Here is a 72089-nt window from a genome sequence, read left to right as displayed (position 1 = left end):
CTTTGGCGAGAGCGAAAAAAAGTTTGATTTTTTTTCTCTATAAAATGAAGGGCTTTTATGTGTTTTATGCAACTCGAGATCATAATGTGCGAAAACTGCGAACTTTAGATCCCTCTGTTGGATAAAAGTACTTAATTAGGCTCACAGTGTGTGTTATGACACACGGCCTGCGGTCTTGTGTCATAATTACACATCTAATAAAGTACTTCGCACTCGATGTCATAAATGACTATTATGAGCTTTTCGATTTTTATGTCGACAATGGCATAATGGAATATTGGTGTGGAGGCTACACATAACGCATTTTACTATACACCCCAATAATGCGGATAATTTTTAAATTACCGACTGTACGTGCTATTGAATTAACAGCATGTTCTCTCTTTCAACACACCTTTTGCCATCGCCAGATGTAGCTATAAATTTCAGTCGTTAAATTGTTCACACGTTTGGAAAATGGTACGGACGAGCGCAGAAAAATTACCTTAGCCTGTGTAATATTCGTTGATTTATTTCGAAAAATTATTTCTCTTTCGAAAAGATAAGTTTAAGAGGGTGTTTATCATCGCACAGATACGAAATTTTCGAATCAGGTTACAGCACATAATTAGGGTCATTGCTATTGTGCTTCGAGTTTTCGTTCACAATTTTGGGTCAGAGTCATCGACAACAACTGAACTTGAATTGATTTTGATTATGGCTTCTGCAAGAACATTTTCACTTTGACAAAACATTTTTCTTGTGGATCTTGCGTTAAACGATTTTGTGTTTCTAGGTCACGTAAAGTTTACGTGTCGTAAACACGCATTCGTTTTTATATGTATATTTCGGAAAAGGTGTCTAATGTGTAATAAGACTTTGAGAAGGGTTTATCTCGCGGTTCTCAAATGTTTCGTAAACATTTTCGTATTGTTTGAAGATTTCTTTAAACTAAAACTGTGACTTTGGGTATCCGTTAACCGTGCAATAATTTCCATTAACACATCTATCTTTATCACAAAACCCATTATCTTGTCAGTGATTTGGTCAGTTTAACGATTCACAAAAGGCAAGGCAAACAAAATGTAATCCCCACTTACTCACTCTTTAGTTTAGCAGAATCTATAACGATTCGGTCTCCGGAGACTACGATGAGAGCGTAAGACACACTTGATAGTTACACACTTGATAGTTGTTATTTGACTCAAATCATTGACCCTTCTCCTTCAACAACGCACTTCAAGCAAAAGTACTATTAATGACAGCTGCCAAATAGAGTACTTTTTGTATGCAATTTTATCCCCACTCTTTTTACAGTGTAAAATTTTGTATGGAGCACTGTCAAGTTTCAGTACCCTATTTAGAGTACCACTTTTGCTTGAAGTGCGTTGCCTTCAACCATTTTTTTTGTCCGTTGACGCATTTGTTATACCAAAATTATTTTTGAAGCGTTAACTTTTTCGAAAGATTGTATTTTTGACGCGTTAAAATCAGTTTGAAAATAAACTTTATTTTGACTCGTGATAATATTTTGAAAAATAAAATGTAATTTTTGCAATTGCCATCGCGCTGTCTGAGTGTTACAGCTCTCTGAGTAACGTCAAAGTCAGCTTCGGGGCTTGAGAGTGCTATGCCATTGCCATTTGTACATGATTTTGTTTCTAACCCAACTGACCATTATGCTTTTGCTTGTATATATAAGTCGTGAATAGCCCGATGCACTTAATCATCTGATACATCCGATTTAATACTAATGCATTCAAAACAATGCCAAATAGACCAGCTGGTGCAAAATAACTTATGCACAGAAATTTCGTAAGTACTTCACCAGTCATTAAAGCCCAAACTTCGTATTGCTGTCGTTAATCTATGTTTTAATATTTTACACATTCGATTCCGTTAAACTTGTTTTTTCCCAATTGGCTATGTTATTTCTGTTGAAAGGCAAACGTAGTATGTACAATAGTGTAGGATAAAATAATCCCCATCGCCTCCTTTCAAAACCTTAAACTTTCATTTCATAAATTTCACAACCTACATCTGTCCATCGGCCTCATTTAATTACGATTTAATTACACAATGAACTTTCAATTTCGTCCAGAATGTAGAACAAAAACTGCTATTAATTGAATACACTGAATGTAATACACCCAGTACTATAAATCGAACCTGGCGTCACGAATATATATATATATATATATATATATATATATATATATATATATATATATACATTTTCTTGTACATTTCTGGTCAGATCGCACCAATCTCACTCAGTTGGCCAATCATTAATTAAATTTATTAACGAAGTCTCGCCTATCATCATATTGTTAAGTATTAGTTTATTGATTATAATTGGAATTGAAAGGATGCAGTTGCACATCAGACACATATTATTGCGTGAACGCAACTCTAGCATATTTTATGTATAATAATAGCACATTTTATGTAACATTTATGTTACTTCCATTTATAAGCATTGCATGCACGCTCTTCCCATATTATATTCATACGTATAATGTTAACCATACACCAAAACGTCTGCAATTCATCAAAATAGAAATAAAATAAGTAAAATGTAAAAGTAAAACGGAACTGGTTTTGAAGGGATTTCATCCAACATTAAAATGTATATTAGATATATCAAATCAGCGTATCGATATCTATCTACTGGTATAGTCTACACGTTACGTACAGTAGGTACAAACATTCTTTTAGAATAAAAAACATATCATGCCCGCGGGGTAACATAGCGGGCGTGACACAAGTCCAGTCACAAAAAAAAAACATTTTTTGGTCTTAGACTGCATTATTTATTTAGCGTATGGTGTTTTACATCTATTACAATTCTTATATTACATATACATAGGACTTATATCTAATACTGGCTAAGTTAATCTCTTCACAGTTAATTGTTGTGTTGATGTCTGCCGGGAGGATGGCCTAGCCAACTGATTCGGCAACCGAAGGTAGATGGCATTTTCGTCTTTCGACATCGTGAAGACCCATTTTTGTAAATGCATACTGGGTTGCCATCATTCACATTCACGTCACACTCGCAGGTTGTAGGCGCCATCTTATGTGCAGATTTGTAATGACAGGTTCCATTGCTGGAGAGGTCGAAATTTTCAAATTTTGAAATTCTGCGATTCAGCCCGCATTATCATTTAAAAAAATCTTGGCATCCGCAAGGCTGTATACTTTGGGGAGGTCATGCAGATACAGATACGCGGGTTACACACCACAGTTGATGATAAAATGGCCGATTTCATACAAAAATTCACCTACTCTGATGATTCTCGTCGTCTTGATGATGTGGTGAATTTTTTGTATATGTAAAGTCATCAGAAGTGGTGTGTTCCCGCGTATCTAATAAAATGGCGGTCTGCGTGACCTCCCCAAAGTATACAGCCTTGGGCATCCGTACGAGTTCAACAAGACAATCATTTCGGTGATTATTTCGCCGAGATGTGAATCTTTGAACCGAGAGAATTTACATAGATATTGGTCGATTTATTACGTCTACTTTGTGTTCTTGGAAACACAGTTATTCATAAATTCTTAAACCTAGCATTAAAAAATTATTTCAAATTGGGATTGAAAATTCCGAAAGATCAGGGAATGAGAGCTCAACTTCTTCCAACCTCGATAGCTTCCCAGCTATGAATTATGCAGCTTTGGCTAGGCAGTAGCCATTATAGTGTTTGTAGAAGGAAATACCAGAGAAATTTTGTTCCTAGCTTATAATCCCGAGAAACTATAGCTGAGAATTAGGGCTGAAAGTTAAAAAAATTGTTGGTATTTCATATACTTTTTACGCGTCTTTTGCGATTATTAAGGTGCTAGTGCGTATATATAGGCTCCTACAATCACTTCATATGATCCACCATTTTCCCAGTTCTAGAACTTCTGGATTTTGAGAGATTTTTTCAGGTATTTTTCGGTTCCCTTCTGGATTTTTAGGATTATTGGGGTGGTTAGTTGGTTTGTGGTTTCTACACAGCAGTTGCAGTCGCTCACCAGCATGTTTTATATTTTCTTTGAATATAGGATTCTATGACGGAAAAATGTCTTTTTTTCGAGTTTCGTTAAATATATAGAGAACCAAATAATTCTTCTGAAGCTGCTGATATCAGGCAAAACCCCTAAAAGAGTAAAATGTGACGCAAGTCGCTGTGCATTCTTCCAAAACAACTAATATCGTTGTTGGTCACGCTAACATAGAATATTGGCATTCAAAAGAAGGAAGACCGAAACATCTGCCACTTTGTACCGCAAATTTGTTTTTGGTAAAATATTCTTTCTAAAAGTTTGTGAGTCAAATTTTCGAGTACAGACGCAAAATGCGTCACCCACAGTTGATTTGGACTTGCGTCACATTTTACTCTTTTATGGATTTTTGAATGATAATAGTTTCAGTCAGCCAATCATACACATATATGCCCAGCTTGATGGATATTACTGCAAATTATACTTTATAAAACATCAAGCATATAAATCTTTTATTGAATTATTTATTTGAAATTGTGTTGTTTAATTTTATAATTGATACTTTCACGACGACAGTGGCGGTCGCCCTTTGTTTGTACTTATCGGAATGATTACCAACAAATTTTTACGGCACAACAGCGCCAATCGTTTGATTGTTTAGTAATGATCAATTTAACATTACTATTCGTTTTTTCGCGCAATCCATTCTTTCCCACTCGAAAGAGCTGACTCAATTATACATTTGAAATGAATTTGCAATACAGTTTTTATGGACATTACAAATACGGATGTTGATCAGTTTTGTTTGTGTGGCTGGTTGCATGAGATAAGATGTTTACATATAATTCACTTTTTCTGGAGATGTAATTTGTCTTATTTTACTTTGCTGCGGTAATAATTAACGAGAAATAGATTCGCAGAGTAAAAATACTAAAAACGATTGTGAATATATGCAATCCGTTTCAAAATCGTATATCACGTAATCGGTAACTAACCGTAATTAATTAAGGGATAGTCTTCAGTAACAATATATGTAGAGACCGACGAGTGGTTAACCTTTGTAATGCTAATAGGTTTTAAAGGCCACAAAAGAATTTGCAGATGCTTAAGAAATTGCTTATAAGTCGTGGTCCTAAATGGTATATATTCGTTGACTGCATATTTTAACATTCTAATTAAATTTCCCATCAAATAGTTGCACATTAATTCATAATGTGAATTTGAACTTGTCTCCATTAAACTCAGGAATTCTATTTTTGCTATGAACAACAGCAATTTACTTTGTCTATATCAGTAAACCCATTTTATTAGCTCCGTAATACAGCGTCTGTGAACGTAGCTATCTGCTAAAATAGATTATGCTATTCAAACAGCAACTCTTCTTCAACATATCGTTAAAGCGATGAAATTGTGAAGTGCCTCGTGAAAGTTTCATTGGAAAATGTTTTAAGAAATTGGAGGTAGTACAAGCGTCTTGTGTGTGTACTAAGCTCTTTAGGTAATGCGTAATCACATAGCTGTTCATTGTCGAACAAAATTCAAACACGGGTCGACCTAATGCAATTAAATTTTCTCATAGTAAGTGGAAAATGTTTTCAAATAATTTGCATAACATGAACTAATAAAAAGCTGGAAAGTATAATTTGAATATGCTCGAATCTGGCACTAGCGAACAAATGTAATTGCAATTTGCGTTCGTTGTTTGCATATAAAAAGCCACACATCGCTAAATTCGTCTAATTAAATTTTTTCTCTGTATTTAAATTCTGAAAATGTTTTTATTGGAATACCGTTTACTGTCTCGGAAATATCCGGAGAAAAAAATTTCTTTGAAATTATTAAAAGAGCAAAAAAAATTTAAAATTGGATTTAAAAAAGAAAAAAAGGGACCCGTACGAAATGCATACCTACTTGCATACTGATAAAAAGCTTGAAAATGCAATTTATCTCCATCGTTTTTTCCTATTTTTCATTAAAATAGCTTGGCGCAATGCCCGTCCGCAGTTTAAGTTATACCTTCATTTACGATTTTTTTGGGGTGGAGCCTGCTCTAGAAGGGACTTTTTTTGGGAAACCATTTTCCTGATTATAACCAATTTTTCCTAAATTTTCTCGCCTTTCCTGAGACTTTTTTCTATTTCTATTTTCTATATTTTCCCGAAAATTGTTCCTTAAACATAAGCAGCGTTCTACTACTATATAAGGTGCTTTGGCTGGGTCACAATGTCCGCACATTCAATTAACGATGGCAATTCATTTGTTGGCAGATCAGTCAAATTACTTTGTAAGCCCAGCAAAAAATGTCATTTTTATAAGTTTAGGATACTTATAAACTTATAGAATGAGCGATAATCGTTTCTGGTTGTGCTTGTATACTGCAATGTATATCTTCAATTCTCGCATAATATATTATGTATCTACTGCAAGTTGAGAATATTCAAAATTTTCAGCAAAAATCTGGTTAGCAGACGAGAATTGTCTTGCACAAATCTATGTAATACATAAGGGTATATAACCAAGACATAAGTATTTGTGCATGCATTTGACAGAATCTTACTACGATCATGTATAGTAGGATTCTGTGTGATTCAACGGTTCATGTGTTTCTATATCAAAGGCGCTTCGGTTTGAATTCAAAGTCTTGCAACCTTAACGGTCTTCTGTTTGTTTTGATTGGCTCTGTAGCTTCTAGCTTTCCCTTGCTTTTGACGTAGTCTCTGTTAGTGTAGTTACTGTCACGTCGGCTTTATTTCAGCATAACTTTTAATATAGGTTTTCATTGACAACTTTTTGATGAGTAGGTATTTCAGTGCTTATGTCGGTGACTAGCAGACGAGTTGTGAAGAAAGAGTTTATAGGTTTCTTCCAAGGCCGTTCAAAATGTCAATCGTCATCCACAGAGAAACCAACACAACCTCACTTTGAAGTTTTAACGAACAAATTTTTTTAAGTTGCGGTTATGTTTTCTTCTGTGGATGACGGTCGGTTGTTTTCGGCCTGTCAAAATTCGTTTTTACCGTACGATGGAAGAAACCTGAGATTTCGTGTACTTGGAGCTGTTGACGTTATGGAAGTGAACAAGGTAGTTACTTCGTAGCTCGTTAAAAGAATTTTACAGGTATAGTTCTTTCGGCCGTTTTGGAATCTCAGAAGTGGAGCTGATGTAGTTAGACCTATTTTCCTTTGCTCGAGTGTTTTTGAACCTGACTGTGATGATTTACTTGTTTTTGGTGCTGTGCTTGAGTGCCATGAGTGATTCCGGATGAGGGCCTTTCTTGATTACTCATGATTTTTTTTTCGAATTAATGAAAGTCCTACCACTAGTTCAAGTGTGATGTTTCATTACTGTCTTGTGAAGCAACTACGAAGCAACTGATGATGGCCGCTGTAGTATCCTGAGGCCGAAACAGTCTCTCCGATTCGATAGTTTATGCTATCATAATTCACTGAACGTGACAATGAGTGAGGGAAAGGGAAAAGCAATGATTAGCTCTGTTTTTTTCCAAATGTAACTTGTTGAGAATTTTATTGCTGTTTCCGTTAGGCATTTCAGGTTTTTGTTTTTGCCTGTTTTTTGTCTGTAGTTATTCGTTGGGTAAGCATGATATGTTCGAACAGTCCGTTGCTAAAGCGCAACGTTAAAACAATCGTCTGACCGAGCGGTAGAGAGCCTTTGACATTATGAATATTTTCCCTATCAGCAGATAAAATCTTGTTGCTAATACGTTAGTAAATGGGGTTTTGCGCGAACAATGTGTTGCCGATACGAGCGAAGCGACTCACATCCAGTGCATAAACCCACTCCCCCCATTTACTGTCTAGTTAGCAAAATAGCTATTGCAATATCATCACAACGGTATTAAATCTTCAACATGCAATACATTGTTCGCATGCACATTAAATTTGATTTTCATCATATAAGCATTTCCATTTTGAATCGCGATTAATTTTTGAATTGTAAAGTCGTTGCTGACTGAGGGCAATCAGAGGCACGTCTGCAATCTGTATGCTATAAATATCAGCAGATAGTGTGTCAATCATTCATACATCGAACAAACTTGGAACATAAAATATTATCAATGCACTTCATAATCATGTTCAATGAATACGGCCATACGAAACACTAAAAGTTTACAGGTTGAAGTTTCAATTACAGTAGTTTCATATTTTATCAAATTGATAGACCTTTACAAGTTTTAAATAACTAACTTTGCTGATCTTTTTAGAAGGCTAGTTATAAATCTTTGAACAAAAGAAGTAACAGATTTTATGATTATATCGAGATATGCTTCCGATTTTATGATTTAATTTGAATAAAATACTCATCACGTATGTACATCAGTTTTATACACTGAATCATTAAAAGCAACATCATAAGCTTACAAAATAATATTTATTGATTGCATCCGAACCGGCTTTATGGCTCCGGATCACTTAATCTGATAGGACCGTATTGACTACCAAAAGGCGCATAGGGCGCTGAATAGGCAAGAGGCGCAAGATTTAATAGAAAAATGCGTAAATATAGGAAATTTAAATAAAAAAGGAAAGGTTTAATCGAGCTTGACCATTTTTACCGTATGACGCGTCCGGCCCTGTAATCGGATGAAATAATCGATTGATAAGCACCGAAGCTGTTGATGCCTTGGAATAATAATAATTATTATTATAATGTTAATAATTGTTTGCACTTAGCCACACTTCTCACTCAAGTTGAATATGTAACCAATGCATTAGCGACCAACTGCATAATTCCGTACGGCATCATTGAGAATAATAATTACCATCCATAAGCGATTCAATTGAAATTATAATAACGAAACACCCAAATTAAACGCGTAATGAATGTCTAAATGGTTTCAAATTAGGCGGTTAGATCCTCTCCTCATGTGCTCATTCATTATTCATGCATTGTCGCTTTCCTTCTTTTTTGTGTGTGTTATTTTTCGATATATCGGCCAATTCGATTCTGTTTTTTTTAGTTAATAATAGTGTTTCACAACATTATCGTTAAAGTAGTAGTATAGTAGTGTATAGTAGTATATTAGTGCAGTAGTGCTACCGATTGAACTGGTGATTACAAACAATGGTATATTACACACTCCATCTCTGAAAGAGGTTTTCGAAAACATGCCGCGCCCAGGATGACAAGTTGAAAATTTGAGTTGATTGTCTTGAAGAAAATTTTTAGAAAGATTCTTTTGAAAAACAGCCTACCGAAATCGGACGCAAATTGGACTTTTTTATATGTGCCTAGATTCTAGGCCCTAGAAAGACAGTCGACTTTAGAAGCCAAAACCACTTTCAAAAAAATTCTTCGAATCTTGTGTGAAAGGTGATCAACTGAAAACTTGCACTTTTCTTACAAAAATTTCTCCAGTTACACGAGCCGTACAGGGTCGTGTGTGGTGTCATTAGAAAGGTAATGACTACTATTGAGCCAAATAGGGATTTATTTGTTTTAAAATTCATTTTACATGTTCTCACGAACTGTATACTCGCCTTTAGATCCTATTATCGCTAAAGACAAAATTTTCAAAGTGCAAAATAATCTTCTTTTTTTCATTTTTATCGCTCATTCCAGCAGTAACTTGTTTAAAAAAAAAATTAAGCATAGCCGTCCGTCATCAGTCATCATAACAATAATTACAACATCATCTATATTCTCATTGATAAATTCGTTTTCATGTTATAACGTTTCTTCGGTATACTCTTCCCAGAAATGGTTTGCATGTAAGTAAATTTATTTTGTTGCGATGATGTGTCTATCAATTTCCATTCACCTAGAGTTCTAGTAGTGCATTTTCTGCTTAATATTAACGACTATATATATTTACACATTGTTAGTGACTCCTCTAGGTAATAATTAATTAGCCGTGTCATTACTCCTCGGTAGACTGAATTTGCTTAATTAAGTAAAATCGCACCAAATGCGACATCAAGGATGTAACACAATTATTTTATGAAACATAATGTATAATATAGAGAAAGATTGCTCATTTCGTATACACAGCGTATCCAAGTCAGGTCGTTGTGTACAATCTTGACTGAATAAAACACAAAATGCATGTGATGTTAACAAATTGAGACTAATAAATCGTTTTATCGTTTTATTTTATGGTTAAGTGATAATCTCTCATCCAACTTAACATAACCTATGGAGGGGATGACTTTCATTGCAAGGCTTTACTGAAATTTATATGTTATAGTAAAGGTACTTCAGTTACAGTTCACCCCCGCATACTGGCTCCGGTTTACATCACAGCAGTAGATTGGCGCAAAAAGCTTTCCTCTCCTCTGTATCATTGCATGAACCAAGCACACACATTCTTACTTTTATTACTTTTATGTTGGGGTAATAATGAAATTTTATTACATTATTTTGGATGCTGGAGTGTACTAATAGCGTCGAAATTATATTCAAATGTGCTTACCTTATCGATTAATATGTATGCCGTTTCACATGAAAGTAACGTATATTTGGAAACGGTAAGTAGAAATTCGTATGATTAGCCTAACAAAGTGTGTTCTATAAACGAAGTACTAATACAAAATAGTTATCAGCCAAAAAACCTTCAAAGAATAAAAGTGACGCCAAACATACTGTCTTTCCTCAGATCTGATACTATAAATGCATGATCATGAGTGTTAGAACTTTCAATTAGTTATTGACTTCGTTCTTATACCACCTTTCAGTATCCCATACTAAAATTAAGTAAACAGCGCTAGGTTGATCAATGTAGTGCGTAAATTGACGTTTGTAAAACACTAGGCCCCACCTCTTGGGTGGGTCAGGTGGTCAGGTCGCTTGACTGACTTAATTTTTCAATAATTTTAGTCTTCGTTTCCTCACTAGTTTTAAATTGGCTGGTATTTTTAAGATCACCAAATTATAGTCAGACGAAAAACCGATGTGTATTTGTTACATCATTAATTGTGCATTTCCTTTACTTCCATTGGTAATCTTCACAAAACAAAAATGTATCCTCCGTACAAAAGTGCAATATAAGCAGTGTTTTCTTTATACATGCAGGGAAAGAAAAGAGAATTTTGATAAACAGAACTTTCTACGAATTTTGTTAACAATGACTCCAACATAATAACCGTCGTTCATATGATCCGATAGACAGCACGATACGCTCTATTTTGTACGGGGTTTTACTGATAAGCCGTGTTTAGAAAACACCAGCCGTTTCATGCTTTATTTTACTCAAATTCAATTTAATTTTCTGAACAAACAAAGAGTTGAAGGTTTAGCGAACGATGTTTTACTCCTAAAATTTAGGAGTCCTAATATGAGTATCTTATACTGTCTACTAAAAACCGCTGAAAAGGTAGCGTATTTCGGTATTTCTTGCCTACCTCTTAAATAAATGAAACTTCGGCGAGAACTCGTGTGAATTACGGCCCTCGCTTCGCTCTGGCCATAAAGTTCACATTCGTTCAAATATTCTCTTTCATAAGCAAGGGAAAAATTCTTTTAAGAATTCAATTTACTGCAAAAACCGTCTTAGATTCATAGTCCAATCTTCGAAGTCAACCACATGAAGTAAGCTACTGGTCGAAACCATCAGAAAACACTTAATACCTAATACCTGATGTAAATAAAACTCATTTTCTAAACTAAAATCGAATGAAATTTTAAAAAGTATTTTCACATCTGAGGTTTTGGAAGCATCTGAGAATTACTAGAGTTATCGTGTTATCAAAACAGCAAACACAAACATTTTGGGCAGTACTTCTAGATTGTTGGACCAGAAATCCAGAATTTTATTTCAGAAATTAATTTTTTTTCTAGAAAACCGTTGCGCAATTGCTCAAGTTATCGTGTTACCAAGGAATTTACAACCGAATAACTCAAAAATTTCATGGTAACAAGGAAAAAAGGTCTGTTTACAATTACTTCCATCTTACACTCCAATATTATCACGACAGAGTAAAATAAACCAGGCAGTAGCGGTTCATGTTCGAAACGTCAAATAAGTAGGGATGGGAGACCTTTTATATTATCGATAATATCAATCAAAACAATTTATCGATAACTGATATATCATATCGTTATCGATAATTTGATAATTATCGATAATTATCGAATTATCGATAATTTGATAATTATCAAAATATCGATATATCGATAATTATCAAAATATCGATATATCGATAATTATCAAAATATCGATATTTCGATAATTATCAAATTTTGATATTTCTGAAAATAATTGATACTCATAAAGTTATGTTACTGTGAAGAAATTGAAAACTGTTCTAAGCAACTTTTCGAGATCTCTGTCTAATTTTTCATCATCCTAATGGAAAGATGGAAGATTTACAGCTGAAAACTGCATGCATTTGTATTGATTTATCTAAATATTCATATTAAAGTAGCTATCAAAATATCGATTTTTCGATAATTATCAAAATATCGATATTTTGATAATTATGGAAATATCAATTATTATCGATTATCGATATTATTTTTGATAATTTTCGATAAAAAAATTTATCGATAATCGATTATCGATAATCGATAATTATCGATTATCAATATCAATATCGCCCATCCCTACAAATAAGGGACCTAATACACTGGATGAAAATAAACTCAAATGAACATAAATTGAAAAATTTTGTTCGCAAAAAAATATATGGCTACTAGATTATTCAGGTCCCTAGTCAAATCAGCGCTCCTGCCTGGTTAGTTTTACTCTGTCGTGATATTATCCATCTCTAAGAGTAATTATAATAGTTATAATTACTCTAAGATCCATCTACGAACTTAACCTCATGAATATCATTCTCTGTCAATTAAAACAAAAATTTTGAAAATCGAATAAGAATTAGAGAACTTATCGTGGTAACAAAAAATAAAATTCTATTGAGAATTATTCCCATCTCATTACCCCAATATTGCCCATCTACGAACTTAATCTCATGATTTTCATTCTCCGTCGATTAAAGCCAAAACTTTCTAGATCGGTTAAGAATAACTCGAGTTATTGCGTTAACACGTGTACGGACGTTTTCTGTATTTAACGTTTTTCGCCAATGTCGAACATTTTCAAAATATCATAGTGAACTTAGCGTTACTGACATTTAATGTTATTTTCTTTCTTAATACCCTGACTTTCAGTCATGTGAATAAGACCCTGACTTTCAGTCAAGGGAATTAGGACCTCACTGCTGTACAAAAATAAAATCGTGTTGCTAACACGTTAGTAAATGGGTTTTACATGCTACATGCGTCGAAAACCGTACTTTTCATGTTTGAAGCACGTCTTTCGACGCCCTCAGCATGTAAAATCCATTACATAACTCGGGATAAAAGTGAAAAGTCTCGTTTTCGTGTGTTTATTGACCTCGGCTTCGCCTCGGATCAACAAAATTCACACGAAAACTCTACTTTTCATCTTTTTATCCCTAGTCATGTAAAATACAATTTTTTGCTCATACGATGTGTTGCAGAACTCACCTTCGCTTCGGTTCGTTGCGGCAATCTCACATATATTGCGCAAAAAATCCTATTTACTAACTAGTTAGCAAAATAGCTATTTTCGACTCGAGTCATTTAATTAATCAGTTAGATTTTTTGCGATGTTACAAAGTCTTAGACACAAGAGAAAATTTTCCACGCATGCGCGTCGAATGACTCTGACAACTTATCTTTTGAAAATGATAAAGGAAGAGTACACACATACAATTTGTAATCTGACCATTTCGTAATATAGCCTGTACAATTCAGACACAGTCAGTCGTTCTCAACAAATTGCAGCGCGGAAAATTGTTTTAATAAAAAGCTAACAAAAATGACGAGCTTCATATTAATGTTTGTACTGATCGTTGGATTACTTCAGGTAGTACATACTTATTGCAATAGTGACTTTGATCGATCCGATCGATCAGTCATTTAATTTGAGTTATAATGTTAAAGGTATGCAAACCCAATCCGCTTTCTTCTCAAGAAGAAAAAGAAGCGGAAATAGATCCAGTGAAACTATTAACGGCAAATGAATTAACTCGGGCAACAAATGCTGGAATATCCGGATCTGACTTGGTTCAATGGAAGGCTGACGGTGGAACACTTGACGAATGGATCGAATTATCTGCATTTGATGGTGATCCAACATATAAAGAAAAATCTTTTAAAAATGCGGTTCGAATAACACGAACTTAAATATTAATACAATTTTGAATTTTTGTTTTCGTTACAAGGCAAAATTTTGCAAAATTTTCGTTCCTGGACACAGAATGATATCATCTAATTATACTAAAGCTCAGGAAGCGGACCTCGAGGATTTATTTGGATTTGCAAAGCGTATGCCGGGGAAAAATGCGCTTTCTTTTATTGTAAATTAATTGTTTTCAAACGACTTTCTAAAGCGGGTTTAGAGTATCGAACCATTTTCATTTCAGCGGACTACGTTCTGCGACTTCATTAGTAACCCAAATTCGCCTTCATTTGGTCAAAAATTCGTTCCTCACATGAAAATTCGTTATTTAAAAATTCACTTTGAAATTGATTCAGTTTTAGACCGTGTTAACCTCGCTGTGAGTTATTGAATATTTTTTCTTTTCTTTCTTAAGTTTATTTATCCTGTAATTAGAAACGAATGTGCTGCATAGATGAAGGTGGTTATATTATGCGTTATGAAGAGGTCAGTGGATTAAGCGATGAAGAAATGACCGAGTTTGAAAAACATTGGAACAACTTCGATACGGCAAATATACCGGAATCAATTGTAAATAGCACCGCAACAGTTTTACTTTTCTTTATTCAAACCCTGTCTTTCAGAAAAATTTGTGCGATTTTCTTCATTCAACGAATGCATTTGACGGCGACCAGTGCAAGAAAATTCATCTGGTCGTTGATAGTAAAATGTAATTTATTCAGTAACGCTATAAGACGGGAAACGATAACTAAAATTCTAATCTAATTTGATGTTAAATGATTGTTTCTGTCGTCTCAAATAAATGGAAATTTGTCAATACTTTATTTCGATTAAGCTATCTCTTCTTGTTTATGTTTCAAGCTTATTTCTGTTAACAAAAAAGATAGGAAGATTGAACAAAAAATGAAAAATTCATTATGACCTATGATGACCCACAAAAATAATTTCAAAATTCACCAATAATGTCATCATTAGCTAATTTTACACAAACAGCGAAAATCGTATCAGACACAGTCTGGAAACATGTGTTGATAAAAATGACGAGCTCCACGTTAATGGCTGTTCTTATAATTGGATTGCTTCAAGTAATACATTTTTATTTCAATAGTGGTTTTAATTAATCGATTAATTAAATTTGAAATATAATATTAAAGGTATGCACAGCCAATCCGCTTTCTTCACAAGAAGAAAAAGATCCTGATTTTTCAGAGGCAGAAAAGAGATCCAGCGAAACTATTTACGGCAGATCGTTTAGCTCGCGCAAAAAATGCTGGAGTATCTCAGTTGGTTGGATGGAAGTCTTTCGGTGTGGCGCTTGATCAAGTGATGAAATTGGATGCATTTTCCAGTGACCCAACATTAGGGGTCTTCAAAAATGCGGTTGGTACACGGACGTCAAAATTGTTTCATTTTCATTATTTTTTCGTTGCAAGGCTAAATATTGCGAAATTTTCAATCACACACAGAATGACATCTTATTCTAATTATACCAAAACTCAGGAAGCGAACCTTCAGAATTTAATGGAATCAGCATAACTTATATGCCGAAGAAAGATTCGGTTTCCTTTATTGTAATTCAATTGTTTTACTGTTAATTTTTAAAAAGGTTTGACAGCATCAACCGTTTTCGTTGCAGCGTTACACGTTCTGTGACTTCGTTAGTGACCCGTATTCGGCTTCATTTGGCCCAAATTTTGTTCCTAGCATAAAACTTCGATTGTTAAAAATGTACGATAGAACTTATTCAGGCTTATACCGTGTTAACCTTGCTGTGAGTGGATCAGTCATTGACATTAAATATTTATTTAAGTTTAATTTTCCCGCAATTAGAAACGAATGCTGCATAGGTACAGGCGCCAGAATTTTACATGATAAATATGTCACTGGATTACGCGATGATGAATTTAACGAATTCGAACAACAATGGAACCACTTAGCAAATACAAATGAAGTGGAATCAATTGTAAATATTACTTGAGGCCCGCAACATTTTTACTTTTCTTTATTCAAACCTTATGTTCCAGAAATATTTGTGCGATTTCCTGAATTCAACGAATACATTCGACGACAACCAGTGTAAGAAAATTGTTACAGACGTTGACAGTAAATAGTAAATCATTCCGTGTTTGTATTTACTAGGTCCCACCTGTTGGGTGGGTCAGATCCCTTGACTGTTTGTCTGAGCTTCTCAATAGTATTTTTATTGGCAATGATTTATTGATTTATTTCAATGAAATGTAATTTTGTATGTTGATGGCCACAAAAACGCATTTAGAAGAAGAACTACAAGAACGGTCTAATAAATCTCTCATTGATGATTTAATTCTGTTTAGTTTCACTGAAAATCATCTTGTTTACAAGGCAAAATCACTCCAGATCGTTTTAACAAAGAGTAGAAAAGGCTTCTTTTGAGAACTACTCCCAGATGGTTGAACCGATATCACCCATTTTCGCAAGGTTCTGAAAGAACAGGTTAAGACACTTCTGAGTTGATCACTAAGGCGGTGACACGCACGCAGATGCTTTTTATTGAACAGATTCATTACAGATTGTTTGAAATGTCAACCTGATAAAAACTATTTTTTTCATTCAAGTTGACATTTCAAACAATTTGTAATGAATGTGTTCAACAAAATGTATCTATTTGTCAAAATGACACATGTTTTCAATGAAACTTAAACTCGTGTGATTTGCGGCTCTCGCTTCGCTCTGGCCGCAAACTTCACACTCGTAAATTTTTGTTCTATTTATTTTGTTTATTTTGTTTATAAGGCAAAGTCACATAACAAGAAAAATACTATTGAAATTGGTACAAAAATTCTGTTAGCAACATCAGCTTGTTCGTTAGACCAACATAATCTATCTTAGAACCTAACCTCAGGAATTAATTCCATTCTCCACCAAACATTTTTTTTTATCGGTTGAGAATTACTCCAGTTACCCATGCCACCCATTTTTGAACTTAACCTGGAGATACTTCGTCAAATAAAAAAAAAGTTTTTGAAAATCGGTTGAACTTTGCCCCAGCTATCGTGTTGACAAAGAGCAGAAAAGGCTTCCTTCGAGAACTACCACCAAGTGGTTGAACCTATACCACCCATGTTCGAACTTGACCTGAGGATTTCAATACTTCGTCGAATAAAAAAAAAGGTTTTTGAAAATCGGTTGAACTTTGTTCCAGTTATCGTGTAAACTAAGAGCAGCAAAGGCTTCTTTCGAGAACTACCACCAGATGGTTGAACCTATACCGCCCATTTGCGAACTTGACCTAAGGATTTCAATACTTCGTCGATAAAAAAAAAAGTTTTTGAAAATCGGGCATAAGGCACAAAATTTTAACATTTAACGTTTTTCATCACATTTCCATACATTTTTAATCATAGTGAACGTGTTATGTACGGTGTAAAACCCATGACTTACAGTCAAGGGAATAAGGCAAGAAATGATAATTCAAATCTAATGTAATTTGGTGTTCTACGATTAACGTGCTCTACGAGCAAGTAACCTTCCTGACTTCAGCATTGCTGTCGACAACGAGGAGATCAAATGAGTGCGGTCGTACAAATATCTTGGATTAATTCTCGACGAAAATCTGACCTTCGATAAACATGTCGATCACGTTTAGAAAATGATTCGGCCCTTTATCCCGCTTATGTGGAGGAAAGGCAAGTTCATTCCGGCTGACAAACGTAAACAACTGTACTTCTCCTATGTTCAAAGCCACTTGTCGTATATGCTGCCAATATACAGTCTAGGCAACAAGACTAAGTTCAATGAACTGCAAACTCTCCAGAACGGCTGCATCAAGGCGCTATTTCGACTTCCCAAGAGAGCCTCCACGACCTATCTCTACAGCACCAGCATACTTCCACCTTAAAATCTAGCTGTTGTTGATCGAGTTACGCATCTCCACAAAATTATTAAGATGATGACAAAGCATAGCTTCGACATTAAGCTCAACCGTACCGTTTATCAACGCTCATCGAGAAGAATGAGTCAAGTCTATGATTCGCAACTTCATCCTTCTCTCCGACAGTCAATCAACGAATACAATAGACTTAAGCTGCGATAGTGCTACTTAAAGTGATGAGTGAAAGTGATGAGTTTGGACCGGTGTCACCTTATTATTTTATAAACTGAGAATGATGACTTAAACTGTGATGTCTAACTCTGATGTGACCCCAGTCACAATACCTCTTTCTTTTTTCTTTTTGGTTTTTGTTAAACCTAATTAATCCTATATGACCTGTGATATTATCATCAAATGAACATGTTCTGTTATTTTTTGTTGTACTTTTTATCTACCTTTACGTAATCTTTCTATTGTAAGAAAATTTGTTAAGCTGAGCCCTATTTTGTACTTCACACTAGTGTAAAAAGAAGTGACAATAAAGAACTATTTATAAAAAAACGTCTTGATTGCAAACATAGAAATGTTTCTTTTTCTGACGTCCTAATTAAATACTTTCCTTTAAATAAGATTTCACTTTTTATTCAAAGTTCTAACTCGATTACGTTAGTTTGAAATAATTATGCTTATGACATGACATAATTCCTCAAAACTTTTGTTGTCTCTTCCATTTAGTGCAAAATAGTATTTTTCGTACCAAGACAGGAAATGACGATTTTTCGGAAATGACGACCAGTCCTAAGTTTTCCTTACGTGTGCTGAAAAAATCCCTTTCCTGTCGAGGTACGAACAACGTTTTGTGCATTGGACAACTGAAATCGACAAAACACATCAATTTACTTGAAAACATACACACTTCACATTCACCATATTACATTTAATCAATCGTATAGTCATAGAAAAATTCATGTAATTCTTTTCCCGCACTATAAATCGTAAAGAAATGAAGTTTTTTCCCGCACGGTACATAGTTCGGGAAAAACTGACATTTCTTAATGAAAAATCATGGCAAAATAGGTCGTATTTCAGTTGTCGGATGCACAAAATCATTTAAATCGGCTGAGCTTCGGATCAACAGACTTCACACTGAAACCGGACTTTTAAATTTGTCTCTTGGTTGCATTCTATTCAAATGACTCACCGTGGTACATTTTACGAAATAACCCTCAACAATGAATTTCACGTCTTCAGCAAAATCGTTTTTTAATATAATTCAATTTCAATTTCACGAGTTGATAAGTTTTTCTGCATTTCTTCGATAACATGATTACATCAATCGTTTTAGATCAATCCAGTCAAGGGAATGATTTGAGCTTTCGCTATATGGTTCCACTGTGTCAGTTGTGAAAATCACCAAATACTCGAAATTCATGGGACGTAACATCTGACGTTACACAACTTGAACTCCTAAACAAAATATAAACTACTTCATGTGTAAACTAAACCGTCACACTAGACTTCTACCCTATGACACACATCATTGGATTGGATTTTTTTTTTGTTGTAAGCTCCGTCTGGTGGTTTCTTCATTTTTTTTTAATACTAATAAATCGGTTGGTTTCCTCTTTTTCTCGAGAAATTAGCATGTTGTGCTGAATGAAAAAAAAAGTAGCGAAAATGCTCCATGCTAATTGCATCAATTTAGCGATCAACTTTCGAATGCAAAATTTCATTCATAACATTTTTTTCCCTGGTACATACGCACATAAAATGTGATTATCAGTGATGATGCGCTTAATCAATGGTAATTTGAGTAAAACGGAAATAATTTGAAAATTGTGTTACAAGATCGATTAAGAAAACAACAATCCATTTCTCTGATATGCATTTTAATGTGTCGCTGCGTCGTGTCGGTATAAAAACGCAGTAAAGACAAGAAAGTGGCCTCAATTGCATGGAAACACTAAACCAAATTACATTTAATAAAATGAGGTAATCGAAATAACACCTCACAATTAATTAAATTATAGCATGGAGATGTCTTATTCTTATTTTTTATAATGCGCGACACAGACACTGTTGGATGTATGAAGAGAGACACACAGAGAGAGAAACTGCAACTAATTAATTCATGGTTTTCTTTTATTTTGCACGGGTTAGTAAATATAGGTGTATTACACCTCCTGTGTATACCTACTATAATAATATACGTAAACACAATTCATCTACCAGTTGTCTATCAACACCATAGGGAGTTGTGAGAAATGGTAATATTTGGAATTAAATTTGAAGATTTTTATTATTTTTTTCTTTATATGTATTATGTCGAAGCTGAGGAATTCGGGTTTGATCTGATCTTTACACTATTAATCCACGCATTTAGTGGTATGGTACATAGCATTGCGAGGGATTCTTTTGAAAAACAGCCTTCCGAAATCGGACGCATTTTCTATTGGAATTTTTTATACCTAAGGTAATTTTATGTGCTTTTGGGCCAAATAGGGACTTATGGGGTTTGGATGCATATGCGGTGAAATATGGACACCTTCCAACATCTATTTCATCGTAGATACACCCAGATCACATAAGACCCTATTGGACCCAAAAGCACATAAAATTACCTTTCAAATGATACCCCACACGACCCTGTACGGCTCATGTAACTGGAGAAATGTTTGTAAGAAAATTGCAATTTTTCGGTTTTTGTTCACCTTTCACCAGCCACACAAGCTTCGAAGAATTTTTTTGAAAGTGGTTTTGGCTTCTAGGGTCGAAGTCCTTTCTAGGTACATATAAAAAATTACAATAGAAAATGCGTCCGATTTCGGTAGGCTGTTTTTCAAAAGAATCCCTCTGCACAAAAGAGCGGTCGAATCCGATACTTCAAATTTTTGTATCGGAATTCATATTCAAACGTTGATATATCCGTCGTTTTTAAAGAACAAGAGCCAAATTAGGTTGGATCTTTTACTGAGAATGTTATCGATTAACATTTGTGTAAAATGTTGAGTAAAAATTTTCTCCTAAATATTTCACACATTTGAGTAAGCCAATCAATAAAACTCATTAAATAATGCAAACCTAGCAAAAAATGTTTCTTTAGAAACAACGGAGATGAGTTCGCATCGGATTCGACCGGTATTGTATGCAGCGCTATGTACCATACCACGCATGGATTACAATTGGTATCACATTGCACATGGTGTGGGTATGGGTATTTATCTTATTTTTTCGAAAATTTTGTCCAACAATTACAATTCCATGAATTTACCATTCTCCACCCTCATTCTCGCTATAAGTCGATTTGCAGATACATTCGAACAATTTTTGAAAACGTAATTGAGCCTTGCAGCCTAATTTTTGGTTATATTATGCGTTATGAAGAGGTCAGTGGATTAAGCGATGAAGAAATGACCGAGTTTGAAAAACATTGGAACAACTTCGATACGGCAAATATACCGGAATCAATTGTAAATAGCACCGCAACAGTTTTACTTTTCTTTATTCAAACCCTGTCTTTCAGAAAAATTTGTGCGATTTTCTTCATTCAACGAATGCATTTGACGGCGACCAGTGCAAGAAAATTCATCTGGTCGTTGATAGTAAAATGTAATTTATTCAGTAACGCTATAAGACGGGAAACGATAACTAAAATTCTAATCTAATTTGATGTTAAATGATTGTTTCTGTCGTCTCAAATAAATGGAAATTTGTCAATACTTTATTTCGATTAAGCTATCTCTTCTTGTTTATGTTTCAAGCTTATTTCTGTTAACAAAAAAGATAGGAAGATTGAACAAAAAATGAAAAATTCATTATGACCTATGATGACCCACAAAAATAATTTCAAAATTCACCAATAATGTCATCATTAGCTAATTTTACACAAACAGCGAAAATCGTATCAGACACAGTCTGGAAACATGTGTTGATAAAAATGACGAGCTCCACGTTAATGGCTGTTCTTATAATTGGATTGCTTCAAGTAATACATTTTTATTTCAATAGTGGTTTTAATTAATCGATTAATTAAATTTGAAATATAATATTAAAGGTATGCACAGCCAATCCGCTTTCTTCACAAGAAGAAAAAGATCCTGATTTTTCAGAGGCAGAAAAGAGATCCAGCGAAACTATTTACGGCAGATCGTTTAGCTCGCGCAAAAAATGCTGGAGTATCTCAGTTGGTTGGATGGAAGTCTTTCGGTGTGGCGCTTGATCAAGTGATGAAATTGGATGCATTTTCCAGTGACCCAACATTAGGGGTCTTCAAAAATGCGGTTGGTACACGGACGTCAAAATTGTTTCATTTTCATTATTTTTTCGTTGCAAGGCTAAATATTGCGAAATTTTCAATCACACACAGAATGACATCTTATTCTAATTATACCAAAACTCAGGAAGCGAACCTTCAGAATTTAATGGAATCAGCATAACTTATATGCCGAAGAAAGATTCGGTTTCCTTTATTGTAATTCAATTGTTTTACTGTTAATTTTTAAAAAGGTTTGACAGCATCAACCGTTTTCGTTGCAGCGTTACACGTTCTGTGACTTCGTTAGTGACCCGTATTCGGCTTCATTTGGCCCAAATTTTGTTCCTAGCATAAAACTTCGATTGTTAAAAATGTACGATAGAACTTATTCAGGCTTATACCGTGTTAACCTTGCTGTGAGTGGATCAGTCATTGACATTAAATATTTATTTAAGTTTAATTTTCCCGCAATTAGAAACGAATGCTGCATAGGTACAGGCGCCAGAATTTTACATGATAAATATGTCACTGGATTACGCGATGATGAATTTAACGAATTCGAACAACAATGGAACCACTTAGCAAATACAAATGAAGTGGAATCAATTGTAAATATTACTTGAGGCCCGCAACATTTTTACTTTTCTTTATTCAAACCTTATGTTCCAGAAATATTTGTGCGATTTCCTGAATTCAACGAATACATTCGACGACAACCAGTGTAAGAAAATTGTTACAGACGTTGACAGTAAATAGTAAATCATTCCGTGTTTGTATTTACTAGGTCCCACCTGTTGGGTGGGTCAGATCCCTTGACTGTTTGTCTGAGCTTCTCAATAGTATTTTTATTGGCAATGATTTATTGATTTATTTCAATGAAATGTAATTTTGTATGTTGATGGCCACAAAAACGCATTTAGAAGAAGAACTACAAGAACGGTCTAATAAATCTCTCATTGATGATTTAATTCTGTTTAGTTTCACTGAAAATCATCTTGTTTACAAGGCAAAATCACTCCAGATCGTTTTAACAAAGAGTAGAAAAGGCTTCTTTTGAGAACTACTCCCAGATGGTTGAACCGATATCACCCATTTTCGCAAGGTTCTGAAAGAACAGGTTAAGACACTTCTGAGTTGATCACTAAGGCGGTGACACGCACGCAGATGCTTTTTATTGAACAGATTCATTACAGATTGTTTGAAATGTCAACCTGATAAAAACTATTTTTTTCATTCAAGTTGACATTTCAAACAATTTGTAATGAATGTGTTCAACAAAATGTATCTATTTGTCAAAATGACACATGTTTTCAATGAAACTTAAACTCGTGTGATTTGCGGCTCTCGCTTCGCTCTGGCCGCAAACTTCACACTCGTAAATTTTTGTTCTATTTATTTTGTTTATTTTGTTTATAAGGCAAAGTCACATAACAAGAAAAATACTATTGAAATTGGTACAAAAATTCTGTTAGCAACATCAGCTTGTTCGTTAGACCAACATAATCTATCTTAGAACCTAACCTCAGGAATTAATTCCATTCTCCACCAAACATTTTTTTTTTATCGGTTGAGAATTACTCCAGTTACCCATGCCACCCATTTTTGAACTTAACCTGGAGATACTTCGTCAAATAAAAAAAAAGTTTTTGAAAATCGGTTGAACTTTGCCCCAGCTATCGTGTTGACAAAGAGCAGAAAAGGCTTCCTTCGAGAACTACCACCAAGTGGTTGAACCTATACCACCCATGTTCGAACTTGACCTGAGGATTTCAATACTTCGTCGAATAAAAAAAAAGGTTTTTGAAAATCGGTTGAACTTTGTTCCAGTTATCGTGTAAACTAAGAGCAGCAAAGGCTTCTTTCGAGAACTACCACCAGATGGTTGAACCTATACCGCCCATTTGCGAACTTGACCTAAGGATTTCAATACTTCGTCGATAAAAAAAAAAGTTTTTGAAAATCGGGCATAAGGGCACAAAATTTTAACATTTAACGTTTTTTCATCACATTTCCATACATTTTTAATCATAGTGAACGTGTTATGTACGGTGTAAAACCCATGACTTACAGTCAAGGGAATAAGGCAAGAAATGATAATTCAAATCTAATGTAATTTGGTGTTCTACGATTAACGTGCTCTACGAGCAAGTAACCTTCCTGACTTCAGCATTGCTGTCGACAACGAGGAGATCAAATGAGTGCGGTCGTACAAATATCTTGGATTAATTCTCGACGAAAATCTGACCTTCGATAAACATGTCGATCACGTTTAGAAAATGATTCGGCCCTTTATCCCGCTTATGTGGAGGAAAGGCAAGTTCATTCCGGCTGACAAACGTAAACAACTGTACTTCTCCTATGTTCAAAGCCACTTGTCGTATATGCTGCCAATATACAGTCTAGGCAACAAGACTAAGTTCAATGAACTGCAAACTCTCCAGAACGGCTGCATCAAGGCGCTATTTCGACTTCCCAAGAGAGCCTCCACGACCTATCTCTACAGCACCAGCATACTTCCACCTTAAAATCTAGCTGTTGTTGATCGAGTTACGCATCTCCACAAAATTATTAAGATGATGACAAAGCATAGCTTCGACATTAAGCTCAACCGTACCGTTTATCAACGCTCATCGAGAAGAATGAGTCAAGTCTATGATTCGCAACTTCATCCTTCTCTCCGACAGTCAATCAACGAATACAATAGACTTAAGCTGCGATAGTGCTACTTAAAGTGATGAGTGAAAGTGATGAGTTTGGACCGGTGTCACCTTATTATTTTATAAACTGAGAATGATGACTTAAACTGTGATGTCTAACTCTGATGTGACCCCAGTCACAATACCTCTTTCTTTTTTCTTTTTGGTTTTTGTTAAACCTAATTAATCCTATATGACCTGTGATATTATCATCAAATGAACATGTTCTGTTATTTTTTGTTGTACTTTTTATCTACCTTTACGTAATCTTTCTATTGTAAGAAAATTTGTTAAGCTGAGCCCTATTTTGTACTTCACACTAGTGTAAAAAGAAGTGACAATAAAGAACTATTTATAAAAAAACGTCTTGATTGCAAACATAGAAATGTTTCTTTTTCTGACGTCCTAATTAAATACTTTCCTTTAAATAAGATTTCACTTTTTATTCAAAGTTCTAACTCGATTACGTTAGTTTGAAATAATTATGCTTATGACATGACATAATTCCTCAAAACTTTTGTTGTCTCTTCCATTTAGTGCAAAATAGTATTTTTCGTACCAAGACAGGAAATGACGATTTTTCGGAAATGACGACCAGTCCTAAGTTTTCCTTACGTGTGCTGAAAAAATCCCTTTCCTGTCGAGGTACGAACAACGTTTTGTGCATTGGACAACTGAAATCGACAAAACACATCAATTTACTTGAAACATACACACTTCACATTCACCATATTACATTTAATCAATCGTATAGTCATAGAAAAATTCATGTAATTCTTTTCCCGCACTATAAATCGTAAAGAAATGAAGTTTTTTCCCGCACGGTACATAGTTCGGGAAAAACTGACATTTCTTAATGAAAAATCATGGCAAAATAGGTCGTATTTCAGTTGTCGGATGCACAAAATCATTTAAATCGGCTGAGCTTCGGATCAACAGACTTCACACTGAAACCGGACTTTTAAATTTGTCTCTTGGTTGCATTCTATTCAAATGACTCACCGTGGTACATTTTACGAAATAACCCTCAACAATGAATTTCACGTCTTCAGCAAAATCGTTTTTTAATATAATTCAATTTCAATTTCACGAGTTGATAAGTTTTTCTGCATTTCTTCGATAACATGATTACATCAATCGTTTTAGATCAATCCAGTCAAGGGAATGATTTGAGCTTTCGCTATATGGTTCCACTGTGTCAGTTGTGAAAATCACCAAATACTCGAAATTCATGGGACGTAACATCTGACGTTACACAACTTGAACTCCTAAACAAAATATAAACTACTTCATGTGTAAACTAAACCGTCACACTAGACTTCTACCCTATGACACACATCATTGGATTGGATTTTTTTTTTGTTGTAAGCTCCGTCTGGTGGTTTCTTCATTTTTTTTTAATACTAATAAATCGGTTGGTTTCCTCTTTTTCTCGAGAAATTAGCATGTTGTGCTGAATGAAAAAAAAAGTAGCGAAAATGCTCCATGCTAATTGCATCAATTTAGCGATCAACTTTCGAATGCAAAATTTCATTCATAACATTTTTTTCCCTGGTACATACGCACATAAAATGTGATTATCAGTGATGATGCGCTTAATCAATGGTAATTTGAGTAAAACGGAAATAATTTGAAAATTGTGTTACAAGATCGATTAAGAAAACAACAATCCATTTCTCTGATATGCATTTTAATGTGTCGCTGCGTCGTGTCGGTATAAAAACGCAGTAAAGACAAGAAAGTGGCCTCAATTGCATGGAAACACTAAACCAAATTACATTTAATAAAATGAGGTAATCGAAATAACACCTCACAATTAATTAAATTATAGCATGGAGATGTCTTATTCTTATTTTTTATAATGCGCGACACAGACACTGTTGGATGTATGAAGAGAGACACACAGAGAGAGAAACTGCAACTAATTAATTCATGGTTTTCTTTTATTTTGCACGGGTTAGTAAATATAGGTGTATTACACCTCCTGTGTATACCTACTATAATAATATACGTAAACACAATTCATCTACCAGTTGTCTATCAACACCATAGGGAGTTGTGAGAAATGGTAATATTTGGAATTAAATTTGAAGATTTTTATTATTTTTTTCTTTATATGTATTATGTCGAAGCTGAGGAATTCGGGTTTGATCTGATCTTTACACTATTAATCCACGCATTTAGTGGTATGGTACATAGCATTGCGAGGGATTCTTTTGAAAAACAGCCTTCCGAAATCGGACGCATTTTCTATTGGAATTTTTTATACCTAAGGTAATTTTATGTGCTTTTGGGCCAAATAGGGACTTATGGGGTTTGGATGCATATGCGGTGAAATATGGACACCTTCCAACATCTATTTCATCGTAGATACACCCAGATCACATAAGACCCTATTGGACCCAAAAGCACATAAAATTACCTTTCAAATGATACCCCACACGACCCTGTACGGCTCATGTAACTGGAGAAATGTTTGTAAGAAAATTGCAATTTTTCGGTTTTTGTTCACCTTTCACCAGCCACACAAGCTTCGAAGAATTTTTTTGAAAGTGGTTTTGGCTTCTAGGGTCGAAGTCCTTTCTAGGTACATATAAAAAATTACAATAGAAAATGCGTCCGATTTCGGTAGGCTGTTTTTCAAAAGAATCCCTCTGCACAAAAGAGCGGTCGAATCCGATACTTCAAATTTTTGTATCGGAATTCATATTCAAACGTTGATATATCCGTCGTTTTTAAAGAACAAGAGCCAAATTAGGTTGGATCTTTTACTGAGAATGTTATCGATTAACATTTGTGTAAAATGTTGAGTAAAAATTTTCTCCTAAATATTTCACACATTTGAGTAAGCCAATCAATAAAACTCATTAAATAATGCAAACCTAGCAAAAAATGTTTCTTTAGAAACAACGGAGATGAGTTCGCATCGGATTCGACCGGTATTGTATGCAGCGCTATGTACCATACCACGCATGGATTACAATTGGTATCACATTGCACATGGTGTGGGTATGGGTATTTATCTTATTTTTTCGAAAATTTTGTCCAACAATTACAATTCCATGAATTTACCATTCTCCACCCTCATTCTCGCTATAAGTCGATTTGCAGATACATTCGAACAATTTTTGAAAACGTAATTGAGCCTTGCAGCCTAATTTTTGGAAAAAAGTAAATTCCGGGAAGTTTGAAAAATATTTTGCGATATTTTGGCTATAATTTCAGTATACATTCATTACACTAAAATCACTGCATCAGTCATTGTGGGACCTTCTGAGAACAGGAAACAGATAATTAAGCTTGATCCTGTCTCTGCAATGAAAGTTGATTTTTCAATACAAGCGAGGTAGGTCAACAAAGCTGCAAACTATAGAGTACAGTGACTCGGAATTTCAATTCTTACACATCCTCAAAAATTCATGAAAATTCTAAAAATTCGTAAAATTATGACATTTTGAGGAAAAATTTCAAAAATTCTTTAAAAACTCTTGAAACTTTCTGAAAATTTAGGAATTTACTCTTTAAAAATTCCGAAAAATTACTGAAAGTTACAAAAAGTCATAAAATTCCTGAACAAAAAAATCTGAATAATAAGCCACTGGTCTGGCATAGAAACATTTTATATCAAACAAACACTGGAAATCGTGTTTACTTTACTTTTGAAAGTATGTGTAACGGTAGGCATAATTTATACGAAATAATAGTCTAAAATATGAACATTTCCCGCAACTCCCTCAGGTCTGAGACAAAATAGAACAGAAATAATGTGTGGAAATAATAATAGCGATGCTTTTCCAATTAGCAAAGTCAAATCTCGAATAATGTATTTTGCTGTTTGTAAAATGTAAGAGATAATACACTTACGAACATAAACTCTTAGAACATTGCAAATAGTAATGAAGTTATGCAAAAAACAAAAACAAATTGAATGTTTTATTAACCTGATTTCAATTTTATTTTATTGCATAAAAATACTGTGTGCGGTAAGTGGAACTATATGCACTGGGTATACAATTTATACGCGTTTGTATAAACTCTCAGTCTCTTGACCGATGATAAACATAAATAAGAAAATCCGATCCAGATGTATAAAAGATTGAAATGAATGCATTGTCTTTAATTGCATGGATCAATTATTTTATTTACGACCAAATCAATTTGATTGAATGTTATTTGACACAGTTGAGTGAGTTTGAAGCGGAGGTAAGAACTAGAAATTTTTAATTCAAATTTTGTTGCGTTTTTTCGTTTTGTTTTTTTTTTACTATTTTTTTTTTTAATTAATTGAACTATTTGACTGACTAGCACTACTTTTTTTAATGTCATCTTAAATACTCCTGTAGTAATCAATTTGTTTTTATTAATATTTAATTACTTTATACACACAAAAAACACACTCACATCGTTTCGCACGAGTATAACCGCTCAAATAGCATCATTAAAAATCAATTTAACATTACGATAATCATTTCTTTCAGCAACTTCAATACAGTATACATACGCTGGCTAAATGATTAATAGCATTTATAACTTCACAATTTTTAATAAATCAAATCAAATAAATCATTTTGTGATTTAACAGAATAGCTGAGGGAAAAAAACAACAAAAATACCAAAGAAATTCCAACTTCATAATTGCCATTTAATGCTAACTATCGTCCAGTTCTTAAGTATCATTTTCTTTTACACGTATGACTTCTGTGTAACTATGACTTTTTCTCGATAAATGCTAAACCGAAGATCATTCGTTGTTTTGCCATAAAATGCCTTCGAGATGGCACATTGTAGGCCTGAAGATTGGAATTGAATATATTTATTTCAATTTTACGTTAGTCTGTTTACGAAAAAGGAAAAATGTACAGCCGTGATGAGCATAATTAAGATTCTGTTTGGTTTTCTGATAAATTAGTTTTACTAGTAAACATCAGCCAATAAATTTATTCGGAAGGGTGATGTGCATTTTGCGTTGTTTGTTTCATGTACCAAGCGGTAACATTAAAGCTTTGCTCACCATTTCCTCACAGCAATGACAACTTATTTTAATTTAAATTGATTCAACCTTTAGCGGTAAAGTTGCCAACTAGGGTTTTTTTTGAACAGGCAATAAAAGTGTGGGTGTGGACTGAATTCACAAAACGTTGGAAGGCCTATGATGGAGCAGCATACACGAAGCGACGAAGCTCTTCTTTCCATCACCCATCAAAAAGTTGGCCAAAGAGCTACTGTAACTTGAACAAGAATTTGGAGAAAATGGTGCCCTTCTGCACGCTTCATCATGTAAATCATTTAAACCTTACAGTTTCCGTGAGGAACCTTTTCAGCTTGATAGGTATCAGTCTGGTCTGGGCACTTCAGAGCGCTTAACCACATGTCTTCCTAGCCAATCTAAATCATCAAACAATCCTTTAAATTAACATCTCATGTGTCCTGGGTTGTTGTTGCCCAAGAAAACCTTAAAATTTATTTTTCCTTAAACAGTTCGTCATTTCGAGAAACCGTGGTCTGCTCTTCTTTTTACTGCCGTTACCGTTCTGTATGATTGCATATATAAATGCGTCGTCGTGCATATGCCTACATGTTTACAATGTTATGATAGCTACCACACACTGCTAATGAAAACGAAGAAATGTTTTTGCTGCATAAAAACTTGTAATTGAATTCAGACTTTAAACTAATGTACAAAAATGGTCTTCTTGATGGTGTAGTCTCATCGCATATAACGCCTCAAACCTTTTATCGATCGAAGCGTCGTCGTATAATGGAGAAAAATATTATTAATAATTTTTAGGTGTGAGCCTCCAACCACCTTTATCTGCATCTATTTTTGCATAAATATAATCGTAAAGTTGCTGAAATGCATTTCTGCTTTCAATTAATACCGTGTGAGATCAACGTAATCAAATGTTATGAGGATCAGCGGACTTTTATCACACTGTGATGATCTAATGTTGAAGGAATTATCAGATTAAAACGCTTTACTGAGTCATTTTGTAATAATTTGCTTCGCATATATAAACCACGACATCAAAGCGATATGCAACAGCCTGAATCCCGTGCATGAAAGTAATATCTTCCATACGCTTTTTGCATAAATTAAAATCAATGATTATGATGATTCATTACATCCTTTGCCATCACTAAACTATTATTAACTTGTAATAATAATGCTGCCTTCTATCGTAAATATGCATGTCGATCCTAATAATTTTCATCTGCTTATGAGCACAATACTGAACTGGCATTCATGTTTGCCATATATTAAAAGTAAATGTTATGTGCATAATGCAGATTTATATTAGTCTTGTCTTTGCCATTGAAAGTGATATGGTAATCGTGGCATCATCAAAGGTGTTAGTGGGTTAAATATATCGATCAATGCCAATTACAAATAATTTTCGCTTTAATATTCATGTTCTGTTCAGGCTTCGAGACATGATTTGAATATTCTCATTGTGGATTTCATCGTTGGATTGTTTTTTGGTAAATAGCCAACAGTGGGACGACCAGAATTTTTGCAAATTATTTTGATTGTCTGAGTCGACTACCACTCCGACTACGTCACTATCGGCCTATCGACAAGTATTACTACGATAATATGAACCGGTTTTGACTTGATGTGGTCAATTTTGGCCTCCTACATTGACCCGCCACCTGAATACAGTAATCAATTCAAAAATGGCCTGAAACTTGACAGCTAGCCAGGGACTCTTTTGGTAAAGCTTTTGCCTACATTTTCCCAAATTTTCTCACATTTTTCCAAAAATAAAACTTGGGAAAATTATAAAAAAATCACAAAATTTTGGAACGGTTTTTTCAAAAATCCACTACTACGTGTTTATACCACCTTACCACGTGCGCGTGTGTAACTATTTCGTTCGTATAAAGACGTATAAAGACAGACGCATAAAGCAATGTGTTTGTATCAGTGGACCAGCTGAAAAACAGGTGAAGCAAATTGCATCACTTTAATGATTGTCATTGAGTGTAACTGAAAAATGTGCATAAAATTTAAGGAATATCCTGAAATCAGACCTGCCTGGTCTGAATGAAAATGAATTCTTTTTCTAAACTGACTTTAGCTTTAGGTCAGACTGGTTTCTAACTACTTACTTCGAGCTTGAGAACTCACACAATAACAAAATAGATGATTTCCACACCGTGGCGCAATGGTGGTAATAATCTTCGATGAAATGTTAAACGTTACGTTGCTCTACACAAAAAAGAGCATTAGCTGACAAATTGTCCTTGGTTGAATGTGCATTATAAGTATGTTTTCCTCACAATGTAAATGGCGTCGCATAACTAGCGGTTTATGGTTGAAGTTGATGTGTTCAAAAATTTGTTCAGCCAACATTTATTAGGCTAAATCAAAAATTTGAAAATATGAAAGAGTTTGAAGGCGTCTAGCTTCGAATAGATTTTTTTTTTCGCACAAATTTAGCAGAGATCAGTAGGAAACATAACGACCCAGTATATCGAAAAGAACAACAGGTACAATGACCCAATTAAAACCAACAACAGTATAACTCAACAATGTATTTTCTTCTTTCTTATACCAAATACATTTGAAATAAAACTGAATTTACTCAACGGTAAGTCCTCATTTTTATTATCGCAAAATGAGAATTGCATTTCTTCGAATCTATGGCACTAATTTATTTATTAAAAACTACAAGCGTTAAAATTGATTCATCCAGTCATGTTCTCAAGATTCACCGTAATCAATTAAAAATGCATTTCATATCTCTAATTACATATTGTTATATCTAATTCATATCTTCATCAATTAGGTTTGTCAATGTAACAAATTCAAAATGCGTTTTTTTTTTGCAGTTGTTGTTTCGCTTCTACAAATTAATTTTCGAATTCAATCTGATATGCAATTGTACACATGAGTAAAGACTCAACAACAGACCTGCATTTAATGTCTATAATACTGATACATAAAGGCTTTATGATATATCTATGATAAAATATTTATTAAATTTTAATTTATGGACAGGTTTACGGGAACAAATAGCGTCAGGAACCTATACATACCAATAATTCATTTGCTATTTTCAACTAGTCTAAACATTTTCTGAAAACACTAGCTAGGGGCTTAATTCACATTTATAATTCAGTCACCGCATATTATATGGAAGAAACTAGCAGGTACATTATATGAGCGACAGTTTGTGGTAGCGAAATAATAATTGTTATTAAATTTTTAATTGACTGTTTATCGCTTTAAGTAAATTGGTATGGTATTATTAATATTATATACGGATAAATTGAAGGTATGGTCAGTGGAGCGAATAGTGCGTAGCATTCAGATGAATAACGATTTTCCACTGCAATCGAGTTGTAGCGATCCATTTTTAGTCCCGTACGAAGTACTGGGGGCTTATAAGATTAATATGCCGTTAGTAACACGTCGAATTGGAAGCAGACAGTAAGGGCAAAGCATTTGGTTATGTTCATAGATGACGAATCCGCAATAAAAAAAATGTCCGTCCGTCCGTCCGTCTGTGACCCCTCTAGCTTGAGCAAATCACAACCTTTTTTCAATTTTTTTTCCCCGATTGGTATCGACAAAAGTAAGGTCAAGTTCGAAAATGGGCATGGTGGGGTCGGCCCTTCCAGAGCTAGGGCCCTATAGGTGTTTTTCAGTCTTTCGACGATATCTACCGATATACGCACGCAATAGCTGCTTGTGATATATCAAATGAAAGGTATTGACGAGTAGAACAAAGTTGCTGAACATTGTTTTTGTGTAGGATGCAACGCGAGCTTGTTGGGAGGGCTCAAAGGTCGTTACTCGGCCCTAAGTGTTTTTTCCACATAAATCGAGTAAATCTCATCCGATTTTGCCAAATTTAGTTTTTTATGGAAAGTAATTGAATACCGAAAAGAACGTGTCGAAAAAAGTTTCAAATTTGGGCCCTTGGACTAAGGCCGCTACTCGGCCCTAAGTGTTTTTTGCACATAAATCGAGTAAATCTCATCCGATTTTGCTAGATTTTGTTTTATTTGAGAGATAATTGAATGCCGAATAGAATGATGGCAAAAAAAGTTTCAAATTTGGGCCCTTGGACTAACGCCGCTACTTGGCCCTAAGTGTTTTTTGCACATAAATCGAGTAAATCTCATCCGATTTTGCTAGATTTTGTTTTATTTGAGAGATAATTGAATGCCGAATAGAATGATGACAAAAAAAGTTTCAAATTTGGACCCTTGGACTAAGGCCGCTACTCGGCCCTAAGTGTTTTTTGCACATAAATCGAGTAAATCTCATCCGATTTTGCTAGATTTAGTTTTTTATGGAAGGTAATTGAATACCGAAAAGAACGTGGCGAAAAAAGTTTCAAATTTGGGCCCTTGGACTAAGGCCGCTACTCGGCCCTAAGTGTTTTTTGCACATAAATCGAGTAAATCTCATCCGATTTTGCTAGTTTTTGTTTCATTTGAGAGATAATTGAATACCCAATAGAAAGTTGGCAAAAATTTTTGGGTTTCTAAAATAATATCGTAAATTGTTGGTTTTATTTGAGAGGTACTTCGTACGGGCTTTCGTAATTGCGCTATGCGCAATTTTAAAAATGAACACTTTCAGTAAATTTGACCATGCCCAACCTGACTTGCATTTTGGTAACAGACGCATTAGAGGGTTGTAGACGTATTAGGGTTCCGGGCGTATTACGGCTACGGACGTATTATGGTTACGGACGAAATAGGATTACGGGTCGTACGGGGCTAAGTCGCAGCAAACGCTCCGACTGTTCTGATGCCTTGTTTTTAAATATAATTTTTCGCGATTCCGATAAAAATAATTAACTTGTCAGACCTCTTACGCATATCTTTCAAGATGTAATTTTAAGATTATGGTTCCGGAGGGAAAGTAATGGAAGCATCTTATTTTTGTCCGGAAACCATATCGTCGCGGTTCACATTATGTATGAATCTGCGGGAACATCTAATTATCTTCGAGTGGGAAGCTCATATCCTGATCTGAAGGCAAGATAAACTTGCACTTTTTGCTATTTATGCTGTACACTCGCGGAAAAGTGAAATCCAACATTTTTTCAGATTTGGGACTCGTGGTTGGAAATTGTTCCCACATAAATTACGTTTACACCCGACAATTTTAGCTTACAGTGAACGACATCTCAAATGTATCACTGTCAAATTTTTCTGAGAATTTTATTGTGTCATTGCAAATTCACAATGACATTCTCTAAAAAAAATGACAGTGAGACATTTGAGATGTCGTTCACTGTATAGAAACTTTTATTCCCTTTATTTACATACCACAGTTTCACAATCCACATAAAAGACTTCGTATTTGTCATGTACGTACTTCGAACATGTTGCGCACAATCATACGGATAGTGCTGTCTCTCGCACATAAGTGTAATCGAGCTGTGTTTCAATTTGATTCCAAATGGATGTATTGTATTGGATTGTATTTGTGGATTGAATAACTTTGAAAACAGAAACAAATTTCTAACGTAAGTTCATCGGATGAAAACTAGAGTCTGTATTTTAGTATTTCATTGTACTTTTGGTAAGGCAGAAAATAGATTTTTTCATTTGATAAACGAAAATTTTGTGGAATTATTTACAAACCACAACAACAACCAAATCAGCGTTACAGTTGCTTAATTAAAATCTAAGATTCCAGGTCATAGTTTCATTTTTGTGGAACTTTTCCACAGTCGACGTCAGTGAAATTTTCTTCAGCTAGTTCACCCACAAACAAAAGCGTTCATTTATTGCCCTTATACGGGTGAAATAGTTACACCCAAGCTGACGGTAGTCGCATGGACACCTACAGCAGTTTGGTTGGATGTGTGATCACCTGCAGCGAATTCATGTCTAAATTTCAGACATTTTCTTAATTTAAATTTTTTTGAACCCAAACGCAGAATGTGTTATCGGTAACGATATTTTGTAAATGAAGACACAAGGACAAAACCTTAAAGGGTTTTTTGACCGATTCATTTGATTTGGTTGTTTGATCGGAATGAAAACAGGAATAAGTAGGGTCAAGTCAAGCGTGCCAAAATTTAACATCAGAAAACTAGATGTGATTAAAAAAAACTGTTTCTGTACAGTGCAGCTGTTTTCATCGATACTTGCATTGTTCCATGAATCAATTTAAATCCAATATCCAGCTAAAATAAATTTGTTTGAATTACTTCCAAATCGATAATAATTTATCGAAGCATCTTTAAATCACTCAACATTTGCCAGTACAGAAAAAATTAATTAAAAATGGTGCGGCGTCCCTTAAAGTAATAACATTGAAGTTAAGCCTTCGGCTTCGCCTAAATGTATTGTACATGCGACTATATACAGTCATGATGTAACTCTATCATTGGATTCCCCACATTATTCATACGCTCCTATAATGCATAATGTATGTAAGTACCTACATTATACATATTAGGAATAAACTGGCCAAATACCATACCTGTGATGTGTTTTATGTATACACATATATATATATATGCTCCGTGTTATTTTAGTCTCTTTTACAGATGGTCAATTTCTCATCAAAAGAGAAGAACAGAAGAATATTTTAAAAACTACATGCTGCCATTCGAACTTGCCATCATTATAAAAATGGTAAGTCTATTCCATTCAGTGTATTTGCTTATGTTGAACGAATTAGTCGCGAATCTGTAGAGTTGTTGGTGCAGTGCTGTTTGTATAGTGCAGTGAATGTTTGGAAAGAAAAAAAACTAATAATTTATATTTGTTGACATATAAACGCAGTGCTTGTAAACCAAAAATCACACAAAATAAAATAAAATATATTTTTCGTTTATTCTTGGTGCCTTTGGAGTTGCATAGTGAATTCGATAAAATGCAGGGAATTGATTTCATTAGGTAATATTATTTGTTCTTTTTGAATTTGAAACTTATCGGTTCAGTTACGTAGAATTTAATTATTTCGATGGTTTAATACGGAATGACTTCGAAGTTGAATTTCACAGAATCTGATGCATCGTATACAATCAGAAATTTCTACGATTCGTGAAGTTTCAACTGTTTGCTTTCCAAGGTTTAAAATACGGAATGCGATCCGATATCATGCATGATTCGATGAAATACCTATGTATTCATGCCACTATTCTCGTTCTTACAATTTTGCTTGCCGAGTAAACTTCCTCTTTTCGACATAATTCTAATCTCGATATCTGCTGGGTTTAAATTAATTTATTTATTAGGCAAACAGAATTTCAATTCTCAAAATTTTATCGTGAATTTATTGTCTGAGAGAATTTTGAATGAACATAATGGTATTTGTAGAGCATTAATAATACCGGTCGCAATAGTTATTTGTTTACTGAGTGAAGAAAGTGGTGAAGATCACAACAAGAGCGAAAATATGCAACCAGAGCGGAGCGAGTGGAGCGAATCACGCTAGGTGGAATTTCCTAGTTTCTTTCCGCGGTGAGCACAATGCTTTTTATGCGTGGACGACCTGAAGAACCGTTTTTCTCAACGAAACAAACGCATCAATTTGTTACATCATTTATCGGGGAAGAAAATTTCTATATTCTCCCCTGAATTCTACGAAGCGTCAACAAATGGCATTGTCTTATGACATTTTGAGTAAAGAAAATAGGGGTCTTCACGCTAAACGTTTAAAAAAACTTTTACCGATATAACACCAATGTCGATAATGTATCTATCGACTAGTCGCTAAGATCAGAAAATCGTCAATCGCTGAGTTTATTTGAAAACAACGTTCACAACTTTAGTTAGATATAAATTTTCTGTCATGTATTTTTGCAATTGCTTGTTAACAATAGTAACTTGGAAGAGAAAGCTGTGAGTTACTGATAAACGGCTTTTTACCATATGATGCTAACTAAGTAATTTGTATAATGCTGGCTTCCCAGTTCTTGTCATACGGAAACATGTTTGAAATGAAAAGTTTACAGACTTCACTTATATAGTATATAGGATCGTCTCCGATAAATGCATCTAAAAGAGAAAATAACAACTGAATTTGTGGAGTTTCTTTGGACAGTAACAATGGAATAAAGTTGGCATGTAGCCTCAGCTATATTTTTTCACTGCTAATAAAATATTCGTTTATTCGGCCTCTGTGTAATACAAATTCAATCAAATTAGTTTGTATTGAAATTATTTTTCGCTCTTTTGATGAGGATTTTCAAAAAACCACTTTCCGAAATTTCGATATAAATTCAACAATTTTTAGAAGACTCAAATAAATCGGTGGTTAAGGTATTGTATTCAGATGGCCAGGTTCACTCGGGAAGTAAACGCTCTAGAACAGCTCCATATTGGTCAATAGTGTGATATAAAATCTTTTATTCTGCATTAGCATGAGACGCTACATAAGAAAGAATTAGAAAGGGTGTATTGCTTATGTGTGTCGCTGTGGTCGTTGACTGATAAAATAGCAGTCAGTGTTACAACAGAAGAGTCTAACCAAAAATCCAAATTTACAGTCTGTATATTTACCGCCTCATCAACTCGTTCTAAGAAGCTTTCTTTTGCTCCTCTTTTTTAAAATTCACGATTTTCGCGGACCAACATTAATACTGTTTTTGATTACCACGTTGACAAAACATTGTCTAATCTGTTTCAAATTGTGACAATAGTATTACGTACACCATGTACACATTAGAACGCTACATCCATTAACGATTCAACTCATTAACGAAATCCGCCAAACAGGTGCACAAATAAATCCCCATCCAATGTCCATTATATCTTACATTATGAATACACATTACACATCCTAAATGCTAATTTTAAAGCTATATGTGTCTAACGTGTACCACCACCATAGCCAGCATACACGCAGTATCCACACTGATTTAAATACATTTCCATTTAATAATCGATTTGTCTGCAGAATGCATGTCTAAAACGTTTTACCATTAATTTCATATGACCATAAAATTAGACTTATTTTCTCTTACGACGGAGTATGACTCGGAAAGTCTTTGCGAATCGGACGAAAACAAAAACTGTACCTTCAGACGAAGATTCTATTAAAATCGTTCATTAGCCATTCATTTAAATAATTTTTTCCTTTTTTCAAATTGACTTGAACGTATTACTAATAATAAAAAAACTCGAACACCACGAGTACCCTACGTTGTGCTGTTGTACCAAATTAATTTACAACAATTATTATGGATCATAAAAATACGTGATGGGATCCGTGATCATCCACAGTCGGACATTAATAGCTTTAATAAATTATTCATTAAATCGTTAATTATAATTACATATTCCATCACACAAATTCTTTAGAATTTTGTTGTTGTTGTTGTTGTTGCTGTCTTTTTTCATCTTCATTTTATCACTCAAAATACCTGCTCGCATTGTTTAGCGTATATCCAATCTCTGGATCAATCTAAATCGTGCAATATTCGGTATTGTAGCAGAAATCATATCGGATATGGTGTCATTCAACAGCAATTTCGTAGTTAAATGTTTGGACATTGAACTTAAACATACAAAGTTTACATTTTCAACCAACTTGCTTTCGGGATACGGATATGTGTATGTGTTTGGCTATAAACTCCACCGATTCTTTTACATTTCACATTTCGGTGCTACAGTTTGCACAAACAAATTGTGTAACTCTCAACAACATCACCGTGCATTGCTCAAATAAACAATAAAAATAAAATCAGCGCACATGCACTATATAGAATAACAGAAAATATTATATATTCAACAGTAAAGGTTCATATACCCAAAATATGTATGTGTACATATGACCGGAATTGATTATCATATGGAATATGAAAGAAAAATTTATTTAATGCTCGGACTTAGATCTAAGATATTATGCGATCAGAGTGAAGACTCTGTCCATCAATTGAACAATCTTAGACGATATTTTGTGTAAATAAAAGAGTTTATGTCTAAACATGAGCAACTTTATTAACCGATTGCTTGCATGATGCACAGTAGTAAATTTGGATTCTTTTTTTGGGTACTTAATAGTCGGAGGTGAACCGTACAATTTTCTGATGGTGTATGTATTTTTGCGTGTTTTTGTAAAACACTTATGAGCTGAACGTAAAAATAACAAATTTTTTGTTTCGTTTTACGTTCAAATATGGTGAATGAACTTTGCCATCGAAAACAATGAGTAACTGGTTTGGTGTGAATTGCATTTTTTTTTATATTTATATTTTGAATGTTTTATGTGAAAATGAACTTAATAAGCTGATTTAGGAAGCAAGTGACAGTGAATGTTTTCATTGTGGCGGTGTAACAATGATTGAGTAAAGCATTCCGGTATTTCGGTAATAAAAGGGTTTAAATCAAAGAAATTAACATTTTGCAGCGGTGTTCAATGCATTACACCACATTCAATAATTAATAAAATGGAACAAACAATACAGTTGTAGCCTTACCTATTAAAGGTCGGTTGTCATTATCAAGAAATACTTTGAAATCAAATAGGTTGGGAGATCACGTGCGCGGGCATGGAAATAAGGTAGTATTATCCTAGACACCGGGAAGAAATTTTAACTACAATGCGAATACTGGGAAATTTTATCTTCACCAAAATCGATTTTTTTTGCTAGTGCACATCGGAAACAACTTATCTGGAATTCTTCATACGAAGTGACTATTTGTACCCGAGTGCAAATAGTCAATATGAACGCTATTTGCACCCGACATAACTCAGTCAGTTTCTTCAGTGTGTTAAAACTTTCGAAAATAATTAAAAAATCATTGTTGGCAAGCCGTGCTAATTATATTATCGAAAATGCTATTCGCACAATTCAGTACAAATTGTATAGAGAAGTGTCTGGCTTGATCCAACTGGGTACAAACTGGGTAAGGAATGAGGTTGGTTTGTTGCAACTGAATTGATCCTTCAAAAAATTGTCTAAGGAAGTAGTTTGGTCTGTTCCAACAGAATTCATCTGCCAACTGTGTAGGGAGTTTGGTTTAGTTCTACTGAATTCTTCCATTTACAAACTGTGGTTGTTTGGGAGAAGTTTGGTGTGTTCCAAATGAGACCTTGAGAAAATGCAATTTCCACAAAATGTTGGAAAGCGTCGGACGTAAAAAAATATTGATTATTTTTGTTCAGATTGTTGTCACAATTCAGTGTATTCACTGAAATTAATTTCTTGATAAAATTTTGTTTGAAAAACATGTTCTTTTGCTGGTTGAAACGAAGGAATAATCAATGGATAAGCTATTTGCAATGGTCTGCTAAAATATTTCATGTATTTCATAATTTTAGGAGACCATTCGATCGCAAATAGCTCATACATAGTGTTCATATTGACTATTTGCACTCGGGTGCAAACCAATTTTAAAAAATCTCGCGAATCTACTTTCTTTTACAAACAATTAGGTAAACTAAGGACTTTTAAGAACTTTTAAGTTTTTTAAACTATATTATTATGCGCATATATCTGGCAAAAAATTTGCAATTAACTTTATTAACTAGATTCGCACGAAGATAAAGACTAAAATTTTGACGAAAAGACCAGAGAAATCATATTAACGCCACCGGGAAGTTGGTTGCAAATCAACGGGAAATTTTTGACATTATTTTCGGATACCGGGACGTTTTGACTTGGTTTTGACCAGGAAGAAAACATCACTTCCATGCCCGCACCAGCGCTCAAAAGATCAAGATCTCCAACCCATATCGTTAACCTACCAGAGACGAAATTGTTTATTGTAGCGGACTTATGTTTGTGAAGGCATTGATATGGATATAGGCCTAGTGTATAGTGTATACATCTGTCAAACTACATATTAGTGTTCGAGACCATGGTTTATACAGTATAAATTACACTTGAAGAGATTGGTATTATTGTGCTTTTTGGACAACGTAATCTGAGCTACCCATGATAGGAAAAAAAATTCCCCAAAAAAAATCGACTTAAGATGACAGAAACTGATTGCTCTTAACCAATAAATGAACAGGAGTAATTTCGTAACTTCGACAGCGCAATCGAAAAACTTTAGTCTAAATTAAACTGAATTTCGCCAGCTTAATGACATTTTAGTATACACAAGTTCAAGCTGCCAAAGTATCTACAACCAATTAATACATCACGCACATTGTTGGAAAAACCGTCACCAAACAAGCCACAAAAAATCACATCAACATGTTGTATACATTTACCAAAATTTTGTTGACTACTGCAGACTTTAAAGTGTAGTATGTAGTCATTTTCATATTATTATTTTTTTGCTATTGCCAACATTTAGCTGTTCTGTTTTTAGCGCCATTTTTTTTAACTTTCTAAAAAAAGGTATAATAAAAACCTAACGTTTTAAACGTTCGTACTGTGAATTTCATAGACAGGATTAATGTTTATAGCGAATATTTGTATAATCATTTTTGTTAACATCAATAGATTTTCACTCTTGTCGTATTGAAATTTCAGTGCAACAAACACGATATCAATCTGGTGTACTTTAGGCATTAATTAGACCGCTTAACTACACATTGTTTTCACTCGCCTTTTAAAGCCGACTTTGAAATAAGTGACTCATTTCGTTTCAGCTGTTTTTTATCTGGTATATTTATGCAATCAAAATATGTGCTTTAGAGAGCTTTACAATGTAACGGGAAATTTTCAGAGGAATGTAAAACAAGCTCAAAGTAATAGCAAAGACACAAAAGTGATACGTTATTTGGTCTAACACGACAACACGCGTATAAACGAGTAAATAATTTTGTATGAGTGAACCATCTCAAACAATTTCAAAATCACCAACTCACGGTGGTCCTGAACAAAAAAGAAGTTTTATGAAAATGTACCCAAAAAATGATTGGTGTTCTCGATGGACCCCTCAGGACCTCAAATCAGGTATTCGCAGTTCTTGGTTTGCTTCTTCCCCACAGACCTTTCTCACATTTTCGATTTTACCCCACTCATATTGAACATAGTGTTGGCCTATTTTCAGTTTATGTACTTTGATTGGAACCACAGTTTCTTGTGAAAGAAAAGAAAGAAGATATTTACAATTCCGCTTTTACAATAAATTTTTACATAATCTATCAACTTTACGGTAGAGCGAGCAAACACTTTCAGTATATAAAACTATCTACGGTACTAGAACGGTTGACTTCGTCTCGCATAGTTATTTACTCCACCGGGTGATAAATCCTTTTTTTAAGCCCTAGATGTGTAGTTTTTCAATCGATATCGAACATACAATACACATTGTGTGTCTAGAGATATCTCACCGAGCTGTGAAGTTTTTCTCAAAAAAGCCAACGAAAGTTCTAGTGAGTTATCGACGGAGTCGAAAAGTGAAACTTTCGTTAGCTTTTTTGAGAAATACGTTTTATGCATCTTGCTAATAACAGTACATTACCTACATGCCTCCAAATTTTTATTTTGGCCAGTGAATGGGAAGCTTATTGCCTGAGCCGAAGGCAAGGGCTATAATCGCACATGTCAAAAAAAAAACAATGTGAAAGCAGTTAAGTTAAGGCCAGGTTAAGTTGTTTACATAGCAATGTAAATATCATGTGATAGTAAACAACTTTTGAGTCCTAGGTCTGCGAAAAATTGCTTTACCTCCCTGAAAACTGATAGGTAATGGAGCCATTACCTATCTGTCGTTCGCACAAGCAGATGAAATACTATCATCACTCGGTGTCATAAATAATCATTTTGACACTAGATCCAAGCCATATTTGATGGCTCTCTACTTCTATAACTTTAACCTGGCACCTATAAGAAAAATATCTGTAGTTTCTAGTTTATGTTAAAATGTAATTGGCTGAAGGGACTGAAAGAGAAACAATAAAACGGATGCGACATTTTGTGTGTTGCCTATACACTACAATACACGAGCTACTCGATTTATATGAGTGCTTAAGATGCCAAAAAATAATTAATTCATGCAAATGAGAAATTTACAATACGTGACAAATTACAAGAAAAACATTTACGTTACAAATTACCAGAAAAACAAGTTGACACATTTTGTACAGCACGTTTTCAACGAATATCAATATGTGCAAAACTGAGACGATGTAATAATACAATGCTAACATTACAAGCTCTCGAATGTTGTGGCGAAGTCGAAGGAGACCTCGAGTCAATAAAATGCAATTCCACCATGTGTAAAAAGTAAAATATCATAAATCGTAAATATTATTAAACTCCCTTTCGTATAATAATATAAGTTCATATGAACATATGAACAAGATGTAATAAAATGAATGAATTTATTCATTGAAGTGCTGCTGAGAGCTAAGTGCTTGCTTTCGTTGTGTTTAAGTGGTAAAATTCAAGCATATTCGCTGCATGTAAGGAAGATCTTGTGTATTGTGGTGCATGATGCAAAATAAGTTTTTTTTTCGCTTTTCTCATTTTATTCCCGTAAACAAATTAGCTTGACCTATTGTTAATTTCAAATAATTTATTAGTTTACCAGTGTTTTGCTTGCAGATAGCAAAATGCTAATATAATTGCATTATACTAGACCGCTATATAGCATAAAAACAAGCACGTTGCTTATATAATGGGTAATTTGGCTTTTAAATAATTGAGAGCTGCACTTAAACTGGTAGGTGCCAACAATATTCGAAGGTTTGAACTGTATGTTTAAGTTTTTTTTTTGTTTGAAACTGAGGCTCTTACAGTAAAAAGGTTCTTAAGGAACGTTCAACGAAATTTCTTAAATGGTTGTTCTTCTGCCATAACTTCAGCACAATTCGATCGATTTGGCTTCGAAGTTAAAGAGGCCTGTTGCGTTTCAACCAAAAGAAGAACACACTTGCTTAAAACACACTCCGCAATGATTTCCGCCGTATCCCATGTAAACTACTGCTACGTTTTGGGGTTGAATGCGATATATCTTCGCTGAGGTGTTTTATGAAAAAAGAATTTTAGAAGTCCGAAAATTAACCCTGAAATAATTCGATTAAATTCTAAATAATCCCGAAAGTTCCATGAATTGTTTTTGTTTGCAACTATATCTATAGCTCAAAATTCGAATCTAATCTTTCGAATATGCATCCACTTGTCGCTAAAGGAACGAACATTATGATGAATCCTTTGTTGTTCTTAAGACTGATATCATTCATAGTTTGCTGTTACATTTCATCAATATTAGTTGGTATGACAACTAAATTAGAAAAGTGATAGAAGTTCGCAAACTACTCTCAGAGCAAGGAAACAGATGCAAGTGACTTCCCGATAATTGTTTTTTAAATAAAAATGCGAAAAAATTCAACAGTACCACTGTTTTCTTATAAACTTGCTTACTTCAATGTCATATACGAGGAAGAAAATTAATAAAACTTGTGCCTCGTCCCATAGAAGTCAACAGTACAGTGGTTGGAACGATTTTGCGAACAAAAAGAATTTGATTCTAAAAATAGATCTTACGACACCAAAAAACCTTCCTTGTCATGTTTTAGTTTCGAGAAAACGGCATATTGTATATAGCACAATAAAACATAATCTTTGTGTGTTACCAGACACGAAACATTGTTGTGGGTGGTTTTGGGTGGTGTGATTTTTTTCCTCTTCGTTTCTCCTCTGCAATAAATTTAAAATTCTTTTGTTGCATTCTGAAAGAATGTGTTCAATGTGAGTTGATACAATGATGAAATGGTTTTGAAGAATTCTGTTCGAAGCACAAAAATCAGCGAAACATGGCAATAGAAATTTGAAAATTGGAAAAAAAAGGTTTTGTGTTTCGAAATTATAGAAAATGTATTACCAGCCATGAAGGCATGTTGTATTTCTATATGATTTTAGAAAACTGCAAATAAGAACTCCGATTTTGCTTCTAACCGAAAAGTATGGTATTCTAATTGAAACACTCAGTCACCGAAAAAACTACAAAGTATTATTTTTACGATGCGTGTACGTACACAAATGCTGGCGCGAGTATAAGTGCATATCGAGTAGGTGAATTTTTGTTTACCCAGGCCAATATACACACACAGCGGGTGCCACAAAATCTCTGGGCACAACCCCCTATTACATAAATTTCCTTTAGCTTTCCTTATTTCAAAAATATTTTACATTTTCAGAATCACATACATCTTAGGAACTATATCGCTAGTGTCAACCATGGAAAATTTAGCAGATTCTAAAATTTCTCGAATTAAACCGGCAACAATGACAAGTGATTCAAACAACAATCCAGTTCAAAATCGTCGACACAGAAACGATCTATCGAGTCATGAGCTATTAAAGTAAGTATTTTTGGTGGTTGTTTCTAGGTTATTGCAGCCTATTATTAGGGCAGCCGTAGAAAACTAGAATAATTTTTAACCTCCATGTATGACAATAGAGTACAATTACTGTTAAAATTTATGGGTAAGTTTGCCTCAGCTGTTTTACTGATACAAATACGTCTTTATACGGATTTCATAAGCACACCCACAGTACTACACATCCGTCTAAGTACGCACACACAATCATTGGGAGGGTATGATTGGACCAGCTGGTAAAAACAGCTTAACCAAACGTAGACACAAATTCGGTTGACTTTAACTGTATGTGGTACAGTTTTAAGTGTTTCTTATATATATATATATATATATATATATATCAGTCCCGCCAATGACAATAAGTGACTCGTTTAAGAACTTTGAAGAATTCAATGCATATTGGTATCCATGTAAATTCGATATTGTTGAATGAGGATTTCAAATTAAATTTTGAAAGAACTTTACAGATAAAAAACGTGTTGAGCATCGTAAAAGAGTATGTTGGACATACAAAAAAGTCAATCCACGAGTGCTCACACAATCAATTAGCATACCAAACAGAAATATGCAAATTTACCATTTACAGTTAATTCAATACACATACCCAACGAACTTAAAAGCATTTTTTTTGTTGTTACACAAAAAGGTATCCTCTCCTCTGTGTGCTACTCTTTGATGATTGCTGTTTTTATTTCTTCAATTTTTTTTTTAATTACTTTACAGGTCGCTCGGTCTGGCAAAAGTAAACGTATCGCCCAGTCATCATCGTAAACGTTTAGCCGATGAATCACATCATCATCCAGATCCACCACACCCAGATGACTCAGAAATGTTTATCATAAAATTACCACCGAGTCCGAATTACTACACCAAACCGGCGGCCAGCATGAACGCAATCGATGACAAAGACAAAAAATATTCGGTCGAATTCAAATCGAACGGAAAACCGGGACGAATTTATCATTGGAATATGCCAGTGCTGAAAAAGATGATCGGCCAACATAAACATCGATCGAATTCGAGGTATTCGAATGATGTGAATGACTTAATTGATATCAAACACATTCCAACGTGGCCGAAGCCATGGGAAAATGAGACGGTGGAAAAAAGTTTACCGAAAACGTATCGTCGTCACAATGCAAATTTTCCAACGAAAAGTAAATCACCGTCATTCTATGTGCCAACGAGATCAAAGAAAAATAATTTAAAGAACACAACGAACGACAACAATGCCCATAAATATTTCCCCGGAAATGGAAAGCCGAAAAGTTTCTACGTACTGAAAAAGAAAAGCCAAAAGCCTTATTACAAAAAGATAATTCCATGAATTAATCCAACAAAATATTACAATTTCGTTAATTTCGAATCTGCTGGGCTGGGCTATATGGGAGAAATAACTGTAATTCGTACATTTTATTTCAGATATATTTACAGACCGCACGCACGCATGTGGAACTTATTTATGTTAAATAATTTATTTTTTATGCTTATCTTTACACCTCCAACACAGTCGTTCGTTCATACAAAAAAGTTTTTTTTTCCTTTCGACTATGGGCGCTATTATCTTTATGGATAGCGTTTTTTATTACAAATGAAAAATGAACTAATAAGAAGAAGAAGAAGAAGTTTTGTAAACGTTTTATATGTTTGTATACATTCTGATAAATTATAATAAGAAAAAGTTATTGAGGTGGAATCAATGTGTGCTTTTTAATACTTCAGTGTTTCGTTGAACTTGATGTTAATGAATACATTTGGTTGTTGTGGAAGCCAAGTCAAAGGTAAGTCTAACCTGAGGTTGTATACTTTTAAGCGATAATTTTATTAGGACACGGTCTCTTAATTTCTTTTTTTGTCAATCGATCTCTGTACAAGTGGAGCTGAAAGAGCTTTTGCGAGCTTTTCAATTACAGCTATCAGAAATTAGGTATTATCACATTTTTGTTTTATGTGGGATCTGATATTTCTTGTCCGAATGTTTGAAGCTGTCATATTTGATTTTTTTCCCAGTCGAAATTTTTGTCGCACACATGTAACGATCAGTTACCAAAAAATCATTCAATATCAAGACTGTCAAATCTGTGAAACTAGAAATTATGTAGAATCTGTTGAAAACGAAAATGTGATAATAAGTAAATTTTTTTAAGTGTAATTCCGATTCTATAAAACAACAGAAATCTAGAAATCTTGTTGTGGACCTTTGAATCTTGTTTTGGTTGATATCAGTTGTCCGTCCGCATCAGCTGCTAAAAATTATAGATCACAGATAAAAATATAGCGGATCAATTATATACAGTTAGCCCCAGACAAATTTTTGACGTAATCTGTTTCAGCTGTTTTGCAGTTAATCCACTCTTACAATCTCACTGCCCTATATGTGATTGTACGAGTTTAATTATCATACGCTCGGGTGGTAGTGGTAAAACCTGTAAAGGCAATTCCATAAGGCAATGAGGGTGTGTAAGTGGACCTGCTGAAAAAAATCTGAAGAAAATTGCGTTTCAAATTTGGTTAACTGTAGATCCCCATGAGATTTACTTCGATAAAATTAGCGTTTTGGGGACTTCATTCAAGGCAAGACAAGGATTTTGTAAGAAATTGGTATCTGTTGGGGATTTCGGTAGTAGTAAAATGTGGTTTTTCTCTTGTGCTAACGGTTTGAATTAAGCTCTGACTCTGGCACGATTAAGGATCAATTCAATTTAAGGTCAATTATCGTATTGAGTATTTAGAGGAATAGGTAAAATAAAAAATTGAGCTAAGTCATGAACTTCATCTTACATATAACGTCAGTTTCTTTTGAACATAACTTTTCTTGGTGGGGTGCGTATACATTTATACAATGTGCAACTGTTAACCACGAACTAGTGTGACTTTTCCATGAGGAGGAAAAAACTTTTTTTTTTTAAATGTGCAATTCTCGTACGACTTTCATACCTGAAGGAAACATTTAAATTGTGCAAAACGAATTTCTACTGCTGTAAAGCCTTTTTATAAACTATGCATTGTAGAACTTGCGCATAGCGTCATTATTTTGAATACCCGTACGACACAAACACATGGAGTTTGTGAGATACAGTAAAGCAAAAACGCAATAGCTATCTCTGCCTTTCCTGTGGCTAGACTACGACATCCTGAACCGATGTTTGTGAACTTTTTTCCCTAATTGGTTTTCTCATTTACGTTTCATTTAGACATATAGACTTCATAATTTGACGGATATACTCGAAAAACCCCAAAAGAGGCACAAATATTCCCATCTTCGAGCTTGATTCAACAATACGGATTCGAATTTAAGGAAAAAGAAATATAGAAATTTGATCAGATGTCGGATGAGACATTCTTTTGTGGATTATTAAATTTATACATTTTGCTCTTTCACTCTGCTTCGAATTTCAAAACCTAAAAACGGAACAATAAACCTATTAGCCCCCGTACGTTATACGGGACAAAAAAACTACTTTGCAGTAGAGTCGAATTAAAACTTTTCGTTACACAAGCTCAAAACGTTTACATGTGGTGTGTACTAAAGTTTAGCAGAACAAATTGAAATTGAACACTAACCTAAATGCGCTGCTCATATCAAAACTTGTTTCAAAGTTTAAAACATCATAGTCGGTTTTTGCCTGTTGATTTCTTGTTAATTTACATTGCCCAAGAATAAAGGGGTGCAAGAAAAAAATCTAGATCGACACAATGTGCGTTAAATTAGCGTAACGAAGTATAACATTTGCTATCAATCTGTTTAGAAATCAAAAGACGGTACGACAATTTTATAGGTGCTATACTTGGTATCTGTAAAAGGTTATATATCAATACTTGCATACCTGCAACATTTGGTTCATATTGCAATATTAGCTATCGACCGTCAATTATTCAATCCATGACACTTACAATTCAAAATAAACTTTCAAATACTTTAGGTAAATTAATGGTTCATGTAACAAACAATTCTTTTTTACTGGTCTGTACAACTGGAGAAAAATTTGAAGTGGAAATAATGTGCGATAGAACAAACTACATGGTAAAGTCACATTACATCATTGTGTTACGAGAAGAAGATTATGTTTGCACCGACTTAATGTAGCTACAGGGCCGTATAATAGCAAAGAAATGCAGTACGTGGGAAAATTGTGATGAAAAACATTTACTTGCATTTTCACTTTGTCAGCTTAGAAATAAGTTCAACAAAGAAGTAAAACCAATTGATCTACTATAAGTACGGTTTTCACGGGCTTAATCGTTATAAATTATTAATTGGATTTGGTAGCAGTTGGGATTCATATCAGAGAGGGTTGAAGGTTTTCAGTAAAAGAATGGTTCTTCAAATATCTTTAACAAATAAATGTTTTATTAAGTCAAAGAAAAACACTTACAAATGGTAAAGCAATTCCGTGTGAAGCCTAAAAAAGTCTCAAAAACCAATCAAAATCATGAAGATCTAGAATTGAGAATATGTTGAACATTTTGTAGTGATCAAGCCGTAGAAAAAAAACATACAACCAACCGAAACCTCCAAAAGATAATCTGAAGAGTCCCTAAAAATCCTCAAGTTCTATAGAGCAGGGAAGTAGTAGACCTGAAAAAAACGGTAAAACTCTAGAATTCTGAAAGTGGGAGCGGTGAATGAGCAAACTTTTTTTAGTTGTATTTTCTCATTAGGAATGCAGTTCTTAAAATAAATCACTGAAATACATTTTTCCAACTAGAACTCAACAAAAATACCCTACAAAAACTACCAACATTTTTGTCACTTCCAACCCTGTTACGACCTGTCGCTCCTCATGATGATACGATAGAAAATCACTTTCTTTGGCAAGTTTCTTCTCCTCAGTAAACCCAAAGCTTTAGAATACATGCCTGAGAAGTTATCGAGGTATGACGAATGTTAGCTTTCATTCCCCGATATTTCGGAATTTTAAGAATTTTTCAAGAAAATGTTTTGAATGAGAGAGAGTACGAGTGAAAAGCATGCTTCTGAATAAAAAGATGAGACATAAGCTTTAAAGTTTACTTCGTAGATACATTAAATGATTCATAGAAGATTTTCTAAAAAGAAATATCGCAATTTTAGACATTCCATCTAGAATTCAAACAATAGAAAAAATAGAAACGGTTTATCACACTTTTTCGAAGACAATTACTCGAGGGACATAAAACCATGTTCGAAATAGGTATACCGTAAAGCAGCCACACATACACACCACTGGCGAACGCTTTCCTTGACTCAACTTCACCATGTAGATTGTAGATGACGGTAAACCAATGGTTTAAAACCAAAGCTTGCATGAAGAATGTCTACTTAAATAAGATAATAAACGTTGCTCATTAAAGAAAAATGGCATGCAAATGCTGCTACAGCATTTGTGTATTTGGTGCTACTACATAATATAATTTCACATGGTAAGTATAATGCTGTGCATTTTACTGTGTCGTCCGCTTTTTATCACTTTAGTGTCAACCAACTTATTATTATTATAAATAGCCACAACGACCTCAGGCGTTCTCTGCGAGAGGTTGTAACTTTTAAATACTTCTACCGATATGTGTAAACTGTAGTTTATGCGATAGTTTGTTATAAATGACACATTACATTTCACGATTTGTTTGTTGAAAAACAACGAAAAAAAATGAAATGAAAATAAATAAACATATTTGCACATTGTATGTTTTACCAGCGTGTAGTACATACCACAAAGTCGTTTTTTTTTCTCCAGCCACAATTATTATAATAAATAAATTGTATACCTACGTTTAATGTTTAAATGTCAATGAACCAACCGTACATTTGTCCATATTTATAACATCTCATTCGTTTTATATTATTTAACAAACAATATTTATAGAATGGAGAAAAAAAAGAGTAAACAAGTTTTCGAATCTCAGAGGTGTTGTGCCGACTGTTTGATGTTGTTTTTTTTTTCTTTATCTTTTTTCGTGTGAAGTATCGAAGGTGCACATATTGAAGTGTTATGTAAATGCATCATTCATATCCCATGCACATCTGCATACACATAAAATTCTTTTTTTTTAAGTCTTAATAATACACGTGACTACAATAAACAATTGTCTGTGCATAAGAATCGGTGCAAATTCTTTTTGCGATTTGTTAAATTTTTATTGACTGCAAACAAATCTATTTTTTTTCATTGTTGATTTACACTCCACTCTGAATCGTCTTATTATTTGGCTTAAAGTTTTCCTTATGGAGAATTATGTGCAAGATTCATAGTTTACGACAGACACCCATTTCAAAACGTGTAATAAGAATAGCTATTTTGCTAACTAGTTATGGTAAATGGGGTTGTTTTGCGCACTAGAGGTGAGATTACCGATGCAAGCGAAGCGAGTATAGAGGGATTCTTTTGAATTTCGACTGACCGAAATCTGCGCTATTTATTCTGGAACTTTTTATAGGTTGGTTAGGCCTTGGTGCCTAGCCCCCAAAACCAGTCTCTAATATTTTTGTTCTTCCATACTTGGCTGGTTGTAAGAGGCCAAAAGTCGAACAATGGGGTTTTGTAGTACGGATATCATTTCCGTAAGGTGGCGAAGGACACGGCAGTGTATGGGTTCGTTGAAAAGCTGAGGTCGAGTACTCCTGGGGCAAATATTAACTTTATAAAATTTTATGATAAACGGCCGAAAATATGACCTCCGGAAAATTTCTCAGAATCTAGAGAACCTCGGTGAACTTTGATGAGTGCTGTGACCTCACTAATGCAATTATTTGATTAAATTAATACTTATTATGAATGTGGAGAACCTCAGCTTTACAGCGATACCCATATTTAGTAGTTTTGCGGAGTGAAACACACAGTTTTCATCTAAATATGCGTATCGCTGTAAAGCTGAAGTCAATTAATTATAGTCAAAAGATTACAATATGTGACCTCTACTACATTGCTACAATTTATGAATATTTTGACGTTACAGTAGATAATAGTTTTTTTTTGTTAAGAGACGAAACCACAACAACATAAACAAAGAAATCACTCTACAACAGTTTCAATTTTTCTTGGCAACCATCGTTGCACACTCGCGTCTGAAAAAATGTATATATTTATTCCACTGTCAGCAGAGAAAGTTAATTCACGGTCGCATAAGGGCAGCACCAGATAATTGAACTTTTCGATCGTAGCAGCGATGAAAAAGTCGAATTATGTCAATTCATTTGCACTAGTGACGAAACCCATTTTTACATTTTTTGTCACTGAATAACGAAATAGATTTTCATATGAGGAATTCTTCTGAAAAACAGAAGACCGAAATCGGACGCATTTTCTATTGGAATTTTCTACATGTGCCCAGTAAGGTATTCAACCCCAGAAGCCAAAACCACTTTCAAAAAAATTCTTCGAAGCTCGTGTGGCTGCTGAGAGGTCATCAAAAACCGAAAACTTGCACTTTTCTTACAGAAATTTCTCCAGTTACACTAGCCATACAGGGTCGTGTGGGGTGTCATTAGAAAGGCAATGGAATGTACTTCCGGGGCAAATAGGGTCTTATTGGGTTTAAAATTCATCCACACTGAGATATGTGCAGTTGAAGTTTTCAACCGAAGACTTGCACTTTTCTTACAGAAATTTCTCGAGGCACACGAAGCGTACATGGTCGTGTGGGGTGTCATTAGAAAGGCAATTGCATATACTTTCGGGGAAAGTAGAGCTTACGGAAGTTTGGAAGCATATACGATTCAATATAAGCACTTAAACATTTCAACTTCTCATTTTTGAAAACAAGTTGGCAATTTTTTGTTAGAATGAAAAAGTTAAATGAACAAAAAAGGTTCTAATCTGGTGAAATTGATAGTTTTATACCTATTCACCCTAAATAACAATTTTCTGAGCAAATAAACGTAAATTCGTCGATTTTTGTTCATTTAACTTTTTCATTCTAACAAAAAATTGCCAACTTTTGGCTTCAAAAACAAAGCTCCTATGAGTTTTTTCAACTTGTAGTTTCATAACTTCTCTGCAATGGATTCTCTATGAGATTACCTGTTCAGACATACCTCACACGATGCATTATGTCGTCATTTGCCGATTTTGTTTGCAAATACAGTTGAAATTTTTGGTTGAAAAGTCTCAGTTGGGAACACTGACAGAGTTACCCTGCCCGAGTGAAGGCGAAGAACAACAACGTTCTTATGGTATTTCATAGCTGGACTCCTCAGCTATTCACTACAGTTAGCAGCAATGTCTTCTGTTCCCAACTGCCCGAGATATCTGTCAACATTGTGAGCAATTTCATGCTACTACCCCAAAAATCAAAAATATGCGTATCGCTGTAAAGCTGAAGTCAATTAATTATAGTCAAAAGATTACAATATGTGACCTCTACTACATTGCTACAATTTATGAATATTTTGACGTTACAGTAGATAATAGTTTTTTTTTGTTAAGAGACGAAACCACAACAACATAAACAAAGAAATCACTCTACAACAGTTTCAATTTTTCTTGGCAACCATCGTTGCACACTCGCGTCTGAAAAAATGTATATATTTATTCCACTGTCAGCAGAGAAAGTTAATTCACGGTCGCATAAGGGCAGCACCAGATAATTGAACTTTTCGATCGTAGCAGCGATGAAAAAGTCGAATTATGTCAATTCATTTGCACTAGTGACGAAACCCATTTTTACATTTTTTGTCACTGAATAACGAAATAGATTTTCATATGAGGAATTCTTCTGAAAAACAGAAGACCGAAATCGGACGCATTTTCTATTGGAATTTTCTACATGTGCCCAGTAAGGTATTCAACCCCAGAAGCCAAAACCACTTTCAAAAAAATTCTTCGAAGCTCGTGTGGCTGCTAAGAGGTCATCAAAAACCGAAAACTTGCACTTTTCTTACAGAAATTTCTCCAGTTACACTAGCCATACAGGGTCGTGTGGGGTGTCATTAGAAAGGCAATGGAATGTACTTCCGGGGCAAATAGGGTCTTATTGGGTTTAAAATTCATCCACACTGAGATATGTGCAGTTGAAGTTTTCAACCGAAGACTTGCACTTTTCTTACAGAAATTTCTCGAGGCACACGAAGCGTACATGGTCGTGTGGGGTGTCATTAGAAAGGCAATTGCATATACTTTCGGGGAAAGTAGAGCTTACGGAAGTTTGGAAGCATATACGATTCAATATAAGCACTTAAACATTTCAACTTCTCATTTTTGAAAACAAGTTGGCAATTTTTTGTTAGAATGAAAAAGTTAAATGAACAAAAAAGGTTCTAATCTGGTGAAATTGATAGTTTTATACCTATTCACCCTAAATAACAATTTTCTGAGCAAATAAACGTAAATTCGTCGATTTTTGTTCATTTAACTTTTTCATTCTAACAAAAAATTGCCAACTTTTGGCTTCAAAAACAAAGCTCCTATGAGTTTTTTCAACTTGTAGTTATATAACTTCTCTGCAATGGATTCTCTATGAGATTACCTGTTCAGACATACCTCACACGATGCATTATGTCGTCATTTGCCGATTTTGTTTGCAAATACAGTTGAAATTTTTGGTTGAAAAGTCTCAGTTGGGAACACTGACAGAGTTACCCTGCCCGAGTGAAGGCGAAGAACAACAACGTTCTTATGGTATTTCATAGCTGGACTCCTCAGCTATTCACTACAGTTAGCAGCAATGTCTTCTGTTCCCATCTGCCCGAGATATCTGTCAACATTGTGAGCAATTTCATGCTACTACCCCAAAAATCAAAAATCAGCCTAGAGGCAAGGGAAAAATGAATTTTAATTTTTTTTGCTGTTTCGGATTTCTTGGTCAATTCTGAGTACAGCCTGGGGCCAGGCCTTTTAAAATAAAAACAAAATGAAAATACGACCCACCCTACTAGACACACAAGCTTCGATTTTTTTTTAAAGTGGTTTTGGCTTCTGGGTTCGAATAAATTACTGGGCATATTTAAAAAATTCCAGTGGAAAATGCGTCCAATTTCGGTCTTCTGTTTTTCAGAAGAATCCCTCTATGTACTTTTTGATATTTCTTTTGAACCATTAACCGTAAATGAAAATCCTGTTCTGACCAGGTCTACTTGATCGTTCATACAATTTTCGCAGCTCGTCGCTGAATGCGTCGTAATATGCAACACAATTTGCCACTCGATTCGCTCGTTTGATAACATCACATCTAGTGACAAAACCAACCCCATTTCGCAACTTGTTGCATAAATTACTAATTCGTACATTTGAAGTAGTGCGTAAATGGTTTTACTTTACTAGTGAGGTATTGTGGCCTTTCCCCCACTAGTAAAGACCCTTTCCGTCGCTCGTAAAGTAAAACGCCATACTTTACACGTGAAATAATTTGATATCTCGTATCACGATGAGTAAAAGTATCCGAGGGCTTCAGCCCGAGATACTTTTACTCATCGTGATACGAGATATCAAATTACTTCACTGGTGTAGTAATGTACTATTTCATATTATATACTGTGTGAAGGGGTGTTTCCTACTATTTGATGCAAAACGTAACGTTCGAAAACGGAAGCCTTAAACAAGTTTTGAATTGTTTACCTCGAAGCCCGTTTATATAATTTCCGGTATTCGTCAGGGAAAACAATTTGGCATTCGTCAAAGGTAAGCTCAAGGACGGAATCTTAAAAAGATGACACACGAATAGAATTATAGAAAATGAAAAAAGAATAGCATTCCCTGAGTTATGTCTTTTTTGGATCCCAACGTCATCACTGCATCTAAATTAATATCACTTCATGTTAGCCTCTTCCGTAAATTAAATCTTCTGTCAGTTTTTGCTGCTTGCATTGCCATGCTACTATTTTATTTATATTTTCAGTGATAGATCGTTATCGTTACAAAACAGAAATTTGCATGCAAAGTTTTTGAAGTTAAAAACTTGCAATTGCAAAGTGTACGTATTACAAATAAAATAAAACGCCATCGTCGTAATATAAAAATCAACAGCCAAAACCATAAAGCGTTCATTTGACTGCGACAAACGCTCACAATTTTCAAATAGAAAATGTTTCTCATTTTTAGGGACAATTTTTAATTGGAACCCATTTTCACTTAACATTATACACAAAACAAAATACTCTAAAAATAAATTCTCCTTTATAATTTATTCATTCTTTGTATAACTGTCGTGCATTATTAATTCTTATCCAGCGCATACATTTCTCTGTCGAATTTTATACCATATACATACATACCATCTTATACCATATAGTCCATACCATTTACTCGTTATACGAAAAGAAAAAAATATTAAGGGAATTCACGAAGCCGAAATATACAGAAATATACTCAGTATATTTCATATGTCCTTGTACATCTTGTTTGACATACTGTGACCAGAAATATAATTAAATTTGGACTTTACGGATTTTGATAAAAAAAAGCCAGTCTGAGGCCACCCTGTGCCTTAACCAACTTTGAATGGAAGTGTCGCACCACATCGGATTTTTTTTGCTAATTCAATAGGGGGAGGTAGTCTGGTTACAAAAATAGCAATAATAAGAAAAACGGCTGGGAGAATTTTTTTTGCGACCACTTTGAAGTCATTTTTCCATACATTTTCATGTATTTTATGAAAATGACAAAAATGTTTTTTCGCCAAAATACGCATTCACAATTTTTATCATTAAAAAACATTATTTTTAGCAAAAAATTCTTCTACAGTATGCCTCTAAACACTGAGATTTCGTTTATACACCCAATTTATTTTTCATGTCTGAGGAAGATGCGGGAATTTACAAAAAAAGAGAATTAAATAAATTTCTCTGGTGACTTTACGATTTCCTTTTTAAAGAAGCGAAGTGGAAACCGACGAAAAAGTTCAATTCAAAAACGTTTGTGAATCGGTTTTAAGTCAATAATTTGCAAAAATGTCAACAAAATTCATAAAAATGCAATTAACATTGCAATGATTGTAATTTTATCGTAGCCTAAATTCAATTCCAATTTTAGATTTCATTTTGTATACTTCTTTGCGAAGATTATAAAATTAATAAAAATTTGAGTTAAATAAAGAATTTAAAACGTGTGACAACAATGACTAAGATAGTTCATATAATCAGAAATATTAAAACTGACAGCCTAAAAATGTTTTACTTTGAGTTACGTACACATATTCGCACCATAACATTAAATTTGAACACTGCCCTACACCGATCAAATTCTGAAATAAGTACATTATGTAGAACACACAATTTTAAACTGTGGCGCTCTTCGCATTTTGCAAAAATTAAAAACAAAACGAACGAACTTTCTTACAGTGCCAACATTGCAAACATAAAAATACAATAAGATTGCAATATGTGTAATGTTACTGTAATAAGATTTTCCCGGAACTATATTATTACAGTCACGCACCTTTGATTTCTAAGGCCAAATTGAATTCCAAAATTATGCGACTTGTGTACTTTGATAGAGCTCGTGAAAGTTCACCAAAGTACACCAATGAACCCAAAAAAAGTTTCGTCCAGGTGTGTGCACTCTCTCACTGAACCCTGTAATCTTGCAATATTATTACGGAATTCGGAGGGTTCAGTGAGTGAACCTAAGGCCTTGGACCAAATTTTTTTTGGGTTCAAAAACCTAGTTTCGTGAACTTTCATGAGCTCTTTCAAAGTACGCAAGTCAAAAAATTTAATATCGCTCCATAGCCTTAGAAATCGAATCCGCGTTTTTGTGATGCAATAATATTCGTTTGTTATCTTATTGCGTTACAAACGAATACTATTGCAACTTCTGTAATATTGTTACAGTTTGGTGTAATATTATTGCATGTTTGACATAATGTGCCGTTTATTTTCGGTTGTGGTTCTTTCATTATTTTTGGTTTTCAACAACTTTAATTGTATTGTTGGTTTTCTAATATTGTCCTTTTCTTGGTAATGGTGATTGTAAACTCAATTGAAAGAAGAAAATGCAGATAATTTCTAAAATTTGGAGCGGTTCAAAAATTGGTTGCAGAATCTTTTGATATTACGTTTTTCAGCGATTAATAAGGTTTGGCTAGATTTGTATTTATTTGTTCGTTATGACTATCACGTATTTTTCCGAAATTTTAATTTTTTGGAAGAATGGTATGAAGACGTCAAAGTCAATGGCTCAATAAGATTACATCACGGAACTGCAATCGGAAACATTGAGCAATTTTATTATTAATGTGTTCCATTACAACATGATTTGTCGCAACAGAAAGTAATTTTTTTGTAGTATCGTTAATATGACAGAGCTAGTAATACAATACGAATGTTCAAGTCTCTTTATTTAAACCTAATCTTCTTTCAAATTCCCGCATCTTCCCAGAATTTGATATATCCAAATAGCTGTATAAACGAAATCTCAATGTTTAGATGCATACTGTAGAAGAATTTTTTGCTAAAAATAATGTTTTTTAATGATAAAAATTGTGAATGCGTATTTTGGCGAAAAAAACATTTTTGTCGAAAAACTTCGGTCAAGTGCTGAAAAATAAATATTACAGCACAACATGCGAGCAATATGACTCTGAAATTATGATATTTTTAAAATATCACAACCTTTTTTCCAAAGTCTTATCGCCGGCATTTTGTTTGATCAAAACTCGTCGAGTCAAAATTTAATTATCTTTTTGTTGATAGTTATCAAACTTATACAAAATATATGAAATAATAAGGATATACGAAATGTACCGTGACCTTTGAGTATATTTCAGCTTCGTGAATTCCCTTATGTATTTTTTTTTTGTTATGCTGGAAGAAAGCTTCATTTTGAATGTACAATTTGTAAACAATTTCTCTTTACTAAATTCATTTGTTGCAAACAGATGCATATAATATTCGCTCCTTAATTTCAGTTTGCTACCATCGGTTTGGTTTTTTTTAAACCTTATTTCGGAATTATGAAAAGATAAAAGGGGTGGTGGAAGAAAGAAAGAAATGTCTCATCTTTTATTAATCCGTAAACGGATGCAATTGTCGTTTAAACGAATTTTAAGAGTAAGCAATACAGGGAAGGTTAATAAGCAACATTTTCCATTTGCAATATTTTTTGTCTCCTTTGACATTCATCTTTGCTTTACACAATTTTTAAAAGATAAATTTGCAAATACTATGCATATATCGTTGATTTAACGCCGCTGGGGTTGATACATAGACTTCCGCTACTGACGTTTTTTATACGACTTGCCATAAGAACTTTATTAGTCTGTAATCCATACACGAAAAATGCCTTATTCTTTGGGCCTTCCACAGTGACAACTCAAAATATTTCAGTCTTCTTCTCGAACTAGATTGGACCCTCAGAAAATTCGAAAATTTTAAGAAAAGTAGCAGTGCAAGCTTAGAAAAAAATTTTGTTTGCTGATTATTAATAATGTCAAAGCTATAACAAGCGTAGCGTACATCCAGTTCACGATACTCTCCTTAGGCTTGATTTTCACTCACAAAAAACCACTCCGTTCTACATTCATTTAGCTGAATCGTCTTTTCTGTTGTTTAAAGAGTATATGGAGTGCTTTTTTCGTAGGTTGAAATCAAGACAAACTCTACAGTGAACGACATCTCAAATGTCTCACTGTCAAATTTTTCTGAGAATTTTATTGTGTCATTGCAAATTTACAATGACATTCTCTGAAAAAAATGACAGTGAGACATTTGAGATGTCGTTCACTGTAGCTACACACAGCGATGTGAAGGAGACCTGATCCAAATTTTTATTTTGTTAAACTGTCAGACTTGACAGAATAACAAAAGAAAATTTTGGATTAGGTCTCCTTCGCGTTTTTATGTGTTACAGTTAGAGTGGGCTGAAATTTATTTTTGAATTCATTCGTTCATTCACTGATTCACCTAAAATTCAAATTCTGAAGCTTGCTGTCGAGACAGTATATTAACATAAAAGTAACATGATCACCATTTTTCAAAATTCGCGTTAACGGTCAACATTTTATCATAATTTTATTGCTGTTTTCTGAAAGTCGCATCATTTTCTTCACAGAAGAATAAATAGTATATTCGTCTATTTACTCATTAAGATTTGTAACATGCATAAAATAAGATACCAAAAGCTAACTACAAAATGACAAATTTAATTTGAAGAAATTGACTTTGTATCGGAGCTGCTTTACTAAGTAAAATATGAAACCAAAACGAACCACAGTTCCATATCTATTTTGTCATTTCTTATTCATTTGCACACAAATACATAATATCTACAAAAGTGAAATATTACTTCAATTTGTCAACTAAATGAAGCGCACACATACTCTGTGACCCTGAAGTTTAATGATTTGGAATATGGTGTGATGTTTGACCCAAATATCATATTTTATCAGTAGAACGAAAAATGGAAATGCTTTCGTAATGTAACTCTATACATCCATGTTTTTATGGGTTATATATAATATCTACAGCAAACTAAATGAGATATTGTCCTGTAGGAATTCAAAAACATATAAATTTACATTTTAAAGTTTGCATTTGGACTTTCGGTTCATGAGGTTCCTAAAGCGTTACTTGTGTGACGCTTTATTACAGCGCTCAGGGTAGAGTATCTTTTTTATGGACAAAGTCGACATTATTTTAATAAATGTAAAAACTTTTGAATGTGACAAATGAATAATAGTAGATTGCGTAACGTGAGTCTGAATCGTATGGTAATGACACGATTCTCTGATGAGCTGAACTATATAATTTGAGAAACGTACTCCAACGTACTCCGGTACTCCAACTTCTTGAATTTGAATAAAAACGTTCTTGCCTCGGTCCTTGGAAATCAGTCGACTGATAACGAACAGTTCCAGAAATTTTACGAAGTATTTCGATTTCTCGAAAGCTTTTGATCAAGAGTGTGATGGAATGATGTCGACAAAACTGTTGGAAGTTGTGGATTGGCTGCAGGATATTACGGGTAGCACTTATACCCGGACCTCCAATGAAACACAACTTTGCCTTTCGGCTGTTTATTGAAAAGTAACAATTACAATTTTCATCCTAATTAAGGTTACTCGATTTCCTCTGTGAGTAAGACTACTCCGATAGAATTATATTAAGTGTATAATTCAACACTCCCACTCAATTAATATAATTCTATACTCCCACTTCAACCATGCAATTCCGACACTCCAACTTAATTGTCATTGCGTCATTTCGACAATTCTAACCACATTTCTATCGACCACATTGAAGCATACCGCCAAATTTCCGACCATCGCCATCGGAAAATCGACACCGTCATCGGTAAATCGGCACCTGAATTTTCTTCTTATGTCAATTTCCATCGACGACCATTTGCATGTGATATTTGAACTGCTCATCCAGTTCTTGCTTATCGACCGTTTCGTTCGTACCCACATGTACTGCTCCTAAACTTTCGCATTTGAACCGGCCACCCAGTTCTTTGTGATATTGAACTGCTCACTCAGTTTCTGTTGGTTGGAATTGTTTTCGGCAACCTTTCTTTGCCAATTGACTTACTTAAACCATATCGGCCACACTGCCGATTGACTACACCGTCATGTTAATTTTTCCAATCCATTTTGGCGTTCCACTTGAATATTTGAACCTTTGCCTACCGACTTTCGGCTTGGCCATTGACACTTTTGTCCACTGACTTTCAGCTTGACATTACAAACTATTGTCTATCGACTATCAACTTGACCATTGAAATTATTGTCCACCGACTTTCGGCTTGACCTTTACACCATTTGTCTACCGACTCTCGGCTTGACAATTCACACGCTTGTCTACCGACTTTCGGCTTGACCATTGTGAAACTAATTGATATGTGCTAGGCAGTCACCGAATTGGGATTACTTCCATGAACGTAAAATTGAGCACACTGCCACACATTGCCAATCCTTTTAGAGTGAATCCTGATGTGACTACCTCCGCAGATAAATTGCACCATAATCCCGGAGTTTACCGCCACCACTCTACAGCATCTACACTTTGCACAAACTGTTTCCGTCGTTACCACGAATTTCCTTCTCCTGAGCCAACACGAGCGATTGTATACTTTGTTTACAAAATTTATTTGTAACAAACAGTATGACCTGGGCACCATAACCTGTTGGAATGTGTGGACTGACTTCAGGATATTTCGGATTAGTCCTTTATCCGGACCTCTGATAAAACACGTTCGTACCTTTCGACTGTTTATTGAGAAGTGCCTTTCACAATTTTCTATCGTAACTAGGGTCACTTACACTCTGCTGTTTATTTAGACTATTTGTCTTCACCAGATAGAATTATATCAAGTGTATAATTCAACAATGGTGACAAAACTTAGGCTTGTCGATTCTCCATTTTAGCTAACGAGCTACAAGAAGCTTCATGTTTAAAATTTTTAGGAACAGACGTTCCGTCAAACGTTTATGGCCTGATTTGAAAAGAATGTGGCTAAGATTTTGGTTGCGTTCGAAGACGTAAGAGGTTTATTTTCTCCCCTCTATATGTGTATATCATTTATTTGGACTGTCCTAAAGTTCATTTCCCTCTTGAGGGTGGAAGCTCCCTCGACTTCACTAAGTCTCGTCTAATGTTGCAAATCGAATTAATTCGCTCGAACACCGGCGTGAGGTTAGTGCCGTTAATTTGTTCTATCGGAACTTTTATGGCCATCACATCGCTTATGTTGTAGGCATCGTTATTATAGGCATTATGCCTAACCTTTAACTCTACCACGTATAGACTGTGGAATAGCCCCTCTACTCATGTTTTCCCGTACTAATATGATCAACGACCCTTCAAAAACAATATCCATTTCCGTTTTCGAAACTTCTCATCCATCTTTTAGGCAAGACATTGATTGATGGAGCATCGAAGAGTTCCCAATATCAAACGTCTATGCTGGCGTGTAAAAAAGTTTGAAAATCGTTTCTATCGAATTTAAAGTTCATAACCCATCTGGGCCCATAACCTGTAAGAATGTGAACCTACACACTACATACTATATTATTGACAACAATCACATCGCGCTAACTGCTTTGTTGATTGAATCAACGTGTATCAAGATACATACATTTGCTTCATTGAATGATTTTGGTTAATAAACCTTCAACAAACCTACTGCATAAAATGTATTCCCTTTTCGCAATTCCGAAGAAAAACTGAAAATGCAGCTTCATAATTAGCTTGCACCTATAATTTAAATAGATCTCATTCCTTGCGATACCAACAATATACCAAACGACACTTAATAAACGATAAGACTGCATGTGATCCGGCGATAATAGGACAACAATAGTATCTAAACTCTTGAACCAACAATGAGTTATAGAACAGGGCATAAGTGAAACTCACAATAACGACTCAAATTGTCACGTTCACCACTCAATAGATCGTGTTGGAATTTATGCACTATGATCCCTCTCATTCACATGATATAATGATATACAGAAGCCATAAACATAACAAAACACCATAACCAAGCATGGCATTTGCATGCAATAATATCCTCAAAATCAAATTACAGTTTAAGTTCAACTTGTGTATTATGCTATATCACTATATAATGCTATGGTTATAACACTTTAACAGCAATTCGGAGAACTGAGTTACATTGATATAAATGTCCCAAAATGTGCATTATTTCGGTTTTCCGGTGCTCCATGGCATATTACTTATGTATTTTATGGCAATAAACAAAATGGTCTTTTCTCTCAAACGACAAGTTTAGATGAATGAGTTCAATAAAAGTAGTAAATTTGCAGATTAGTTTTGTTGAAAATATAAATTCGGCGTCATTTGTTTTAATTTATTTGGTCCGTGTGAAGTTCAGTTATATACATTAATTATGCAAGTGGATTTGAGTATTTGTGTTTTTATTGGTTTATTCGACAGGGTAGCAGACATGCCTGACGGTTTTCACACATATACACATGGTAATAGCTGGCAATTTATTTGATCAATATTTTTCGAAATATAACGAGAGCATTATAACTAAACGAGTCAAAAATCTGTTTGCAAATGACCACATTGCAGCGAATTGCATTACACACACATATATTGAATTATCCGTTCAGTTCACTTCAATAATTCTAATAATTGAATATCTACCACATGAGATTACGTGACCAAAGTAAATTGTATTTCTCAATGGAACGCAATGGTTTTAATATTTGGCGTGAATTAATGTAGATGTGTCTATATATTAACGTACATATATGCGAAATTAAAACATATATACTAGCCGTGCCATTGGGGAGGTTATTGTTGGTGGCCTGGATAACCGATTTCATGAGACGTTTTCATTTCATTCTATTAGATGGAAGCCAAGTTTCGGTTTTGTTCCGTGTATTCACCAGTGTTTACTGTTAACATCTGGTAAATTATATCTCACATTTTCAAATTGCTCATGTAATCGTAATCCACTTAATCTAATAATCTATACTTGATTGAAAGTTTTAATTGAAAGTTCGTGCATTTTTGATAATTTTTGCCTTGCTCAACATACATGCAGCAAGGTGTCGTAAACATGAAATAATTTTGGTGCAAAAACGGTTGATAGTAGTCAAGACTTTAAAATTTAACCTGTGTATAGATAGTCCTACCATTGACTCTACAATAACAGTACGTTTCCGATGATTATAAAAATACTCCTCCTCCCTCCTCCTCATTACAATTTTCAGAAATCAAGACAAGACTTAGTCAAGGTAAGTAATATGTGCGGGACGAAAATTTTGTTTTAAAATAAATTCCATGGAAAATTCAAAATTTGGTCTCTGGGAAGTTTTTCCGGAATCCATAAGCAAAATGGTTGAAGAACACAAAACCATGACAGCTGGTATGAAACGAAGACTTGAAAACCTCATCTGACACTGGTAATGTTTATTGTTTGTTGCGCTAATGCTGTTGTACATTACCTTGAGACAAAGTTACCCGATTTCGAACTCTCTTTTTTCAGTGTAGACCATTCGGTTATTCGGAATGACTGCCAATTCTACGATAGTTTGAATCTACCTGAAACCAAACTATTTACCCGCAATTTGCATAAAAACGTGCGTGTTTATTTTGTGGTGCTCACGAGTGAGTCAATGACGAGAAAAATTCTCGAAATTCTACCCCAAAAATTAAACTTAAGTTCGAACAAATTGAACTGCAACACTTTAAGTTAAAAATTTCATCCACTTATGTTTTTGAAATAGTTTCATCAAATAAGAATTCCATTTTCTATTGAAAACCTCAACGGTTAATGTTCGTTTTTTCTGTGTGCTCTTCGGATGTATAACACTACTAGATGAAATTGAATTTGGGTCGCATAGAGCCAGGGCTGGACTGGCTACCGAAAAGCTCACTGGACGATGTATACAAAAAAAAAATCGAAAAGCCCGAAAAACTAAAACTACAAAAAATTGAAAAATCGGCGATGCCTGATAGGCCACTATGGACAGTTCGGGCCTGCATGAAGCTATTTAAAAAAAAACGCTATTATGTGGGTGTGTACGCACATACTACATGTACGGCAAGCTCGACTCGATGAAATAATTTTCAATTTTTAATAGGATATTGAGAAGAATAAATACCACTTGATGTTGCTGTTTTATTGGTCCGTACACAGTGCCTATTGACTGGGCACGTACAAATGTTTATTCAGTAAGATGGTCGTTTTAACACCCAACCATTCATCGTCCAATACTTCTCGGAACTATGAAAACATTTAGTTGGAATTTTTAATTATATATATAAACGATGCTGTTGCATGGCATCAAAACTTATTTTGTGTTGACGATGCTTTGAGTTCTATATACATATACAACTGTATAATAACAAACAAGCAATATCATTTCATATAAACTTAGCTCCGCTCGACAGAAACAGCCAGGTTCATTTACTTATAGATTGAAGATTTCATGGAAATCATCCACTTCGCTATAATTACTTCTCAACATTAGAAATGGATCTGTCAGTTTAGTTGTTTGAAATACGATTCACGAATACGTGCTGTTGTAACAACAAACCATTCAACTTATGTTTATGAGTCTGAAGAAACAGGGATACCCTAATGTAGACTCATGTCGTACCTAGTGGGTGTGGGATGCGTTTCATTTCATGGTATAGCATATCGAAACTAAATGGATTGCTAAAAACTAATAATGTGACCAAACTGGCGGACTTCACTCTGGTAATAATATCCATGAAATGTCATAGCAGTGTCACAGACATTAATCGCTGACATTAATCTATTACATTTGAGCTTTAGTTTCGAAACCAGAACTATCTTTCCTTTTCGTAGACCTTTTAAGTTCGAAAAAAGAAAAGATGGTCTGGAGGGATGAAAGTGAAAAGTGAGCTGTCAATTTATACCTCCAGACCATATAGTCCCTCTTCGAACGAACTTAAATGGTCTGTTTGCACTGGCAATAATTGGTCGAAAAAGTCTTTCGAAGTTTGGCCCGAAGAGCTTTTTCGTGCCAGTTCGGTATGGGGCGTCTTAATAAGGCGTGGGACGACGTAATAGTTTATCCTGAAAACTACAAAAGGGTCATCCCTGTTCTCATAGCTGAATACGATTGTTTTGTAAAGTTTAGTTCAGCTAAAGAAAGTTTGCTGACAAGTGGTGTCTGAGTTTACTTTCAAATCAATTTCTTGTTAGAATTTCTAATTTCGAACACACATGCTACAATTCGAAGAAACACTTCTCAGTTCTGTCTGAATTCTATGACTCTCGAAATTCAATCCAATGTCTTATGAAAAATGATATTTTACCTTTTCGCATATTTATCCCTTCAAACCAATTCTGTACAGAGAAAATAGCCAATTTTCCGATGCTCCATCGGTGAACCCTCTGTACAAATGTAAGTCAAATTTACACTTAGTAATTCTTTCAATCGTTGTCGTACATTTTATTGTCACTAATAAACCGAAATCCATTATTCGGTGATGACGTCCTCCTCCGCTGAATAACTAAATCTCTCTTAATTGCTGATAATCAACTAAATCAATAAAAATAGCAAACGTTCGTGAAATGATAACGGTAATAAACTCTTGTAGCTCCTAATATCTTCTTGGTACCGACATTTATGATGCCAAGTGTATACCAAGCTCTACTTCTCTCGGCGAGAATTATACATTAAAAACCACTATAAATATCCCCTCGAGCAACAAAAGACCATAAAGTAAGCAAGAAAATTGAATTCAAACAGTCTTAATTAAAGGAATTCTCCATTGTGAAATTCTCATTTCACCATCGTGTACAAATAACAAAGGAAAAGTTTTTATGTTTTTGCAACTTTTTCATTGTTTCCTGTTTTTTAAAATTACACCAAGTCTTGCGAAAAAGTATAAAATGAAAGAATTTCTTCGTCGTCGCTTTAAAAGATTTGTTTCATCCAATACGTAATGCTTTAAAAGAGCAAAGTTAATCGGGAGTAATGAGATTAAAGATTTTATTTTTTATGATACGGTTATTTTCAACAACATATTTCTTTGGCATGTTGTTTGTGCCAATTTCACTTCACTTTCGGACATTTTTTTTTCGTCTTCATTTTGTGCGAGAGAGACGAGAAAATGCCAAAATATTTCTTGATTTGTATAAATCATATTTTCATCTTACGTGCGTTGTGCGGCGATGGATTCTTTTTTATTTGCGTTTTTTATGGTCAAAGCCTCACATAACTGTGTTGTAGGCCCTAACTTTAAGATTGTAAAATGAGCACACAACAAATTCGTCTTTATATCTCGAGCACCGATGAACACGTTATAAAACGAAATATGAAGCTTAAGCAAGAGCTTAAAGTTACACAAAAAGTAATTTATCAACAGTGCCAAAATGTAAGACACCTATTGATGTGTTGCCATGGGTGTTGTGTGTGACCACATTTTATGTCCAAATTTACTCTTTTATCATATAATACGAAGTTTTGTTGTTACTTCATTTTATAGCATATAATGTGGTGGTAGTCTTGTGATGTTGTTATTGTCATTTGTTATTGTACCATTGGAGTACAAAATGAAACGAATAATACGCTCGTAAACATATTTTATGAAGCGCAAATTTGTGGGCTACATAAACAATTACCGTTTTTCTATTCTCAGACTTTCAGTTTTCATTTGCTGAAATCGAGGATTTTTTTCGTGCAAGCCTAGCATAAAATAGTCATATCTGGTATGATTACGTGGCATGATTGTGGGTGTTAGTAAGTAACATTTATTGTTTCGGGGAAGGAACTTAAGGAAGAACTTTTTGCTTGAGATTAATTCTTAGAATTTAAGTAAGAATTATATTTTTCCTCTCTGTGCTTCGATATGCTTTGATACCACATCGAAATATTTATGATTGTACCGATTTCTAGGCAGCAAACGTTCCAATTGTTTTGAAAGATGTAATGTAATTTGTGTGGTATATGAATGCTCGTAACTTCTGTAGAATGCTTATCATCACAAAATTCTCCGCGCAGTCGTCACTGACAAGTTCCCATTATGCTGTATTTCATAGTAAATACACGAAGAGTTTTATGTATAATGGCTATGCGGTCCCAGCATGTGAAACGATAACGATATCGTTTCACTGAAAGACGAAGTGTGTATCGCTGATTCCAGTGTTACCTTCATTACATTCTTCGAATTCTACAGAAATTTCGTTCTTTCCTAAAATTCTGAGGAATTTCATAAAATTCTGAGAATGTAATTACGCTGAAATGATTGATGTGTATATATGCGAAGGTGCTTAATTTGAAAATTGTCATTATCTCGTTTTAATAACCCCCATTTCTTCGAGTGGACAAAATCCGTACAAATTGATTTCGCTTTCAAAACACTGTTTCATTCATAAACTGGAATTTTTGTTCCTAAAGTCTCATTAGTCCTTTACCCGGGAAAACATCCATTTCTCCATCAACGTGACTCGACATACCGAAAATGTTAGTTTTTCATTTGGTATGAGCCGCTTTTTGTTGACGAAAGACAAATGTTTAAGTTCAGAAAATACGCAAGACTTTGAAAACAAACATATTGCGAAGTGGATTGCATGACACATTTTCGTATGAAAAACAGTGTTCAAAGTCCTTCGATCTAGTATATTTCCAGAACTTCAACAGCTGAGAACGTTCCACTGAGCATGGCACATGTAGAAATGTGGACCAAGATCTTAATTTTTTAGGGATTAACAGTACGGAACCAAATCTTCGTTGGAGTTAATTTAATCCTAACTCATTAGGTCCTAGATGGATTAAACATTAATCTTTCGAGACTTTAGTCTCCAGAAAGAAACAGGTGTGACATCTGTTATTGTTCGTAAGGAAATGGTTTTTTTAATCAGAAATGAGAAATAACGGTAAATCACATTAAAAAGATCGATTCTGAGATTCAAAAGCAAGTATAGATTTATTTGAACTGTTTTCATAGAATAAACCTTGCAATTGTGATAAAAACCGTTCAAATGCTCGATATGTAATTTTATACTTGTTTCCAAATTACGATACACTCCAAATCCTCAGAATCGATCAATTTAATTTGATTTACATTTATTAATTTTATTTATTTACCTGACGAGGTTTGAGCTGGAGACCTCCAGTACTTCAATGACCTTGCAACTGCTGCAAGTCGTTCTTAATCCAAACTTAGCTTATTTTGAACCGCTGTTACAAAGAATTTTTTTTTTTGTGGTATTAAGATTTGGATTTAAAGGCTGTTGCTGTTCGCGAGTGCGATAAGTCAATTGTAAAACTGTAAGACTACTCGCACACAAATCTTAAATGTTAAAACATCAGTTCCAGCTTTTCAACTCTAGGTGTAACTATATAAGGGTGAAAGTGGCTCTTTGTAAACCATCTGCATTACTATAAAATGTATTTTGTTTTACAAAAGCTTCTTTAAGTTCCATGTTGTAAAAGAGAGCATAAGTTTCTTATGTTTCTTGTTCTAATAGTTATTTTCCTACCGCATGCTAAAATGCTTTATTAGCGAATGAGAGGTTTCCAGCTAGAGCCGGAGGCGAGTGCTGGAATCGAAATTGCTAAAAAAGCCTTTTAACATAAGTTAGGAACAACGTTTTTCCTAAATGATGTTTGAGATAAGCGATGAAGTCGCAATATTTAAACACTAGTTAGGAAAAAGGAATCATAAATTACTTATGTTCCATGTTCTAAAAAGATGCATAAGCTCCTTATGTTCCATTTTGTAAATGGTAGCATAAGCTCATTGATTCAAAGTTATATGTTGTTAACCGATATACATACAACCTTTTTCTTTAAATAATGCCATTTCTGATACTTGTTAATGTTTATATAACATCAAAAGGGAAGACCTAGGTGAATAGATTTTGTATTCAATTTGCATTCGTGTGGGAATAGTCTCATAATTGACTATTCGAACACGAGTACGAATAGTCACTTTGGTATTTTAATCAGTGAAGGAATTATATATTTCTTCAATGGATGACTGAAGTTTTCACAATTAATTTTTAATCGACGTAAAACATTATTCTAAACAAAAAAATTGTTTACGGTATGTCTCTAAAATGCACTGATCTTTTCAACTTCGAAACATACCGTAAGAAAATTATAAAATGGCGACTCTATATTTTTGATTTTACACTGTTTTTAGAAATTCTATTGATCATAATTATAGATACCCATACGCATGTAGTTCTTGCTGCAGAATACCTTAGAGATACTTATTTTTATCGAGACTTGAAACGGCCTTCGGCATATTTTAGGCGGCTGACAAAATTTGGTCGACTTTGGGTCGTACAAGCACGGAATTTTAGAAACCGACACATTTTCTGTTTTGTGGTTTACTGACTTTTTATGAATTTTCAATGTATTTTTACATGGAGAAATCAAAAACTGAATTAAAACACAGAAACAGAAACTGTGTCGGTTTTCAAATTCCGTGAGTGTACTTTGTAAAAAATTTTATTAAAAAAATCTGTGCATTTTAGAGGCATGTTGAACAATTTTTTTTGCTTAGAATGACGTTCTGCGTCGAATTGGTCAAAACTTCAATCCCCCATTCTCAGCTGGAATTAAAAATTTGATC

At 34.3% G+C, this 72089-nt stretch overlaps 2 protein-coding genes and 3 long non-coding RNA genes across 7 annotated transcripts; all 5 read left to right on the top strand.

Moving 5' to 3' along the window:
- Positions 1-13640: 13640 nt before the first annotated feature.
- Positions 13641-17839, top strand: LOC119068593. The gene is made up of 8 exons (XM_037172247.1): positions 13641-13820; positions 13898-14119; positions 14179-14313; positions 14380-14514; positions 14571-14705; positions 14759-14839; positions 16299-16308; positions 17796-17839. Coding segments are annotated over exons 1-8 (768 nt in total). The 5' UTR covers positions 13641-13772; the 3' UTR covers positions 17798-17839.
- Positions 15131-15647, top strand: LOC119068602. The gene is made up of 3 exons (XR_005086187.1): positions 15131-15220; positions 15290-15515; positions 15569-15647. It is a non-coding gene; the product is annotated as an uncharacterized LOC119068602 (long non-coding RNA).
- LOC119068601 lies at positions 15639-16269 on the top strand. Its single transcript, XR_005086186.1, has 4 exons — positions 15639-15706; positions 15772-15906; positions 15966-16098; positions 16160-16269. It is a non-coding gene; the product is annotated as an uncharacterized LOC119068601 (long non-coding RNA).
- A 4042-nt stretch (positions 17840-21881) lies between the features above and the next one.
- Positions 21882-23019, top strand: LOC119068600. 2 transcript variants are annotated; one of them, XR_005086185.1, is made up of 6 exons: positions 21883-21970; positions 22040-22265; positions 22319-22456; positions 22522-22656; positions 22716-22848; positions 22910-23019. It is a non-coding gene; the product is annotated as an uncharacterized LOC119068600 (long non-coding RNA). The 2 variants fall into 2 exon arrangements; XR_005086184.1 differs by having other exon boundaries at positions 21882-21970; positions 22040-22456.
- Positions 23020-36503: 13484 nt separating this feature from the next.
- On the top strand, positions 36504-47542 carry LOC119068591. 2 transcript variants are annotated; one of them, XM_037172246.1, is made up of 3 exons: positions 36504-36546; positions 45962-46126; positions 46868-47542. In XM_037172246.1, the coding sequence occupies exons 2-3, from the start codon at positions 46002-46004 to the stop codon at positions 47469-47471; spliced, it is 729 nt and encodes a 242-aa protein (XP_037028141.1). In that variant the 5' UTR covers positions 36504-36546; positions 45962-46001; the 3' UTR covers positions 47472-47542. The 2 variants fall into 2 exon arrangements, with proteins under 2 accessions (XP_037028141.1, XP_037028140.1); XM_037172245.1 differs by lacking the exon at positions 36504-36546 and adding an exon at positions 36559-36810.
- Positions 47543-72089: the final 24547 nt, after the last annotated feature.

Source organism: Bradysia coprophila (assembly GCF_014529535.1).
Source record: "Bradysia coprophila strain Holo2 chromosome X unlocalized genomic scaffold, BU_Bcop_v1 contig_20, whole genome shotgun sequence".
In the NCBI taxonomy this organism is placed as follows: domain Eukaryota; kingdom Metazoa; phylum Arthropoda; class Insecta; order Diptera; family Sciaridae; genus Bradysia; species Bradysia coprophila.
The sequence above is the reverse complement of the archived record's forward strand: the minus strand, read 5'-3'. Positions and strand labels throughout refer to the sequence as shown.

Coding starts and splice junctions, on each gene's coding strand:
- LOC119068591 (XM_037172245.1), top strand. CDS start 36,788: ATGCAGGGAATTGATTTCATTAG. Junction 36,811..45,961: donor CAGGGAATTGATTTCATTAG/GTAATATTATTT, acceptor TTACATTTTCAG/AATCACATACATCTTAGGAA. Junction 46,127..46,867: donor TCGAGTCATGAGCTATTAAA/GTAAGTATTTTT, acceptor ATTACTTTACAG/GTCGCTCGGTCTGGCAAAAG.
- LOC119068593 (XM_037172247.1), top strand. CDS start 13,773: ATGACGAGCTTCATATTAATGTTTGTACTGATCGTTGGATTACTTCAG. Junction 14,120..14,178: donor AAAAATCTTTTAAAAATGCG/GTTCGAATAACA, acceptor TTTCGTTACAAG/GCAAAATTTTGCAAAATTTT. Junction 14,706..14,758: donor CAAATATACCGGAATCAATT/GTAAATAGCACC, acceptor CCTGTCTTTCAG/AAAAATTTGTGCGATTTTCT.